The 60,948-nt window shown below is 42.2% G+C and overlaps 4 protein-coding genes across 6 annotated transcripts; 2 read left to right on the top strand and 2 right to left on the bottom strand.

Annotated features, from left to right (window-relative positions):
- Positions 1–737: 737 nt before the first annotated feature.
- gldc (glycine dehydrogenase (decarboxylating)) lies at positions 738–23,434 on the bottom strand. Its single transcript, XM_021621150.2, has 25 exons — positions 22,990–23,434; positions 22,735–22,813; positions 20,143–20,278; positions 19,531–19,695; positions 19,265–19,342; positions 19,015–19,162; positions 14,072–14,268; positions 13,766–13,862; positions 12,868–12,973; positions 12,507–12,646; positions 12,000–12,080; positions 11,742–11,839; positions 11,310–11,394; positions 11,118–11,159; positions 10,487–10,629; positions 9,972–10,047; positions 8,896–9,021; positions 8,501–8,650; positions 6,819–6,931; positions 6,378–6,519; positions 2,565–2,676; positions 2,351–2,446; positions 1,852–2,024; positions 1,473–1,553; positions 738–1,293 (listed from the first exon to the last, which is right to left on the bottom strand). The coding sequence occupies exons 1-25, from the start codon at positions 23,275–23,277 to the stop codon at positions 1,153–1,155; spliced, it is 3,093 nt and encodes a 1,030-aa protein (XP_021476825.2). The 5' UTR covers positions 23,278–23,434; the 3' UTR covers positions 738–1,152.
- A 3,425-nt stretch (positions 23,435–26,859) lies between these two features.
- On the top strand, positions 26,860–28,944 carry mboat4 (membrane bound O-acyltransferase domain containing 4). Its single transcript, XM_021621148.2, has 3 exons — positions 26,860–27,000; positions 27,256–27,480; positions 27,771–28,944. The coding sequence occupies exons 1-3, from the start codon at positions 26,879–26,881 to the stop codon at positions 28,690–28,692; spliced, it is 1,269 nt and encodes a 422-aa protein (XP_021476823.2). The 5' UTR covers positions 26,860–26,878; the 3' UTR covers positions 28,693–28,944.
- Positions 28,945–28,999: 55 nt separating this feature from the next.
- Positions 29,000–37,281, bottom strand: LOC110535830 (coenzyme Q2 4-hydroxybenzoate polyprenyltransferase). The gene is made up of 8 exons (XM_021621147.2): positions 36,920–37,281; positions 35,509–35,860; positions 33,862–34,028; positions 33,221–33,342; positions 32,961–33,046; positions 29,933–30,066; positions 29,571–29,759; positions 29,000–29,346 (listed from the first exon to the last, which is right to left on the bottom strand). The coding sequence occupies exons 2-8, from the start codon at positions 35,807–35,809 to the stop codon at positions 29,203–29,205; spliced, it is 1,143 nt and encodes a 380-aa protein (XP_021476822.2). The 5' UTR covers positions 35,810–35,860; positions 36,920–37,281; the 3' UTR covers positions 29,000–29,202.
- LOC110535829 (zinc finger protein 462) lies at positions 36,793–59,668 on the top strand. 3 transcript variants are annotated; one of them, XM_036935650.1, is made up of 11 exons: positions 36,793–36,816; positions 48,559–48,627; positions 48,830–54,798; positions 54,941–55,221; positions 55,418–55,536; positions 56,078–56,230; positions 56,493–56,733; positions 57,016–57,152; positions 57,336–57,562; positions 58,132–59,089; positions 59,224–59,668. In XM_036935650.1, the coding sequence occupies exons 2-11, from the start codon at positions 48,618–48,620 to the stop codon at positions 59,373–59,375; spliced, it is 8,247 nt and encodes a 2,748-aa protein (XP_036791545.1). In that variant the 5' UTR covers positions 36,793–36,816; positions 48,559–48,617; the 3' UTR covers positions 59,376–59,668. The 3 variants fall into 3 exon arrangements, with proteins under 3 accessions (XP_036791545.1, XP_036791547.1, XP_021476821.2); XM_036935652.1 differs by lacking the exon at positions 36,793–36,816 and adding an exon at positions 37,225–37,243; XM_021621146.2 differs by lacking the exon at positions 36,793–36,816 and adding an exon at positions 37,434–37,578.
- Positions 59,669–60,948: the final 1,280 nt, after the last annotated feature.

Below are 60,948 nucleotides of genomic sequence, written 5' to 3'. Positions count from 1 at the left end.
AATCTGGCCCCAGATGATTAATTTTAGGTAATTGGAATTCTTAGCAGTTTTGTTTTCACATTAAAAAAAAAAAAAAACAACCTGCCCAATAGGGCAACCTCAGAGCAGGACTGCTCACTTGCCCCAGGCAATAGGGAAATCCTTAATGCCAATCCCCAAAACTTTAGCACCGTGTGGGGAGTTGAAAAGCAGATGGGGTAAAAATAGGGTGTGTGTCTTAAGAAATGGAAAAATGCCATAGCTTCTTGCATACAGTAAGTGTAGGTATTACTTTAAACTAGGCATGCACCCACAACAGCTCCTTTGATTGTGCTTTCAGTCATAAACCACACAAACTAGATTTGAGGCAAAGCAAAATGATTATCACCCAATAGGATTAACCATATTCATTAAATGAAGGAACCTCCCTTAGAGGAACCTCATGCTCATATTTTGAACTGTAATACTTAAAAAAAAAACAATTAATTAGCATCAAAGACTGAACACAGGACAGTTACGAGAACTGTAATCGTCACTTATTCTTTTTCACCCAATTATATAATGTCGTCTGGTGATAAAAAAAAAACCTCTGAATGTCCAAATGTATTAGTGTTGTGTCCCGCAGAATAAATCATGTGGCAAACCATGGGAGACAAAACAAGTGCCAATATTCCAACAGTCACATCTAGCTGGCAGTATGACCTCAAATGTGATTTTTACTGAAGTCTAGTCTACTTCCAAAACTGAACAAGAAAAGATCCAGACAATCAATGTTTATTACAACTATTTTTCCTAACAGGTCATTTAAAGATGATTAACTTTCTTTATCCCCATAAAGTATTAACATCAAGACTAACGTTAGTATAAGTAATTAGGTAAACAAGTGTCAAAATACACATTTAAAAATATTCATACACAAAACACATGGCAAATAAACAACAACCCTACACAAGTTGAGATATACGTTTTTTGGGCCGATCCTGGATCGGTCCTAGAGAATAAAACAGCGTGAAGGGAGAGTCAAGGCAACTATTTGTACAACATAGAATATAGACAGAGTTGAGGCACCAAGGGTACATCACGGAAATACAGAAAAAAGATACACAACTCTTGGACTTTCAGAATTTGGAAGTGTGATGAATGATGAGGGCTGGTATAACAGAGGCGTTAGTGTCATGAAGAAGCTCTCTTCTCCTCATATGGTGACTCGTACACATCCATAGGGGGGCAAGTGCAGACCAGGTGCTGGTCACCGTATATGTCGTCGATCCTGGAGATGGATGGCCAGAACTTGGTCTCTGGCCTCACAAATGGCTGGAAGTTTTAAAATGAGAAACATTTGAGTTTACCATGCTTACAATTTGTTAACATTAATGCAGAGAGAGTAAAATAATCGGTGTCTAACGATTTTGGGAAATCAAATTGTAAACAGAGCCATAACTTCCTCAGGGGAAGTAGAGTTGGTAGTGATGTTTTCCAGAGGGAAGACTCACCAGGGGGAAAGCAGCGTACTCCCTGGAGTATGGCCTGTCCCAGGTGGAGGAGGTGATGCTCGCCAGGGAGTGAGGGGCCATCTGTGGACACAGACAGACCCAAGTGAACACCTATTTTAGCTGCTCTGGCAACATACCTCAACTCTTGCTACATTTAGGTCCTATCAATAAAGCACCATTTTTTTTTATAACACCAGAGTGGTATCTCTTATCACAATCAGTTGTTATAACTTAGGTTGAAATATAAGATGCTATCACACACACACACACACTTAATAGAGGAAAATAACTATGAGTTTATAGACCATTGTATGTAGCTGATTGCATGGCTTAATACACAGTGTAAATTGTGTCTATGAGTCAGGCCAGTGCAGTGCACCTTCAGTGGGTTAACGCGGGCATCCATTCTGCCTTCCTCAATGTCTGCTATTTCCTGTCTGATTCCCATCAACGCATCACAGAAGCGGTCCATCTCTGCCTTGTCCTCCGACTCCGTGGGCTCGATCATCAGGGTTCCTGCCACGGGCCACGACATGGTGGGTGCATGGAAACCTGGCCAGGGTCAGACAAAGAGGGGGATGAGGAGAGGGCTCAGTTAAATAAATAAAAAAGTAAAAAACATTACTTTAAATATGTACTTAAGTAAGCAGAGGTCCTGTGTGTGGAATGTGGGGGATACATTTGCATATATATATATATATATATATATATATATATATATATATATATATATATATATATATATATATATATATATATTTTTTGCAATTATCTTTTACATAATATACAGAAAGAGACAGAAGTAGACCCTGTTTACTTTTAAGCAGTACCAAACTATCCGTAAATGCAATGTTGTGAATATCCCTGTTCCAGCTCACCATAATCCTGTAGCCTTTTTGCCACATCCACCGCTTCAATGTTGGCGGTCTTCTTGAATGGCCTCACATCCAAAATAAACTCGTGGGCACAAAAACCTGTGGACACCCCCCAAAAAATCTGTGTTAATTAAGAAAATCAACCTTTGCTAGTGTTGGCCGATTACTGATGGACACAGGACATCATACTTGGGTGAATAGGACCAACACCACTCACCTTTCCTGCCTTTGAAGAGGATCTTGTAGTGGCTCTCTAATCTCTTGGCCATGTAATTGGCATTAAGGATAGCCACCTCTGTGGCATGAACCAGACCCTTGGCTCCCATCATCTACACAGTAGGATCCAAAAAGGGTATCAACGCATGTACTAAACTGGTACGTCCCCACTTCAGTTGCATGTTTTTCTCCCATTCATTTGCCTATAAAGACCTTTAAGTATCACCAATAAAGTATCACTATTCTAACAAATCTATCATTATCTCTATTTACATTTCATGGCCCTGAACCATAGGATCAAATCAAATCACATTTTATTTGTCACATACACATGGTTAGCAGATGTTAGTGCGAGTGTAGCAAAATGCTTGTGCTTCTAGTTCCGACAATGCAGTAATAACAAGTAATCTAACTAACAATTCCAAAACTACTGTCTTGTACACAGTGTAAGGGGATAAAGAATATGTACATAAGGATATATGAATGAGTGATGGTACAGAGCAGCATAGGCAAGATACAGTAGATGGTATCGAGTACAGTATGTACAAATGAGATGAGTATGTAAACAAAGTGGCATAGTATAGTATAAAGTGGCTAGTGATACATGTATTACATAAGGATACCGTCGATGATATAGAGTACAGTATATACGTATGCATATGAGATGAATAATGTAGGGTAAGTAACATTTATTTAAGGTAGCATTGTTTAAAGTGGCTAGTGATATATTTACGTCATTTCCCATCAATTCCCATTATTAAAGTGGCTGGAGTTGAGTCAGTGTCAGTGTGTTGGCAGCAGCCACTCAGTGTTAGTGGTGGCTGTTTAACAGTCTGATGGCCTTGAGATAGAAGCTGTTTTTCAGTCTCTCGGTCCCAGCTTTGATGCACCTGTACTGACCTCGCCTTCTGGATGATAGCGGGGTGAACAGGCAGTGGCTCGGGTGGTTGATGTCCTTGATGATCTTTATGGCCTTCCTGTGACATCGGGTGGTGTAGGTGTCCTGGAGGGCAGGTAGTTTGCCCCCGGTGATGCGTTGTGCAGACCTCACTACCCTTTGGAGAGCCTTGCGGTTGAGGGCGGTGCAGTTGCCATACCAGGCGGTGATACAGCCCGCCAGGATGCTCTCGATTGTGCATCTGTAGAAGTTTGTGAGTGCTTTTGGTGACAAGCCAAATTTCTTCAGCCTCCTGAGGTTGAAGAGGCGCTGCTGCGCCTTCTTCACGATGCTGTCTGTGTGAGTGGACCAATTCAGTTTGTCTGTGATGTGTATGCCGAGGAACTTAAAACTTGCTACCCTCTCCACTACTGTTCCATCGATGTGGATAGGGGGGTGTTCCCTCTGCTGTTTCCTGAAGTCCACAATCATCTCCTTAGTTTTGTTGACGTTGAGTGTGAGGTTATTTTCCTGACACCACACTCCGAGGGCCCTCACCTCCTCCCTGTAGGCCGTCTCATCGTTGTTGGTAATCAAGCCTACCACTGTTGTGTCGTCCGCAAACTTGATGATTGAGTTGGAGGCGTGCGTGGCCACGCAGTCGTGGGTGAACAGGGAGTACAGGAGAGGGCTCAGAACGCACCCTTGTGGGGCCCCAGTGTTGAGGATCAGCGGGGAGGAGATGTTGTTGCCTACCCTCACCACCTGGGGGCGGCCCGTCAGGAAGTCCAGTACCCAGTTGCACAGGGCGGGGTCGAGACCCAGGGTCTCGAGCTTGATGACGAGCTTGGAGGGTACTATGGTGTTGAATGCCGAGCTGTAGTCGATGAACAGCATTCTCACATAGGTATTCCTCTTGTCCAGATGGGTTAGGGCAGTGTGCAGTGTGGTTGAGATTGCATCGTCTGTGGACCTATTTGGGCGGTAAGCAAATTGGAGTGGGTCTAGGGTGTCAGGTAGGGTGGAGGTGATATGGTCCTTGACTAGTCTCTCAAAGCACTTCATGATGACGGATGTGAGTGCTACGGGGCGGTAGTCGTTTAGCTCAGTTACCTTAGCTTTCTTGGGAACAGGAACAATGGTGGCCCTCTTGAAGCATGTGGGAACAGCAGACTGGTATAGGGATTGATTGAATATGTCCGTAAACACACCGGCCAGCTGGTCTGCGCATGCTCTGAGGGCGCGGCTGGGGATGCCGTCTGGGCCTGCAGCCTTGCGAGGGTTAACACGTTTAAATGTCTTACTCACCTCGGCTGCAGTGAAGGAGAGACCGCATGTTTTCGTTGCAGGCCGTGTCAGTGGCACTGTATTGTCCTCAAAGCGGGCAAAAAAGTTATTTAGTCTGCCTGGGAGCAAGACATCCTGGTCCGTGACTGGGCTGGATTTCTTCCTGTAGTCCGTGATTGACTGTAGACCCTGCCACATGCCTCTTGTGTCTGAGCCGTTGAATTGAGATTCTACTTTGTCTCTGTACTGGCGCTTAGCTTGTTTGATAGCCTTGCGGAGGGAATAGCTGCACTGTTTGTATTCGGTCATGTTACCAGACACCTTGCCCTGATTAAAAGCAGTGGTTCGCGCTTTCAGTTTCACACGAATGCTGCCATCAATCCACGGTTTCTGGTTAGGGAATGTTTTAATCGTTGCTATGGGAACGACATCTTCAACGCAAGTTCTAATGAACTCGCACACCGAATCAGCGTATTCGTCAATGTTGTTATCTGACGCAATACGAAACATCTCCCAGTCCACGTGATGGAAGCAGTCTTGGAGTGTGGAGTCAGCTTGGTCGGACCAGCGTTGGACAGACCTCAGCGTGGGAGCCTCTTGTTTTAGTTTCTGTCTGTAGGCAGGGATCAACAAAATGGAGTCGTGGTCAGCTTTTCCGAAAGGGGGGCGGGGCAGGGCCTTATATGCGTCGCGGAAGTTAGAGTAACAATGATCCAAGGTCTTTCCTCCCCTGGTTGCGCAATCGATATGCTGATAAAATTTGGGGAGTCTTGTTTTCAGATTAGCCTTGTTAAAATCCCCAGCTACAATGAATGCAGCCTCCGGATAAATTGTTTCCAGTTTGCAGAGAGTTAAATAAAGTTCATTCAGAGCCATCGATGTGTCTGCTTGGGGGGGGGATATATACGGCTGTGATTATAATCGAAGAGAATTCTCTTGGTAGATAATGCGGTCTACATTTGATTGTGAGGAATTCTAAATCAGGTGAACAGAAGGATTTGAGTTCCTGTATGTTTCTTTCATCACACCATGTCACGTTGGCCATGAGGCATACGCCCCCGCCCCTCTTCTTCCCAGAAAGATGTTTGTTTCTGTCTGCGCGATGTGTGGAGAAACCCGTTGGCTGCACCGCTTCGGATAGCGTCTCTCCAGTGAGCCATGTTTCAGTGAAGCAAAGGACGTTACAGTCTCTGATGTCCCTCTGGAATGCTACCCATGCTCGGATTTCATCAACCTTGTTGTCAAGAGACTGGACATTGGCAAGAAGAATGCTAGGGAGTGGTGCGCGCTGTACCCGTCTCCGGAGTCTGACCAGAAGACCGCCTCGTTTCCCTCTCTTTCGGAGTCGTTTTTTTGGGTCGCTGCATAGGATCCACTCCGTTGTCCTGTTTGTAAGGCAGAACACAGGATCCGCGTCGCGAAAAACATATTCTTGGTCGTACTGATGGTGAGTTGATGCTGATCTTATATTCAGTAGTTCTTTTCGACTGTATGTAATGAAACCTAAGATGACCTGGGGTACTAATGTAAGAAATAACACGTAAAAAAACAAAAAACTGCATAGTTTCCTAGGAACGCGAAGCGAGGCGGCCATCTCTGTCGGCGCCGGAAGTTCAGTTCAATTGATAGTTACAGTACACTGGTACTGACCTTGATGTAAGCCCAAGAGATGGGCAGAATGGCACTGGAGCCCCAGGGGGCAGCACTGATGGTGCCCAGGGAGCTGGACATGTTGCCTGCTGACATGCTGACCACTGGGTGGCAGGGCAGGAATGGGGCGAGGTGCTCCTTCCTGTTAAACATGCACAACTCCATTAAGTCATCAAAAGTCATTAATGATCCACTTTTAGGTCATGTTTTGCACAAAAAAATAGTGCCAGGAGTGTTTCCTTACCATGTATGCACGCATTACTGAGTCACTTCAGATAAAAGTGTCTACTAAATGGCATACATATATTATGTGACCTGACCAGGACAGAACTCTCCATTTATAATGGATTTGGCCAGTTATATTCCTTTGGGCAGGTTCAGTTTTTGTACTTAGTCCATTACTGTGCATTTGATGGAAACAATCCCGTTATGGTCACTTACACTCCGATAGGTCCCATCCCTGGTCCTCCGCCCCCATGGGGGATACAGAAGGTCTTGTGTAGGTTCAAGTGAGACACGTCAGATCCGTAGTCACCAGGACGACACAAGCCCACCTGTAGAGAGCAGAGCAGGCAGGAGAGAGAGAGGAGATTACAGGGTGATAGAAAGGCAATTCTCCAAAATTACATTTCCTCTTATCTGCAGAAGCGGGTGCTAATGTACTGGTGGAGGGTAAAATGCATCAGACTTGAGTTTAAAAATAATCTTTCAAATGTAATTGCTCAAATACTTGATCCTGCCTGGAGTACCAAATGTTTGTTTATTTGCACGTTTGGGACTATTGCATTGCTTCTGTTGCCCCAGGCAAGCTCTATGAAACACAGCCTAAGTATTTTAATGATTTGAAATACTATTTGAATCCATGCCTGCAATGCACGAGGTAGTGAAACATGTTATTCATATGAAAGAGGGTTTTCCCCCACCACTCCACATCCAAATATCCCTGCCCTTGGGTTCCTGTGTAGACTGACTATGCAAGAGGCCACAGCTGACAGGGGAGGAAAAGAATGAGAAAGTTGACCTCTGCTCAAGAAAGGAATTTTGGGGTGCTCAGACCAATGGCTATTGGTGCAAGGAGGTTTGAAGACTTGTGGTCAAAGGTCACTCTGTACGCTGTGGAATAGCACACCCATGCACTCCCTGGGAGCCTTGTAAAAATGCTATGTTCAAATGCTACAAATAAATAACTAAATAATATACACTACATGACCAAAAGTATTGTCGAAAAGTATGTGGACAACTGCTCGTCGAACATCTCTTTTCAAAATCTTGGGCATTAATATGGAGTTGGTCCCCCCTTTGCTGCTAGAACAGCCTCCACTCTTCTGGGAAGTCTTCCACTAGATGTTGGAACATTGCTTTGAGGACTTACGTCCATCCAGCCAAAAGAGCATTAGTGAGGTCAGGCACTGATGTTGGGTGATTAGGCCTTGCTCACAGTCGGCATTCCAATTCATCCCAAAGGTGTTCGATGGGGTTGAGGTCACACCAATCTCGACAAACCATTTCTGTATGCACCTCGCTTTGTGCTCGGGGGGCATTATCATGCTGAAACAGAAAAGGAACTTCCCCAAACTGTTGCCAAAAAGTAGGAAGCACAGAATCGTCTAGAATGTCATTGTATGCTGTAGCATTAAGATTTCCCTTCACTGGAACTAAGCCCAAACCATGAACAACAGCCCAAGCCCCTAGACATTTCCACTTCACAATAACAGCACTTACAGTTGACCGGGGCAACTCTAGCAGTTTGACGAACTGACTTGTTGGAAAGGTGGCATCCTATGACGGTGCCACGTTGAAAGTGACTGAGCTCTTCAGTAAGTCCATTCTACTGCCAATGTTTGTCTATGGAAATTGCATGGCTGTGTGCTCGATTTTATATATGCAACGGGTGTGGCTGAAATAGCCAAATCCACTCATTTGAAGGGGTGTCCACATTCAGTTAACACCTGGATAAGCAACCCAGTGTGTTATTTTAATTATTTTGGCAAAAAGGGTCAAAGTTTTACTATACAAAATAGTTTATATAAAACACACTGTTCAACTTAAAAAGTATCTATGCAGTATGTCCACACAAAAACATACTTTATCAGCAAGGTGACAAACATATACTCTTCACTCACCTGTGCGTTCATATTAGCACCGTCCAGGTAGACCTGTCCACCATTCTGGTGGATGAGATTGCACACATCATCAATGCTCTCCTCAAACACACCAAAGGTGGAGGGGTACGTTATCATCATGGCTGCCAGGTTAGCCTTGTGTTTGTCCACCTAAGTGAGGAATAATGGGTTAGTCTGTGTGACTGCAATGTGAGAGGCCACTTTTAAGGGGGCTAATTCACTGCTGGTTGCACGACCGGTAGATAGTGACCGACACTCTGGCCATCATGTTTCTCAATTGTTCTTTGTGCCTAGATTTAAAAGCATTTGAGGGGATACTCAAGATCATTGGTTATATTGAAAGGCTCTTCTGTAACAGCAAGCTTATTATCAGAATCACTCCAACCAGCTATTACCAGTGCCTTGAGGTTTGCCATGTCAATGTTGCCATCCTTGTCCACCTCCACCACCTGCACCTTCATGCCAGCCATCTGGGCACTGGCTGGGTTGGTACCATGGGCTGACTTGGGGATCAGACAAACCTGAGCAAAATAGAAAACATCAAAGACAGTTACAATCAGACCATCACAAAGTAAAAGAGATCCAACTAGGCCTAAGTAAGTCAACCATTACAGCATTAGAGTCCTAACATTTCTTTGTGCAAATCTCCGTGACATCAATGCAAAATAGGTAATCAGCTGATTTTATCCCTTATTAGGTGACTTATTTATACATTTTCAACCATGTCACAGGGACACGAATACCTGTGTGTTTGTTGGGTAACATTTACATTCCCCCCTGACGGGAAAAACAGCCACGCTCAATCAGTTTTGCCCATGACTTGCTGATCCCAAAGTCTTAAAATCACCAAATATGGGATCTTGAAATCAAGTAACCTCCAGGTAGTGTTGGGTTTTCTGTCCTTTATTTGCACAACTGTGGACATTGACTGTTTGAAAAGCTCACACCACTATCTAAGATGTGCTTATAAGGGAGTTGTTATTTTTGATAGTGGTGAGAGCTCTTGAGACAAATGTCAAATTACAAAACAGGAACTCTACTTGAACACGCAGTCACGGTTGTGATACTTAGATTGACATTTTAGTAATTTAGCAGACGATCTTATCCAGAATGGATAATCTACATATAATCTACATTTTATTGCATTAACAATTAACAAAGGGTGGACATACTAGCCTCGAGGTTAGAGCATTGGGCCAGTAACCGAAAGCTGACAAGGTAAAAATCTGTCATTCTGCCACTGAGCAAGGCAGTTAACCCACTGTTCCCCGGGCGCAGAAGATGTGGATGTCGATTGTGGCAGCCCCATGCACCTCTCGGATTCGGGGGGGGGTTGGGTTAAATGCGGAAGACACATTTCAGTTGTACAACTGACTAGGTATCCCCCTTTCCCATACTGCATGACTCTGCCTTGCCTAGTACGTCTGCTAGCAAAAATGAGTGTGTTTCGTTTCATTAGAACAATACTTACCGTTCTATGGGCATCTCCTTTAGAGTTCAGGTAGGCTTTGATGGCAGCGAGGCCAGCGTATTCTCCCTGAGCACCACTAAAAAGACAGGGTCATCCAGTTTGTTAATGTACCAGCCACATGCTCAGAAACATGCTCCCAGTGAAGTCCTGTCTCAGCATAATCATCAAACGTGCCAGGTTCTAAGGTTGGTCAATAGGCTTTACAGTAACGGGAAAAGGGAAAGCATAGACTAAGTTGAACAACCATACCGCTATCTTGCCATCTAGGCCAATGTCGCACGGTGTGCTATACATCAGTCCTGATAATACTGGGGGGGGGGGTGCTTGGAACCATAGAGATATCAGCCACAAAGCTAGCTTTGATAGTTAAATGATCAAGTAAAATGACCTGAACTAAATCCAAGAATCCTTTGACAGTGGGGTAAATCAGTTTGGTAAATCACGCTCAGATGATGTGTGGGAAACTGACATCCTAGTTGGTCATGACAGAATGTTGGTGTCTGTGAGGGGCTTACCTGTTGGGTTGGAAGGAGATCTTATCATAGCCAGTCACCTCACAGAGGTCCTTCTCCAGCTGCCTGAAGAGCTGCTGGTAACCCTCAGCCTGGTCCAGGGGACAAAAGGGATGAAGGTTGGCAAACTCATTCCAGGTGATGGGCTAAAACAGTTGGAAAGAGGGAACAATGTGAGAAATAGTCAGAACACCACCATAAAAAAAGGACTGCAGTAATCAGGGTAAAAATACACTGAGTGTACAAAACATGAAAGCTATGATCCCTTATTGATGTCACCTGTTAACCTGTTAAATCCAATTCAGTCAGTGTAGATGAAGGGGAGGAGAGGTTAAAGAAGGATTTTCTCCACTCAATACTAGGTAGGTATATGAATGTTTTGTCCAAGGAGAGATATTAACCAGGGTTGGGTTCAATCCAAATTGAAGAAAGTCAATTCAGGCACCGATTGGATTTTAAAATGAAGGAGAGAAAAAAAAAAAAACGTTTTAAATAAATAGCTTTTACTTTTAAGTTTATTGAGAAATCATTGAAAATACATGCCCTTTTTTTAATTATTGAACTGGAATTTCAGTTTATGTCCTGAATTGACTGCCTTTAATTTGAATTTACCCCAAACCTGTTATTAACTCACCATGAGCTCTGAAGAACTGTTCAGCTTCATTGTGCAGGAACCCTGACATGGAAAACAAAATGGATATTAAAAATGGTGATAGCCCACTAATCTTTACAGTGGTTTGCAGTTTTTTTGTGTAGTATTCAGATTATGTGAACAGCACCATGTCTAAAGTAAAACATGTCTTATTTGCTTTCCCATGAGACTCACCAGTGGGATCATGCTGTGAACCAGAGAGATGTCCTTGTTCTCCAGGCGTTTCATGTAGCGCACAATGTTGGTCTCGGAGTGGTAACTGCACGGGGACGAAGAATCAGAGTGAATCAAGATCATAAGACACGTTTTAGGCCTAATATGTTATTTCACTTCTAAAACCTTGTATTATCACTTACAGTGCATGTGTAAACAACCTTATGTTACCAGTGTAAGGAATTATTCTATCAGGCATCAAGTGCAGTTTGGGACAACAGAAAGAACTAATCAATATGGAAGGTCAGCTAATGTCTCTCACCATTCTGGTATCATACTGATAATACTATTGTCGCTGAGAACAAGTCATAATAACAATTATGTCATATCAAGCGTCATGCTCATCACGCCCAGGCCAGTACTGGAATTTGAGTTCGTTACAAACAGACCAACCTGTTGAAGACTGCGTGGGTGAGGTACTTGCTGGTCCTCTTGAAAGGACTACCCATAATGCCTTTCACCCTGTCACCCATCTTTTCAGCAATGAGCTCCTGTCAATTGAGATTTAATGGAATTATATATGGGATAGCTGAAATCAGTGTTTGTCCCATGGCTTCAAGATGCATCTTTTGCACTCACTCTCAAGATAGCAATCGGGTCAACGCAGAGTTTATGCATACTCCTATATGGAATATTGAAATCAAAACGTACCGCTGAGGATTCACATCCAAAGACCCAGAGCAGATCGTCCAAGTCCCTCTCTTTCACCGTCTCATCCAGAGACACACCTAACTAGGGAAACACAGTAATCATTTCAGAGTGAAAGAAATGTGTGTGTATCTAAAGCATAAATGAACATGGCCACACGTGGCTTATTCACAGCGGTGCTAATTCTACAATGCTGCAGATAGATATTTAATGAGTAGAGCTCAAATGACTCTACAATACATTTCTATCTGAACGTTCTGTAACACTTCACCATCCGGAACTAGCCCCTGGTTTTATCTATAGGGGGGGACTCAGCGTAAGAGTATCTATGCTTCATTTACAAAATGATTCGACAACGTATTCTAAGGGTCAAACATTGTCAATAAAGCACATGGGAGCATGGACTGAAGTGTGATGTGTTTTGTTGTACCTTTGTTGCCCTGCTTACAGTAGGAACACTGGATGGACGCGTATGTAATCTGTTCCTAAAACGGATGTGGTACTACTCACCACTCCCTCGCCATAAACACGCAGGTTGATCTCTCTCTGGACAGCCCTCGCCAGAATGTCCTTGGCTGCCACACTGCAGCCAACCTTCAGTGTGTCAAAGAACATCTCGCTGTGCAGCCTGTGTCCGGCCCGCTTCAGACCTGATACAAAGGGAGGGAGAGAAAGGCATTTCTAAAAACCCAGTATCATTCATAATTTATCTAAAGAAAAGCAATGTTACTATTTCTTTCTCAATACACGCTTGTGATTGAATTAGGTCACGGTTGATTGACATAAGCCCTAAGTGTCGTGATGTAAGAGAAGAAGAGTTGGCAGATAATAAAGCAATGCACATGTGCAGTGAGAGTGTTGGAGGACATACCCTCAGCCAGGATCAGTGCAGCATGGTGTGTCCTCTCAGCAATGTGCTTTAAGCCCTGGGGTCCATGATACACTCCAAACATGGCTGCCATGTTGGCCAGCAGAGCCTGAAAGAGACATATACAGTTTGAAGGTGAGAGAAAGTTCTTTAAAAATATACTTAGAAAAACGCAGACAACCACTACACCTAGTTTATTTTTTATTTTAAATTTACACAAAAGAACTGCTCTGGGGCAAAGTGTGTCGGTATTTTAAGGAGGCTCAGTGTGTCTGTATTGGATGGAGGCTCAGTGTGTGATGTTAGGTTCTAATTTTTCAGAGTAAGTAACTCACAGACACTAGAGAAGCTTTAACCAAGTTGAATTCTTCCCAAAGGATCTGTACAGCTGTAATTCAGACAGCAAAATATTTCTCACCATCACAGTTATATACATCCCACTTAAGAAACTCCTCCTTCTCTCCAATCCTTACATTTTATGGTTCAACAGGAAAAGGGTAAGAGAATACCAAACCCTTATTACTCCCTTAAGGGACTCTGTCCTCACCTACTGACCTCAACCCCTCCTTCACCTAATCCACAGATGTGCATCTGTCATCTCTATCTCTATCTCAACACGTTGCTTTCCTCCCTTCCACCCAACACATTCCGAAGCTATCTGTCTTCCTACAGAGAACCATTAACTTATGGCATAAAACCCAGCCCCATTCACTCTTTCTATTCAAGGCTTCTTCTCTATCATTTATTTCATATCTCAATGTTCAAAGTTTAGCCGATTCCAACAGTCAATATTGGATGGCTCAGTGTGTCAATATTGGATATAGGCTCAGTGTGTCAATCTTGGATGGAGGCTCAGTGTGTCAATATTGGATGGAGGCTCAGTGTGTCGGGTGAACAGTACCTGCGCAGTGCAGATGTTACTTGTGGCCTTGTCTCTGCGGATGTGCTGCTCTCTGGTCTGCAGGGCCAGGCGGTACACCTCCTTACCAGCGGCATCCCTGCAGGTGAAAAAGGGACATTTAAAACAAATGTACATCAAGATATTGTCTTTATGTATGTGTTCCATATACTTCAGTCTTTTAGACTATGAGCAAGTATGATATAAAGTAAATCTCGATATGCTGCTTATATTGCCCAAAATTGAACAACTTCAAGAGATCTGACTTCCATTCTGAACAGGACCAATGTGAATGTCAAGGGCTCTCACCTTGTCACTCCCACCATCCTGCCAGGCATCATCCTGACCAGGTTTTCTTTGACAGAGAAGAAGGCAGCGTGGGGACCACCATAGCAGAGAGGTACCCCGAACCTCTGGGAGCTGCCCAGGGCAATGTCCACCCCAAATTCTCCGGGGGGGCGTAGCACACACAGGGCCAGCAGGTCAGTGGCACAGCAAGCCAGAGCCTACAGGGATGAGAGACAGCGAGGCGGCAGGGTAGCATAGTGGTTAGAGCGGTGGACTTGTAACCGGAAGGTTGCAAGTTCAAATCCCGAGCTGACAAGGTACAAATCTGTCGTTCTGCCCCTGAACCCACTGTTCCTAGGCCGTCATTGAAAATAAGAATTTGTTCTTAACTGACTTGCCTAGTTAAATAAAGGTAAAATAAAAAAATCTAAATAAATACACAGCATTTAGGTACCAAACTGGAGTCACCACATCCTACACTTTCTCCCATGCCCACTGTTCAACCAAAGACCTGCATCAAAGGGAATCACTGTGAATATGTTTTTTTTTCTTCACCTTTATTTAACCAGGTAAGCTAGTTGAGAACAAGTTCTCATTTGCAACTGCGACCTGGCCAAGATAAAGCGTAGCAATCTGACACATACAACAACAGAGGAATATGGAATATGGAACATGGAATAAACAACATGGAATAAACAAAACATACAGTCAATAATACAGTAGAACAAAAGACAACAAAAAGTCTATATACAGTGAGTGCAAATTAGGTAAGTTAAGGAAATAAATAGGCCATGGTGGCGAAGTAATTACAATATAGCAATTAAACACTGGAATGGTAGATCGACAGAAGATGAACGTGCAAGTAGAGATACTGGGGTGCAAAGGAGCAAATTAAATAAATAAATACCAGTATGGGAATGAGGTAGGTAGATAGATGGGCTGTTTACAGATGGGCTATGTACAGGTGCAGTGATCTGTGAGCTGCTCTGACAGCTGGTGCTTAAAGCTAGTGAGGGAGATGTGAGTCTCCAGTTTCAGAGATTTTTGCAATTCGTTCCAGTCGTGAGCAGCAGAGAACTGGAAGGAAAGACAATCAAAGGAGGAATTGGCTTTGGGGGTGACCAGTGAGATATACCTGCTGGAGCGCGTGCTACGAGTGGGTGCTGCTATGGTGACCAGTGAGCTGAGATAAGGCGGGGCTTTACCGAGCAGAGACTTGTAGATGACCTGTAGCCAGTGGGTTTGGCAACGAGTATGAAGCGAGGGACAACCAATGAGAGCGTACAGGTCGCAATGGTGGGTAGTGTATGGGGCTTTGGTGACAAAACAGATGGTGATAGACTGCATCCAGTTTGTTGAGTAGAGTGTTGGAGGCTATTTTATAGATGATCACCGAAGTCGAGGATCGGTAGGATGGTCAGTTTTACGAGGGTATGTTTGGCAGCATGAGTGAAGGATGCTTTGTTGCGATATAGGAAGTCGAATCTAGATTTAATTTTGGATTGGAGATGCTTAATGTGAGTCTGGAAGGAGAGTTTACAGTCTAACCAGACAACCTGATCCGCACCTGTTTGCTCAGCGAGGAGGGAGATGAACCTGTGGACTACTAGACCCAACGAGATCCACTGCTCTCTGGACTTAGTCCCCTTCCCCTCACCCTCAATTTTTTTTTTTTAAATGGCTGAAAAGTCAAACTAGTACTGTATTTGTAGTTGTCCACGTATTCTAAGTCAGAGCCGTCCAGAGTAGTGATGCTGGACGGGCGAGCAGGTGCGGGCAGTGATCGATTGAATAGCATGCATTTAGTTTTGCTTGCATTTAAGAGCAGTTGGAGGCCACGGAAGGAGAGTTGTATGGCATTGAAGCTCGTCTGGAGGTTAATTAACAGTGTCCAAAGAGGGGCCAGAAGTAAACAGAATGGTGTCGTCTGCGTAGAGGTGGATCAGAGAATCACCAGCAGCAAGAGCAGCATCATTGATGTATACAGAAAAGAGAGTCGGCCCGAGAATTTAACCCTGTGGCACACCCAGAGACTGTCAGAGGTCTGGACAACAGGCCCTCCGATTTGACACACTGAACTCTATCAGAGAAGTAGTTGGTAAACCAGGCGAGGCAATCATTTGAGAAACCAAGGCTGTCGAGTCTGCCAATAAGAATGTTGTGATTGACAGAGTCGAAAGCCTTGGCCGGGTCAATGAATACGGCTGCACAGTAATGTCTCTTGACGATGGCGGTTATGTCGTTTAGAACCTTGAGCGTGGCTGAGGTGCACCCATGACCAGCTCTGAAACCAGATTGCATAGCGGAGAAGGTATGGTGGGATTCAAAAATGGTCAGTAATCTGTTTGTTAACTTGGCTTTCGAAGACCTTAGGGTAGGATAGATATAGGTCTGTAGCAGTTTGGGTCTAGAGTGTCACCCCCTTTGAAGAGGGGGATGACCGCGGCAGATTTCCAATCTTTGGGAATCTCAGAAGATACAAAAGAGAGGTTGAACAGGCTAGTAATAGGAGTTGCAACAATTTCGGCAGATAATTTTAGAAAGAGAGGGTCCAGATTGTCTAGCCTGGCTGATTTGTAGGGGTCCAGATTTTGCAGCTCTTTCAGAACATCAGCTATCTGGATTTGGGTAAAGGAGAAATGGTGGGGGCTTTGGCGGGTTGCTGTGGAGGGTGCCGGGCAGTTGACCGGGGTAGGGGTAGCCATGTGGAAAGCATGGCCAGCCGTAGAGAAATGCTTATTGAAATTCTCAATTATAGTGGATTTATCGGTGGTGACAGTGTTTCCTAGCCTCAGTGCAGTGGGCAGCTGGGAGGAGGTGCTCTTATTCTCCATGGACTTTACAGTGTCCCAGAACTTTGAGTTAGTACTACAGGATGCAAATTTCTGCTTGAAAAAGCTTGCATTAGCATTTCTAACTGCCTGTGTATATTTGTTCCTAACTTCCCTGAAAAGTTGCATATCACGGGGGATCATCAAGGATATTTTTGTGCTGGTCAAGGGCAGACAGGTCTGGAGTGAACCAAGGACTATATCTATTCCTAGTTCGACATTTTTGAGAGGGGCATGCTTATTTAAGATGGTGAGGAAGGCACTTAAAGAATAGCCAGGCATCATCTACTGACGGGATGAGGTCAATGTCATTCCAGGATACCCCGGCCAGGTCGATTAGAAAGGCCTGCTCGCAGAAGTGTTTTAGAGAGCGTTTGACAGTGATGAGGGGTGGTCGTTTGGTCGCAGACCCATTACGGATGCAGGCAATGAGGCAGTGATCGCTGAGATCTTGATTGAAAACAGCAGAGGTGTATTTGGAGGGAGAGTAAGTTAGGATGACATCTATGAGGGTGCCCGTGTTTACTGATTTGGGGTTGTACCTGGTAGGTTCATTGATAATTTGTGTGAGATGGAGGGCATCAAGCTTAGATTGTAGGATGGCCGGGGTGTTAAGCATGTCCCAGTTTAGGTCATCTAGTTGCACGAGCTCAGAAGATAGATGGGGTGCAATCAATTCACATATGGCATCGAGGGCACAGCTGGGGGCAGAGGGAGATCTATAGCAAGCGGCAACAGTGAGAGACTTGTTTCTGGAAAGGTGAATTTTTAGAAATAGAAGCTCAAATTGTTTGGGTACAGACTTAGATAGCCTGCAGAGTTCTGTATTAATATCTTTGCAGTAGATTGCAACACCGCCCCCTTTGGCAGTTCTATCTTGGGGGAAAACGTTATAGTTGGCGATGGAGATTTCAGGGTTTTTGGTGGTTTTCCTAAGCCAGGATTCAGACACGGCTAAGACATCTGGGTTGGCAGAGTGTGCTAAAGCAGTGAGTAAAACAAACTTAGGGAGTAGGCTTCTAATGTTAACATGCATGAAACCAAGGCTTTTACGGTTACAGAAGTCAACAAATGAGAGCACCTGGGGAGTGGGAGTGGAGCTAGGCACTGCAGGACCTGGATTAACCTCCACATCATCAGAGGAGAAGTAGGATAAGGGTACGGCTATACGAACTGGCCGTCTAGCACGTTCGGAACAGAGAGTAAAAGGAGCAAGTTTCTGGGCACAATAGCATAAATTCAAGGCATAGTGTACAGACAAAGGTAAGGTAGGATGTGAGCACATTGGAGGTAAACCTAGGCATTGAGTAATGATGAGAGAGATATAGTCTCTAGAGATGTTTAAACCAGGTGATGTCATCGCATATGTAGGAGGTGGAACAACATGGTTGGTTAAGGCATATTGAGCAGGGCTAGAGGCTCTACAGTGAAATAAGACTGTAATCACTAACCAGGACAGTAATGGACGAGGCATATTGATATTAGAGAGAGGCATGCATAGCCAAGTGAACATATGGGTCCAGTGAGTCGTTGGGCTGACTGGAGACACGGCAATTCAGACAGTTAGCAGGCCGATGCTAACAAGCTAACAGTTAGTAGGCCGGAGCTAAACAAGCTAGCAGTTAGTAGGCCGGAGCTAAACAAGCTAGCAGTTAGTAGACCGGGGCAAGCTAGCAGTTAGCAGGCCGGCTTAGCAAGCTAGCAGTTAGCAGGGGATAGCGGTTACAGACCGTGCAGGGAAGCTAGCAGTTAGCAGGCCGGGGCCGGCAAGCTAGCAGTTAGTAGACCGGGGCAAGCTATGTGGCGTAGCAAGAAGGGATCCTGTCCTACCAAACCAGGAGCGACAAATCCAAATAAGTCTACCAAACCCCCACCCCAATTTACTTGAAGATGTATTTTATCTTTATTTAACTAGGCAAGTCAGTTAAGAACAAATTCTTATTTTCAATGACGGCTTAGGAACAGTGGGTTAACTGCCTTGGGCAGAACGACAGATTTTAACCTTGTCTGCTCAGGGATTCGATCTTGCAACCGTTCGGTTATTAGTCCAACACTCTAGGCTACCTGCCACCCCATATCATCCTAGGTTAATAAACCATTACTAACAATAACGTCAGACGTGGCGGCTCTTACCCCTCCCTTGTGAGCGCGGTCCACCAGTGCGGTTAAGTCCTCCACTCTGCCGTCGGTGTCTGGGTACTGGAACAGCACCCCGCTCACATCCTTCCCACTGAAGTCCATCTCATGAGGCAGCTTCAGCATTGTCTTCACCCCGATGTAGCTGTTAGTCAACAATCACAGAGCAGAGCACCCAATAGTGAGGATGCTGCTTTTGGTACACAGTTCTAACCTTGTTCCTGAAGTATTGAAAGGATGCCCATACTTGGCTCTTGTCTGCACTACAGCGATCGTCTGAGGATGGCAACGTGGGTCAATGTAGAACGTCCTTCTCTTGTTCTGTCTGTGGAGAGCATGTAACAATAAAATTATGAACACACCTGTAGGACCAGGAGTTTTTCCTGACTAAGTGGCCTGAACAGGCCTGATCCCAATTTATAGACTACAACTAGACCCTATACATTAACTTTATTAAATTAACTATCCTTTAATGGTCAACCACTATCTCACTTGTGTTTATTCTCGCCTTACCTATGGCAGAGTTGCATGGCCTCGGCGGCAGCTGTTGCCTCGTCCAGCAGGGAGGCGTTGGCTACAGCCATGCCCGTGATGTCACAGATCATGGTCTGGTAGTTGAGCAGACTCTCCAGGCGACCTTGAGCCACCTCGGGCTGATAGGGGGTGTACTGAGTCACCCTGACGAGAAGAGGATACAGAGAAATCATTAAAAGATACACAGAAAAACAAGCTGGTTTTCAAGGAATCAAGACACTAGGCTGACGTGAGTGGAAGTTTACGAAGATAAAGAGAGAAATGCATTTGTAAAATGTCAAATCAAAGTGTTATGATTGAGAGTGTTGTCTCGTTTTAGGTTGAACAAATATGGATCACAAGATTCCACATGTGAGCACGTAATTTAATCCAGTGCAAACCTAAACTGGAAACTTGAGCATCAAGTCACAAGATTTCTGATTAGGGGCAAGTTCTTCTGCAACGTAGCAATTAGTGCTTTAATGACTAACAGAAGTCCATACACATACACACCTTGAGTACACAATCAAATATAGAATGCCCTACTAAATGGGGACAACTTGGCTACAAGACGAACATATCACTCTGTGTGTGTGTCAAAGTGGCCCTTACCATCCCGAATTCTCTAGAAGGTTTCTTTGTATAACTGGAGGCACGGAGCAGTTGTAGTAGCCCATTCCGATGTAAGACCTCCACACCTTGTTCTTTGATGCAATCTTTTGGAGACGCTCCAAGACTTCATTCTCGCCTGGAGAAATAGCCATCACAATTGGTATCATGCATGAGACAAAAAAAATGCATTTCAATAAAAATTAATTTCTGATGTGTATGTTTCCTTATTGGTTTGATTTAAATTAATAAAAATGTATCTTAATTTCAACTGCAAAACAGCACAAGATTGATGGCATCTTCTCTCCCATCTAGGCAGGTGGCTGTATTATGATTCCGGATCATCCTGACTCCGTCAGGATGGGGATGAGGCTTGCATGAAACCAACTTGAAAATGATTTTACACATCCATTTTCTGAACAGCCCACCAAAACAAAATGGGCAGTGACATCATAGCATCAGATTTGCTTTCAAAATGGAGTGGATAGGAATTTAAACTAAACAGCTTTATGTGATTGGATGTGTAATCCACATCTCTGCGTGTCATGTTAGTGTGTGAACTGTATACAACATTTTGGTACATGTCGAATGCATTTCCATTTGGTCATCATATTTCTCTATGCATTGGCGGGGACAATTATGTGCAACATATGGTCCCTTTCCCGATGGCTAGTTATCTAGCCTAATTCCTCAGTGCTGTGGCAGAGATCAGCCAATACACACAGAGACACTGGAATTCCTCAGGCATTCCATTGCTGCTTAGCAACTCCCTCAGCAAAGAATGGACAACACGACCCCTCTGAACCGAGTGCCCAAACTACGCTCATATTCAGGATGAGCATTTCTCCTGTTATACACCACACAAAGATGTGAACAATGGCATTGAGCTTTACACCCCTCCAGCCAACATTTGGCATTGCGCATGGTGATCTTAGGCTTTTGTGGGGCTGCTCGGCCATGGAAACCCATGTCACGATGCTCCCCACGAACAGTTATTACGCTGACATTGCTTCCAGAGTCAATTTGGAACTCAGTAGTAAGTTTTGCAACGCGCTTCAGCACTCGGTGGTCCTGTTCTGTGAGCTTGTGTGGCCTACCACTTCGCGGCTGAGGCGTTGTTGCTTCTAGATGTTCCACTTCACAATAACATCACTTACAGTTGACCGGGGCAGCTCTAGCAGGGCAGAAATTTGACTTTTTGGAAAGGTGGCATCCTATGACGGTGCAACGTTGAAAGTCACTGAGCTCTTCAGTAAGGCCATTCTACTGACAATGTTTACCTATGGAGATTGCATGGCTGTGTGCTCTATCTTATAAACCTGTCAGCAACGGGTATGGCTGAAATAGCCAAATCCCCTCATTTGAAGGGGTGTTCACACACTTTTGTATATAATATATAGTGTATCAGGATAGTGAAAACAATGACTAAGGTATCTAATGTAAAATAGAAAATTACGTAACAATAATACTAGGAATTTTGACAGCTGAGCCAGTTTCACTATTGACCTCTGAAAACAATGCAGTAGTTTGTATGACAGGTTATGGATCACTATCAAATGGAAAGAGCGCATTAGAGCATCAATGTACAGTAGTGAAAATATTGGCAAAAAATATACATCTATGTTATTACAAATAATTGTCTTAAGCAAAACTATTGTGTTTATTTACTCTGCATGTAATGCTTGTCTGTTTAATTTACTTATGTTTATGGCCATATTGTCAGTTGCTTCAGAACTATTGTTTAAATAAATTTAATTTATTATACAAAACAAGGTAAAGTAGTAATACAATGTACTGCACTTGTCCAGAATGTAGCCTTGTAAATCTCTAGCAAGTGATGTGATATGTCGGTCTCTAATGGAATTATGCAGCATGGGTTTGCTAATGAAATACACCTCGTAGATGTAGGTCTGCTGTAGACAAACCATTATTGATAGAAACACGTTTCAAAAGGTCTCACTATTCACTCAATCAACTGAAATCAGTCTATTATTAAATGTGAAAAATATGTATTCAAGTAAGAAAAATAAATGCCTAACCCATCAAGGAATCTCATGAAGTTCCTTTGTACATTTCATTCAACTGTGATGTAATGTTATAACCAGATTGAACTGGAGTTGGGACAGGAGCTCAAGGCTGAACTTTACACTCCAATTGCCATCCTATTAGCATCGGCTCCCCAACTGGAGATTGGTGCTGGTCATTGAGTTTCGCAAAAACAACTCCAAATATGTTCAAAGGAAGACTTAAGGGTGAAGAGCGCTTCACCCAATGACACACAATAGGAGTGCAATCTACATTTCAGCCACTCGTTTGGCTTGATTTACACCCATTGTAGAATACAATTCAGAGATCAGTAAAATATATTGACAAAACATAAAAAGTGACATATGCAAGATGATTTATTAATCAATCAATTCACGATGAATTTTTCAGGAATATCAACATAAATACATTATAACGCACTTGTAAAGAAAAATCACCGGCTAGCAAATTCAGCATTTTACAACATTGACGAAGCAATATATCTATCGAGAACACAAACATCAACAATAACACGTGCTGTCAAAGATGTTGGGAAGAAGAAACACTTACAGAGAGGATCATCCATTTTCATACTTCTTTGAATACGGATGGATTCTGGAACTGTATCTTCTATCAACTGGGCGATCGACTGAAAAGCAATAAATGCGATACAAGTCAAAACCAACTGAACTTGTATAAATAGTTGCAAGTTTACGGTATATGATAAGAAACATGCAAGAGTGCCTGCCATGCATTGGACCGACACATTAGCTTACTTTCTGTCCTACAATTTCTCTCTTTATCCAAAATGTATTTAAAACTTACCTCAAGTCCAAGCACATCCAGCATCTCCCTTTTGTCCCTTTCACCTGGGCCAATGTGCCTCTCTGCAAAATCATCGTGTCTCGGCAGTATTCTGTCTATCTGTCTAGACGCAGCATAGACTGCAGAAGTCCGTAGACCCCGTACAGTTACACAAGCATTATTAAGTGTTAGGATTCTATTCTGTTGTTTCCCAAAGATACGGCTTTTACCATGAATGTGTCTGCAAGGTGCATGGGGATTCACACACTTGGCGAATAGGATCCCCCATGACTTTGCACAGCTTTGCATTTTTAACTCACTAAAACGATAATGTAAAAAAAATATATATATAGATAGATTAAATAAATCTTCCAAGCGGCCGACCTCAACTGAATCCCTTAGACACTGCTCTGCTTTCTCCCAAAGTATCTGCAAACTACTTGAAACTGTTTAATTTATACGCCTGCCCATTCCACAAGAACTAACCAATCGATAAGAGAACGGTCGCTGAATATGCCAGGCTGCACTGAGCCCAGATACGGAAGCGAGACATCAAACTCCTTAATTTTTCTGGTTTATATACAGTCAATGAAAGCCGACCAGACCCAGTTGCCAATGCATTGGTGCCTATGGGAGAGCCACCCCGTTTAGTAGACACATTTCCCCCCAATCGTAAACGTGACATATATCCACCATCTGTGCTTATACCAACTTTGTGGCTCTCAGGTTGCAACCTGCGTTTACATGGGCAATTAATGACGTATATCGCGCAGTTGAGAGATTCGCGCGACTTTTAGCGGCAGTAAAAAGCCATCGCCATCTGCACCCATTCAACATAGCCTAGATGTACCTTTTTATTACTTCTAAATAAAATAACTTTTTGGGGTGCTCATACACTTACAATTATGTTTTGATTCTTGCTTCAACGGTGGTGCTAAGATTATATTTGGTTGTGATCTTTGCAAAATGGCTCATTTTGGATGCAGCCGTTGTTAGCTAGAATGCTAATGCTCATTGATATCGGCTTTAGCAAAAGCTAGTCGAAGAGCCATTTTAATGGTTGAAGTGTTTAAGTATACTGAACAAAAATATAAATGCAACATGCACCAATTGTAACGATTTTACTAAGTTACAGTTCATATTATGAAATCAGTCAATTGAAGTAAATTAATTCCATGGATTTCACATGACTGGGCAGTGACAGCCATAGGTGGGCCTGAGTGGGCATAGGCTCACCCACTGTGGAGCCAGGACCAGCCACTCAGAATTAGTTGTTCCCAACAAAAGGACTTTATTACAGATATAAATACTCCTCAGTTTCATCAGCTGTCCGGGTGATTGGTCTCAGACGATCCCGCAGGTGAAGAAGCCAGATGTGGATGTCCTGAGCTGGCGTGGTTACACGTTGTCTGTGGTTGTTAGGCTGGTTGGACGTACTGCCAAATTCTCTAAAACAACGTTGGAGGCGGCTTCTGGTAGAGAAATTAACATTAAATTATCTGTCAACAGCTATGATGGACATACCTGCAGTCAGCATGCCAATACCATGCTCCCTCAAAACATCTGTGGCCTTGTGTTATGTGACAAAATGGCACATTTTAGAGTGGCCTTTTATTGTCCCCAGCACAAGATGCACCTGTGTAACGATCATGCTGTTTAATCAGCTTCTTGATATGCCACACCTGTCAGGTGGATGGATTATTTTGCTAAAGGAGAATTGCTCACTAACAGGGATGTAAACAAATGTGTGCACAAAATTTGAGACAAATGAGCTTTTTTGTGCATATGGAACATTTCTGTGATCTTATTTAAACTCATGAAAAATGGGACCAACACTTCAAATGTTGCATTAATATTTTTTGTTCAGTATAAATTGAGTAAAATTTTACTTAACAAGTCACATAAGTATGTGTGCATTAAGTGTTTGACATGCTTTTTTAATGACTACATCATCTCTGTCCCCACACAACTATCTGTAAGGTCACTCAATCAAACAGTGAATTTCAAACAGAGTCAACCACAAAGACCAGAGAGGTTTTTCATTGCACCGCAAAAAGGGCCCCTATTGGTAGATGGGTAAAAAAAAGCAGACATTGAATATCCCTTTGAGCATGGTGAAGTTATTAATTACACGTTGGATGGTGTATCAATACACCCAGTCACTACAAAGATGCAGGCGTCCTTCCGAACTCAGTTTCCGGAGAGGAAGGAAACCGCTCAGGGATTTCACCATGAGGCCAATGGTGACTTTAAAACAGTTACATATTTTAATGGCTGCGGTAAGAGAAAACTGAGGATGGATCAACAACATTGTAGTTACTCCACAATACTAATCTAAATTACAGAGTGAAAAGAAGAAAGCCTTTACAGAATAAAAAATATTCCAAAACATGCATCCGGTTTGCAATAAGGCACTAACATAAAACTGCAAAAAATGTAGCAAATAAATTAACTTTATGTCCTGAATACAAAGTGTTATGTTTGGGGCAAATCCAACACAACACTGAGAACCACTTCATATTTTAAAGTATGATGGTGGCTGCATCATGTTATGGGTATGCTTGTCATTGGCAAGGACTAGTTTTTCTTTTTTTTAGGGATAAAATAAACTGAATAGAGCTAAGAATAGGCGAAATCTTAGAGGAAAACCTGGTTCAGTCTGCTTTCCACTACACACTGGGAGACAAATTCATCTTTAAGCAGGACAATAACCTAAAACACGAGGCCAATAAATCCTTCTTTGACTGGTTTCCTCCCCTTCCTCTACACCTGGATTCACCTGGTCAGTCTGTCATGGAAAGATCAGGCGTTCTTAATGTGGATGTCCTGAGATGTGTGTTTTGGTAGACTAAAGTAGCTGTCACACCATGTAAAGGGACCAACCTCATAATTCCTGTAGTCAGCATGCCAATTGCACACTCCCTAAAAACTTGACATATCTGCATCATTGTGTTGTGTGACAAAACTGTACATTTTAGAGTGGCATTTTATTTACACACCTGTTAGGTGGATGGATTATCTTGGCAAAGGAGAAATGCTCACGAACAGGTATGTAAACAAATTTGTACACACAATTTGAGAGAAATAAGCTTTTTGTGCGTCTGGAAAATTTCTGGGACCTTTAATTTCAGCTCATGAAACAAGGGACCAACATTTTACATGTTGAGTTTATATTTTTGTTTAGTATATAAAGCATTAATAGTGCCTCCCATGCACCACGGAAATTGTAAAGGTTAAAAACAATGACAGAACTGTTTCTTTTTTGTGAATGGAGGTCAAACTGAAGCCAAGCCTACTGTCTTTTTGGCAATCTGTATTGTTGCAATCTTTGCAATAATGTTTGTCTACTAAACAATTACTTTTAAAATGCTTTGAGCACAGATGAGAATGGAGGCAGTTTCCATAGTGCTTCTCCTCATTACCCTGACCAAAACATGTTGTACAATAGATGTCACTGAATTTGCCCCTGCAGCTGGTTGTAAAAGCTTTTCAAAACACATTATGGCCTTGTTTTTTAAAGATAAATATTGGCTCATATGTGCAACTGTTTTGCATTAAAATAATAGATTACTGCCGCTCATTGTGGATGGCTCTTTAAAAGAAGTAGAATACAATTTATTTATCCATCCAATATATCAGGGTGGAGACAACTACAGTATATTCAGGCCATTTTACATGATCAACAGTGGACTGTAAAGTAGAGATTTCATGGTTGCTATAGACAAAGAGAAAACAAAGTGGTTTGCAGATGGCTCAAATGTACTGCTTGCTTATCATTAAACAATGATAATTATGTTCATGCCAGACACAGGTGGAATTGTCTATCAAGACAGACAACACTATATATAGGCCTAAAGTACCACCATTCTCTACTCATAATAGTGTTGATATTTCACAGGAAGGATTTAAAATGGAGCCAATCCAGTGGCTGTGTGAGCAGCATCCATTTCTGACGTACCAATGTTTTTCCATTCCCTTTGCTTTTCTATTCTACATCTTGGCTAAACAGGGATGTCTCTCTTTGACATACAGGTCTGTATTATATATTTTATACATCTATTGTAGTATTAAGTTGAAGATCAGGGCATTTAAAAAAGAAAATTGCAACTAAGGTCAGACCAATTATAATTTACTTTTAGTATACACACACACACACTTGTATATACAAATTCTTTATCCACTGGTTAATTAACACTTGTTGGAACCTCCATTTGGAATTAACAAAGGATTTCAATCAAACTGCTGATTTTGTTTGAGCGGTAGGAGGTATAACACTGGTCTTAACAGGTACCTCTTCTTGGCATCCGGAGGCTGTATCCTAGCAATTGTCACCATGGGTGTATACAGCTTGCTTCTGTTCATCTCCACTGTGATCTTTGTGCTGCTGGTGTGTTCACTGAGCCCAGAGCGTGTCCATCCATGGGTCTTTGGACTGCAGATGGGTTGGCAAACATTCTGGCACCTGCTCATACAGTACAGAGAATACTACCTCAATGAGCCCACTGATTCCAGGTACAGCACTGTTCTTAATTCAGTCAAGACTTTCAAAAGGATGTTAGTTTCCTACATGTACTTGTGACTTAAATGTTTGTGTTGGTTGTCTGTGCATTAGACCTCATGAGCAAACTATAATCTGGGGCTTGGGGGGGGATCAATGAGTTCACAATGGAAAACATAACATCAGCTCCACAATAAGTACATTTTAAATAAAATAGTCGTCTCCCAGTCCCAATCCACCAATAAAATGTGTAAAGTACAGAACTTAATCTCAGACTGACTGTCTTACTTTTATTTTCTGTCAGGCTTCTCCTATCAATGTCCTCCTTGATGCTACTCACCCAGAGAGTCACCTCCGTGTCAATGGATCTACAGGACGGGGGCAGGGTGACATTAATGACCCAATGCCGGGTCTTTCTCCCACTCATCAGCTATGCCCTAAACTTCACTGCCTTGCTCGGCGGACCCCTGTCCTCGTTTGACCAATTTGTATATTTTGTAGAGCAGACTACCATCAGCCCTCCTCCCCAGCCTCTGTCCGTTATATCCTACAAGGGCTTTCAGGTGTTATCTCTGGAGTGGGCTAGGAACTATCTCACTCGTCTCCTCAGAGACAATGCCTCCAGTTTGTCCGTCTCCAACAACGTCCTCACCGATGTCTTGTGGATATGGGGCCTGGCTGTGGTGTTGAGGATCAGATACTACTCCCACTGGAAGATCAGTGAATGTCTGAATAATGCTGCTGGGCTTGGGTTCAGGGGGATGGTCAGGGAGGACAACCCAAACTGGAGTGGCCTGTCTGACGGAGATCTTTGGACCACAGAGATGTCCTGCCAGGTGTCCGAATTTGCCCGTCGGTGGAATGGTACGACAGCTACATGGCTACGTAGGCTGGTTTTCCAAAGATGCAAAACCGCTCCGCTGGTAATGACGTTTGGGTTTTCCATCTGGTGGCATGGCATACACCTGGGTCAGTTTGTAGGGTTTCTTCTCTGGGCTGCAGCTGTGAGAGCAGACTACCAGATACACAAGTACTTGAAGCCAAAGCTCACGTCTACAAGGAGGAGATTGGTGCGCACCTGTCTGTGTTGGTTAAACACTCAAATGGTAATGGCGTGTGTTGTTATTGCAATCGAGCTTCGAAGCACTTCCTCTTTGAAAATATTGGGTCTGACATACACTGGCGTTTTTCCTCTTCTTAATGTTCTCTTTATCTTCATTGTATGATAAGATCAAGAATAATCATATCATCTGGGTTTTTAAATGTTGCTGTAAAATCAATTAGTTGACGTTATTCATAGTCATTGACACAAAAAGCACACTTCTATTCTTGCTTGTTTTGGAGGACTGAAGGGGAAGGTATCGTGTTCTGAGAGAGTGCAACCATCTGATTATTTTGGAGCAATTGTTATCTTATTTACAGAACAGAATACCTTGTTGAATGCATCTACCAGCTGAGGGTCAGTGTAGATTTGTAGAAACTTAATGATTTTATCCTAATTGTATGGCTGTTGCATCTTTTTTTTTTTTTTTGGGGCTGTTTGAATTATAGTTGATTAGTTGTTCTTGACATAGATTTTCATAGAAGCCAGAGCTTAACATGAGCTTTATTAGGAGACAAAACCCAATACGGTCAAGACTTACAAAATAATGGGTAGTGTACTACTAAATAACTAGAATGTCCTCTGCACACTAGAATGTAAATCTTGTGTTCTGAGAAGTTCATTGTACCGCTAGTTAATCATTTTGCAATGAAGTGTCTCTTCGTTCTTTCCACAAGTTTCCACAGACTATTCCTAAGAACAGGAGTAGTCCAAGGTTTCTGTTTGAAACAAATTTTTTCCAGCAGTCCTCTGGTTTGTTGATGTCCAATGTGTAGATCTACCCGATAAAGAGAAAGGCATCACAATCAGTTACATCCATTGAAAATAGTTGTTGGGATGCATTTGTCTCGATTATTAAGGAATGATTCACAGTTGAGGGTTCTGTGTAAAACATTAACATAACCACATAGAATTATATTTCTCTGCATTACCAAGGCTAAATCATTATTGAATCATCTCAAACTAAAATGTTAGCACACAGTATATCAAATATACCCTCACCTGATGTGTGAGGTGAATAGCCACAGTTGACAGTGTTGCATAGTAAGGCAGAGTCTGTTCTGCGTTGACCCCAGCCACAATCAGCCCAGACATCATGGCCACCATGAACCCACTGAGCCAAGGCTTGGTCTGCTCCTGGAACCTCAATGCTGTAGACTTGATTCCTACCCTGATGTCGTCATCTTTGTCCTGGTGACAATAGGAATTAATATAGTGCACACATTATAAACAGAGTCGTCATTCATAGAACAATCTAGAATGTTCTCCAACAAACAGCATGAACTGAGGAAGCACCAACATTTGCATCAGCAACTTTAAAATGTCACAAAATGACAGTCATAGCACATGTGTACACTTAATACCTGATGGGCATAGATGGTGTCATAAATTAATGTCCACATCACTCCTGAGAAATACAGAGGTAGGCACACCGACCACTCACAGGAGCCTATGACCGCTGACCAACCAAGCAGTGCTCCCCAATTGAAGGTCAGTCCTGAGGAGAAACAAGTGTTTTATTTTGTTTACAGAGCATTCAGAAAGTATTCAGACCCCTTGACCTTTTTCACATTCTGTTATGTTACAGCCTTATTCTAAAATTGATTCAATTGCTTTTTTTACTCATCAGTCTACACACAATACCACATAATGACAAAGCAAATAAATACTTATTTTTTTTATTGCAAATTCATTACAAATATAAAACAGAAATACCTTATTTACATAAGTATTCAGACCCTTTGCTCAGTGCTTTGTTGAAGCAAATTCTTGTGTATTACGCTACAAACTTGGCACATCTGTATTTGGGAAGTTTCTCCCATTCTTCTCTGCAGACTCTCTCAAGCTCTGTCAGGTTGGATGGGGAGTGTTGCTGCACAGCTATTTTCAGGTCTCTCCAGAGATGTTCGACCGGGTTCAAGTCCGGGATCTGGCTGGGCAACTCAAGGATATTCAGAGACTTGTCCCGAAGCCCCTCCTGACTGTGTGCTTAGGGTTGTTGTCCTTTTGGAAGGTGAACCTTCGCCCCAGTCTGAGGTTCTGAGCTCTGTTCCATCTTTCCCTCAATCCTGACAAGTCCCCCTGTCGCTGAAAAACATCCCCACAGCATGATGCTGCCACCACCATGCTTCACCGTAGGGATGGTGCCAGGTTTCCTCCAGATGTGACGCTGGGCATTCAGGCCAAAGAGTTCAATCTTGGTTTCATTAGGCCAGAGAATATTGTTTCTCATGGTCAGAGTCCTTTAGGTGCCTTTTTTGGCAAACTCCAAGCGGGCTGTCATGTGTCTTTTACTGAAGAGTGTCTTCCGCCTGGCTACTCTACCATAAAGCCCTGATTGGTGGAGTGCTGCAGAGATGGTTGTCCTTCTGGATGTTTCTCCCATCTCTACAGAGGAACTCTGGAGCTCTGTCAGAGTGATCATCGGGTTCTTGGTCACCTCCCTGACCAAGGCACTTCTCCTCCGATTGCTCAGTTTGGCCGGACGGCCAGCTCTAGGAATCTTGGTAATCTTGGTAATTTCAAACTGCCTCCATTTAAGAATGACGGAGGCCACTGTGTTCTTGGGGACTTTCAATGCTGCAGAAATGTTCTTGTCTCGGAAATCTACGGACAATTCCTTCGATCTCATGGCTTGATTTTTGCTCTAACATGCACTGTCATGTGGGACCTTATACAGACAGGTGTGTGCCTTTTCAAATCATGTCCAATAAATTGTATTTACCACAGGTGGACTCCAATCAAGATGTAAAAACATCTCAAGGATGATGGAAACAGGATGCACCTGAGCTAAATGTCAAGTTTGATAGCAAAGAGTCTGAATACTTTTTATTTTAAATAAATTTGCAAAAATGTCTTAAAACCAGTTTTTGCTTTGTCATTATGGGGTATTGTGTGTAGATTGATGAGCACATTTGTTTCTTTAATCCATTTTAGAATAAGGCTGTAACATAACAAAATGTGGAAAAAGTCAAGGGGTCCGAATACTTTCCAAATGCATTGCATATGGCAGCTCTATTGCAAAGACCAACTCAGTGGCCTTGTGGTTAGTGTCCGCCCTAAGATTGGAAGGTTGGGAGTTCGAACCCTGGCCAAGTAATATCAGACTGTAAAAATGGGACCAGATGAGTCTCTGCTTGGCACTCAGCATTAAGGAGACATATTGGGGGTAAGGCCCTGCAACAAACTAACGTCCTGTCCAGGGGGTGTACTTATACAGCTGCCTCACGCTACAGAAAAAGGAGATGGGCTCCTGCTTAGAGCTGGGATGATATACCAAAAATTACTGACACCGAGATTTCCGTTCCTCTTACCAAAGCTTACGTCAGTCATTTTGACACACAACGTTCCTGTAGATTGTTCTAAAACCATTATTTGATCAACAGTAATGCATTATGTCGATTCCTGTTATGAAAGTATCTGAATGTCCCTGTTTCACTGTCGACGACTGAAGCACAAGCATACGACTGTTGCGCGAAATGCTATTGGGGGAAAAATACAGTTTTCAAAGCAACTACTGTTGTTCTAGTTACAGATAGTAGAGTCACAGCTTTTCTGTGAGTATATAATGTATTTCTCACCTCTTAATATTAAAATTCATGGCACCACTTTACAACCGAAGTAGGATGTAGTTAGGATGGTTTTGGTGCGCCCGCGGGGCACGCCATTTGCAATGAATAGGCCTAGTCCTAGCACTGGAAAGTTTTTGTAGGACATTACATTTACTTAAAGATTAATCAATTAGCCTACATGGCTACCTAGCAACAATACCCCATTTAGAAATCTAGCTAAGTGTTTTGAGTTCCCACTTCCTCAGGTGATGAATAATATAACCACGGAAAATATGCCCAAAGATGTTGGATAATTCTCTGAAAAGCCTTATAATTCTGGATCCTATTTTGCCAGGTGGCAATTTAAAAATAAAATAAAATCATGCATTTCCTGGATATGTTAGATGCAATAGCTTACTTTTTTAATCATAGGCTACACCATCGCCATTGTCTTACTTGGCACTGAAAATATTTAGGTCTGGAGCCCTGACGCTAATGTAAAGTAACTGTCCATCAAAAATGTCTTTATCATTGTGTTGGTTGTTATCGAGAAAAATAGTTACATTTATTGCAATATGACATTTTACCATAACGCCCAGCTCTAGCACCTTCCCCCCAAAATATTTTATTGTAATTTAAGAGCTGATTCATAGTTATCGTAAAAAATGGGTACAATTATCGCGATATGGATTTTTGTCCAGATCGCCCTGAGACGTTCTAGCTCCTACAAGCCAAGGATCATGCAAGGTTAATTACTTCTCTAACTATCTATTGCAAAGGGGAAGCTACTATTTGTGACAAATGAAACAATGCGGATTAAAAAGTATTTACAAAAACATACCCAATACAAGCTGTGGCCAGTAGGTGATCCTCTTCATTAGTGGATATGTGACTACCAAAGATAGGGAAGCAGCTCCAAGAGCTATACTGTGAACGGACGGGAAAGTGAAATGTCATCACATCTGTCCAAGTGGTCTGCTCGTGGACAAGACAGTATTCCGGTCACAATCTTGTGCACTTTCACAATCTAGCCTTAATCTAATTTTAGAAAAGTATTTTACAGCTGGCTAATGTGTTCTTTGGTTTGAATGGGGCATGTACCTGTAATAATTGAGACAAAGCAGGACCCCCAATGCCAGAGAAAGCTGACCCCCCAAGAAGACTAGGGCCTGCATCTGAGTGATCTCCCCTGCAGCAATTGGCCGAGTAGCTGTCCTGGCAACCTGCAAAGTACAAAGATGAGGCAAAAGAAACAGTCAAAAGCCTTTCAATTAAGTACTCTGATTGTATCATTTCCATGGCAGTTTGTTCCATTTTGTGCTGCTTTGAGTAAAGATGAATTACTTTTGGCCATAAACTATGTGACAAGTGTGATTTAAAAAGACACCCTCCGGCGATATATATATTTTTTTACTTTTCCTGTTGAAAAACAATATCCCATGTCAAAATACAGTAAAGGACAAAACAAAAGTATGTTTTGATCAAAATTCAAGTAGAAGTTAGTCTGATGGTACCCCGCTGATTTCCTCAGTCTCCTCCCTCGCTTGAGGGACAACAGAGAACAAAAGAGAAAAGTCCACCCTCCCCATGTGCTATGTCATGAGGCACCTGGACCACCTATTGAGATGTGCCTTTTTTTAAGTAAATCAGATGAGGTGAAAAGGAGACTGGGGTAGGACTTCAACAAAAACGATGAGTAGGCCTATACTATATATAAAAAAAGGTGACAACTAGTAGATTACCTTCTTGTCAAAGTCCTTGTCCCACATGTCATTGATGATGCAGCCAGCCCCTCTCATCAGCAGGGCCCCCGTGCCGAATAACGTGAGCATGCCCAGATGTGGGAGGCAGCCTGGGTCTGCAGCCAGGCCGATGCTCCAAGTGCAAGGCAGGTACAACAACCATGTTCCTATGTCACAAAGAACAGGCAATCAGATCAATGTTTCAAAACATTAAATGAAGAACAACTGATGGCGTTTCAGACAACTCATACATACGTACACCTCTTAACCCTTTACATTCATGGGAATTGGCCTATATGGATAGGGATGAATTTAAATATTTCTTAAAAAATAACTATGAAAAGCATATGCATGACCATGGTAGCAATTGAAAGTGAACAGTTTGGAGATCATGGGAAAATAATTAGACCAAAGGTGAGTGCACAAGAGTTCACCTGACACAAGACTGAATCCCAACATTACACTGTTGATTTTATGTGCATTTTACATTCTGTACTTTCGGCATATTTGGTGATAAGTAAATCTGAAAATACTCTGGATACATTCAGTAACATGATAAGAGTATTCCTGGAAAATGTGGGGTAGGTACAACATAAGACAACAAAAAATGACAAGGGTTTATGTGAGAGGACTAACTGATGTCTCCAAGTCGGCACTCACCTCTACAAAGTGTGCAGTTCCTAAGCAATTTCAATGCACTTTTATGGCTCAAAGAAGAGTCCAACTATAAGGTACTTTTTGGCGCTCTCCTAGCTGTGCTATTGAATAACTAAACCACCCTGCATCCCTGAATTACTGTTGTTGTTAACCTAATCTAAAATCAGTCCATTATAAATCACAATCTGGGTCAGGTGGGAATGATTTGAAAGCTTGTTCTATTGCCAACCTGACTAGGGAAGTAAAAAAAATATATGATCTTACAGTGTTAGGCTGTCACAAGGCAATTCAGAAAAACGGTTGGTAATTTTGGAATGCATAAAAAGGAGTCACGAGTGCATTTAGGTGTGTATTCTGCGACAAATTGTTTTCACAATAAAACAAACATAGGGTTAGAACAACTCAGGTTATGATGCCATGTCATCTTGTAACTGTACATCAAACATAGTGATAATCAACATTGACACTGTATATGACAAGTTTTATGATTTGGAAATGTGAAGTGCACATTTGGACTCACGGGGGTTTGACTTGCTTGTATGACATCAAAGCGTTAATTATTATAATCCTCAACATCTCGTCTTTCAAAATACATTGAGTAATCTTAATTAATTTACATAATTTCCCTCACTCAGACACAATAAATATGAGAAAGTTGCCCAATTACCAGGAGGGCTGATGGCAACTTCTTGTTGTGCGTGGTGCTCAAGTTCAGAATGGCTGTCAGTAAAAATCTATACAGGGCTGTGAAGCGTAGTCAGAACTCTGACATGTATATCATGTTACTGTACAGACACTAGGTTCCAATGTAGGTGTTTATTACTGTCCAGATCTAGCCATTTTCAACCCATATGTATACAGGTATGAGTGTAAAGGGCTGCCATTAAAAATACAAAATTATAATATGATTCCAGACTGTTAAATCTATAGTCCATCAGTTATCCACCTAATATAACATTCAAACCCTAGGTCAACATTAAAGCTACTAACCGATTGGTTTGTCAAGTCTCATTAATCTGAGGTAGGGTTGCATGGGCGCTGGGGCAGAGTTGACAATCCCAGCCGCTGACAGGCTAAACAGTCTTTTCCTGGTGGCATCAAGTCTGGTTGGTGGATTTAACAACCATGATTGCGGGCTATTTTCTGGGTGGTGGGTAGAGGCTGCGTTTTTTCTCTGATTGTTCAGGTAATTGCTGGAGAGGCTAGGGAGGTTGGAGTAGCAGGTCCCATGGTGACGCAGCCTCCAGGTGTTCAGAATGACTTGAGAAGTTAATCTGGCAGGGAGCATCATCTCCTCTCTCTGCAGTCAAATGCACATTATCCTCCCTGACACTTGTCACATCTGGAAAGAGAGGAAACATGATGGGAACATGGAGTTGTCATTTATATGCAAATTATGTCCTTTGTCACGAAGGGCCAACCACACACAATAGGGTTGCACTCTTTGCCTTTACAGTAGAGTGTTTTATTGTTTGCCAAAGCTGAATGGCTTTACATGACTGACACACCATTAGACTGTGGAAAAACTAAAATATAATGTAACATACTGCTGATTGTAACGGGCTAATGTGGTGCTCCATTCGCCGTTCCAGGTTAGATACTGTAACGGCTAAAAGGAGCATTTTCTAAATTCAAAACAAGCCCCTTGCAACTAGACATGGACGTTTAGAACACATTGGTTGTCTTCCAAGTTGGGAATTGAAGAAGTATCAACAAGTTAAGGTTGGTCGAAAATTCTGTGCTACTCCAAAAACAGTACATATCTAATAACGCCTATCAGCCAGCTGGAACAGAGTAATTGTCTGGCTATGCGATATTGTTAATAGTTACTACAGTACCTAACAGTTAATAGTTAATAAACCACAGGCAGGCAATGCCACACTAAGTAGCTAGCTAACCAAGTGTTTTGTGACATTTGCAATCCACAATGTAAATCCTGCCGTGAATCAATTACTCTTAATAGCCTAGGCAGCCTATAGTTAGGCACCAAATGTCCGATTTCAGACAATTTAGGTTGTTGCATACCCTTGGCAGAACGTGATGTGCAAAATCCTAAATTGTCCGAATAGAAAAATTATGTTTAATAAAATACGTATATTTCCCCGTTTTTTTCGCCTTCTCGCCATTAAAGCTAGTTAGAGAAACATGTTGCCTTCGCAGGCTAAATGGTGGATACTTTATGTATGAGCAGGTCCACGGGGGACGCGACCGCCGGGAATGCACATCAAGCTTAGTGCATGGGCGCTAGATCTGCACTATCGGTCTAAGTAATCTAAACATAACGTTGAACGCATTGAGGTTAGAGTTCACTTGCTACATTATTTCAGATTGTAGGACGAAATGTGTTAAATGTAATATTTTTCACTGAACGGTCATATTTTTACAAAACATGCAAACTTACCTTACTAAAATGGCTTCCCGTTTTTTTCTCGCGGAATGTTTGGTACGACATGTTAAATGTTCCGCAAGAAACACTCGCCTGGTCGGTTGTTGTTCTGCTTGTGGGACAATATTCCACGTGGGATATCAAAACACCGCCAATTTTGGCGCAGCTAAATGTTTTATGGTCATATTCGTGGTTGACACTTTTAAAAGCCAGGTGGAGACGAATACATTTGTCGCTAGTAGATTTTAGGGTGTCTACATAAATTCAACTTTATTTTTGAAAATACGAAAGATGACATTATCACATGCAAGTCTTCGTTAAAGTGGCTACAATTTATAGGTACAGTGTATGTTCAGTAGCCTTTCTTTCAAAATAAATCAGTGTGCACGAGGGCCCATCAGAGACAGTATGGGATGAGCTTTAGCGGCAATTGCCAGATTTTTTTTTTTTTTTTTGCATTGCACCGCCACCCCGTTTCTTGCTTGACTGCAGAGTTCTTTGTAGTCTCTAGCTCTAGCTACTGGTCACCAGTGTAGCTTGGTCCGCAGACGTAAGAAGATACATGAGGTTGTTGTAGGAGCGGGAAAAAAATGGCGACGAACATCTACGAAGCTAGCTAGCACATTGAGGACTCAAAACATTGTCTGCGGCGTCCCTTTTCTCTGTATGAACGTGTAAGTAGGCTATTCAATATATTTCGTTAACGTTTTGGTAAATTATGCCACGTTTTGTAACGTTAACTATTTGCATGCTAAACAATTTCAGATTTCTATGGTGGATCAAATAGAGAGGGGTTCAGATTCCACGCCCCTTGTTAATTCTTCTTCGACAAGTGACCTAACGTTAGGGCTGGGACGAAAATGTTGTCAATTTAATTAAGTGGCCAAACAGTTAGTCGGATCATCTTAATTTTGTTCACACGTTTGATTCTAATAACAAATGCAGCAAGTGATTTTTGGTCAATCTCTGCAGTGAGTTATCGGAGTTTGCAGTATGTTGTTTTCCAGCCAGCCGCTAATGGTCGCTATTTACTTAACGGATACACTATCGTCTGGAGGACTGTAAGGCCAGTGTACATATTTTCCAGGACGTTGAAAAATACGTATGTTCCTAATGTTGATATCAGGCTCATTTTTGGGTTGACTGTAAGTTGAAAGTGCGTAATTTATAGACGTCTATGTTTGGGTCAAATCAAGGCTGGTCCAGGCCGCTAAAAAATCTGAACCAAACATAGATGTCTATGATTGGTTCAGATTTGGACCGGACCAAAAACGAATGTCTGTGGATGTGGAAATCAAGGTGACCTGACTGTACCAAAAAAAGACGTCGGCCCGTGCTTACTGGGGTGTAGCCTACCATATCAGCCCACAATAGAATTGTATGAATGCCCATCCATGTGGTAGGCCCACCATTTGTAAAACAGGCTGTTGCATTGGCTTTATTAGTCCAGATTCCTGTGACTAATCAGTTTGGCTATTTAAGCTCTGAATATCAACTACCCATCTTTATCAGGAATGATCTTGACTCTAGTTACAACATGTTTACACAGCAGGAAGTGCATAATTATTTTATTTTTTGCTATGACAACTTGTCAAAATTGACAAACTTTAAACCACTGATTATGACAATGGGGCGAAACTCCCGGAAAGCAGTTGTGATTGTCCATTCCATATTGTCCATTTTACTTTGACCTGGCCTGCTTTTAGGATACATTTTTTAGGATAGTTTGTTACATGACAACACATTTGTTTTTGTTGGATTGGGCACCATTTTAGGTTAGGCTGTTTGGTCAGAGAAACCTGCATGGTTTAAAAAGTGTCCATTAGGGATGCACAATATATCGGTGAACATATCGGAATCAGACGATATTAGCTAAAAATGCCAACATCGGTATCGGCCCGATGTCTAGTTTAACGCTGATGTGATAAACCAATGTCAAAGCTGACGTGCATACCTATACAACGCATGTACAATTTTGCAGTTTACCTGCAACACAGCACTCCTTACCTAGCCCACAATGTCTGCTGTGTGGATCAAGCAGTCAACAAGTCGAGCAGTCATTTGAAATAGTAACAACATTTCAGCGAGACAACTCAAAGGCGAAATCCATTAACGCCAAGATAATGGAATTCATTGCCCTTGACAATCAACCGTTCTCTGTCGTGGGTGATGTTGGCTTTCGCGACTGGTTGAGCACCGATACACACTAACGTTACGAAGTGCACTATTGTTCAGATGTTGCCCAACCGGAGTCACACAGTAATAGCGCCACTGCTATTAGCTTCATGGCATACTATGGAACGCCATTTGGATCTTTGCTTGTCAAAAAATGTCAAATAACACTATTTGACACGTCAAATAACACAGCTCTATTATAGAATGTTGTGTGTTCTGTATTTGCACTTGCAAGGCAGGCGCCACCACTACTATCAGTAGCACTGTGAAGCTACTGTGAAGCTCTATCTGACTATTAGGCACAATAGTGGAATTTGCGGTTGACTTCAAAATAAAAGTACCTATTTGAAAGTGATGCAGAAGGTTACAATTGGTGGAATCATGCCATATTTAGACTAGATAATGTTAAACAAGGTTGGAATGTGAAGAAATTAAATGGGGTACCAGTCTACTCAGTGACACCCACAGAACACAACTGAAGAGTTTACACAAATATTAGCATTGTAGCTCTTATTGCTGGACTGTGACTGTGTGAAATCACCTCCCCAGTCAGCCTATTGTGTGTATTGACATTCATATTGCACTGTAAAGCTTTACCTAAGGATTGGGCATTAATGAAATGCGGTAACAGTCTACTCAATACCCAATATATTTTTTCAGAACATCCTGCTCAGAGTTAACATCCACGCATTATTGTTTATCTCTGGAATACTGTTCAATACACATAGGTTGACAATAAATGTGTCTCAATTCAGTTGTTTGAGTCCCGCAATAAGAGCTACAATGCTAATGTTTTCTGGGTGTCACTGAGTAGACTGAAACACCATGTAATTGATCCACAATCCATATATAAGGCTGTACAGTGAAATAAGTATGCCCCCAATGCAATTCTAAAGTATAATACATCCAGTGTGATTAACAGATTTGTCAAATTAACAAATAGTCTTTTGTTGATTCTATATAACATTCCAACCTCATTTAGCGTGATCTATTAAATTAAGGCATAGTTCTACTATTTGTATGCATTTGCCTCACTGTCAATGACATGCTTTTATTTTGAAGGCAAACCGCAAAGTCCACTATTGTAACTCATCCTTATTGTGGCTAGCTTCACATAGATGGTTCCGACCACCATTAATATAATTAAAACTGTCTTATAAATTAGGGTTATTTTAGATGATGACACCTAGCTATATAGTTAGCTAGCTAACTATAGCTACTGAAACAGATTGTTTTGCTATGTTTTTGGGGAGAACATTGTTTGCATCCATGAGATAGCTAGATTTTTTATGACCAGCACTGTAGGTGCGCGAGACAACTTTACCATCATCATAGCATACGTATCGATGAATCGTTGTGACATATGAAATACGAGTGCTAGTATAATAACTACTTTTAAAATTAATGAACGCATTTAAGTATTATGTTACGTGCAGTCATATTCAGGTCCTGTTTTGTCAACAAGCTTATTTGACACGTCAAATAGTGTTATTTGGTATATTTTTTGACATGCAAAGACCCAAACAGCGTTCCATAGAAATCCTGGTTGAGAATGGAACGTCTGAACAACGAAACAACATAGCAAGTAAGTGAAAGAAACAGGTTTTGATTGTTTTACTGGTAATGGGGACATGCGTAAATGCCAACAAAATAACTTTTTGGTCAGTGTGGTGTTTGTGTGTGTAACCTTTATTTAACTAGGCAAGTTAGTTAAGAACAAATTCTTATTTACAATGATGGCCTACCCCGGCCAAATCCGAACGACACTGGGCCAATTGTGCGCCACCCTATGGGACTCCCAATCACGGCTGGATGTGATACAGCTTGGATTCGAACCAGGGACTATAGTGACACCTCTTAGACCGCTGCGTGTGTGTTAACTGTTTAACTGTACTAGAATGTTTAAAAGGCCGCTAACATTTTAAACATCGGTTATCGGTTTTTCTGGCAAGGAAAATTTCAGATATCGTTATCGGCCAAAAATGTCATATCGGTGCATCACTAGTGTCCATCTCATTACATTGTCATCCATTTTATCTCCAGCCTGTAGGCTACAGAAAAAGGCCACACACTCTTTTTACCATATCTTATATCTGATACATGAGTTATTTGATTGAACATTGGTGGAGCGCCTCAGCGATGCATCTATCCAACAGCACCCTGTAGAGAGAGGCGCGCTGGGAATGGACAAGCAAAATGTTTTTTCACATCCCTAATATCTCTGATTTATGAAATGGATGGTTGGATAAAAATAGTTTACTGCAAACATGGTTACATTTAAAGATATTGTGGCACACCCATTAAAAACCTCTTAGGGATAGGCGGGACGCAAATGTCTCAACTGGCCAATTACCAGGGAAAATGCAGAGCGCCAGATTCAAATAAAATTCAAACTGTCATTAAATCAAACATGTAAGATACTCAATTAAAGCTGCACTCGTTGTGAATCCAGCCAACAGGTCAGATTTTAAAAATGCTTTTCGGCGAAAGCATAAGAAGCTAATATCTGATAGCCTGTACCATCTGCACCAGCAGTGAACAAAGGAGCTAGCATATTTCAACCCTGCAGGCGCTACACAAAACTCTGAAATAAAATATTAAACATACATTACCTTTGACGAGCTTCTTTTGTTGGCACACCAATATGTCCCATAAACATCACAATTGGTCCTTTTGTTCGATTAATTCCGTCCATATATATCCAAAATGTCCATTTGTAAAGCGCGTTTGATCCAGAAGAAAACAGCTTACAAAAAATGTCAAAAGTTGCCTATAAACTTTGCCAAAATATTTTAAACTACTTTTGTAATACAACTTTAGGTATTTTTAAACGTTAATAATCGATCAAATTGTAGACTGGGCAATCTGTATTCAATACAGGAAAGAAAACAAACCAGTGCTGCTTTTCACGTCTTGCGCAACTCCCAAAAGTGTCCTCAGTTCCTAGTTGGCCTACTTCTTCATTGCACAAAGGAATAACCTCAACCAAATTCCAAAGACTGATGACATCCCGTGGAAGCGGTAGGAACTGAAATCAAGTTCCTAATTAAATATTCCTTGGCAAAGACAATTCAGGGAACAGAGGGGAACAAAAAAATCTGAACAGTTAGTCCTCAGGGTTTTGCCTGCTACATAAGTTCTGTTATACTCACAGACATGATTCAAACAGTTTTAGAAACTTCAGAGTGTTTTCTATCCAAATCTATGAATAATATGCATATCTTATATTCTTGGCATGAGTAGCAGGAAGTTGAAATTGGGCGCGCTATTTATCCAAAAGTTAAAATTCTGTCCCCTAGCCACAAGAGGTTTTAAACTCAACATGCAGAATAATGCCTGGCTGGAAAGGGGATGGGCTGCATAAGCCCATGTAACCCAATAGTGGAAGCTCTGATATACTGTAGCAAAAATGTGGAATAAAAGTAGTCGGTTGTCTGCCCTACATACATAAACAAACAGCATTTGGATGTTTTAATGCATACCTGTAAACACAGATACAATAGGAAGACATATTAAACTATGACTATTTATGAATGTAAGCTTTACTTTTTGGTAGCTGATTAATAGACAACTTTCCAAGTCAAATGTGCTCTTATTCCGTGCTGTATGAGCCTCCCTGACAAAAAATGCATACTGTTATATGCACAACACACCGTCCGCGTTGCGTGCACGAGCATAGCGAAATAAATGTACCCCTACATGTTATTCAATCATAACATCCAAACGTCTTGCGCGCGTCAACGGACGTCTGACAGGCATGTAAACTAGTCACCTTTTGCCGAAATTTGCTGTTTTGAATCCAAAATAGGTGAACTACGTGATTTGTGTAGATCTGAGGAGGGGGAGGGGGCGTTGGAGCAAAACTGGCTGTATCAAGGCTCCAATCCTTCACATAACAACAGAATGCAGCACGCGACTGAAGAGAGACGAGACAACCAACTTGCTTACAGCATCAGCATGCGCTCTGGAAAGGCAGCTTGCCAGTTAACTTACAGCAGCGCGTCCCCTGAACGAACTTCATGAGCTGTAACTGAAAAACAACTGGCATTTGGAAAGTTTGAGGTGAGGGAGAAAGTGTGGAGGAACAAGTATGGTTAGCATTGTTAAGAATCTTGCTAGCTGGATCGATTTCTCCTTTAGCTAGCCAGAGAAATGTTGAGCAACATTAGCCAACTTGTCTGATCAAATGATTGAGTTTTTGAAAATTAGCTGGCTATTAAAGGCCGACAGCTAACACAACAACATCAGATGAGCTAACACTAGTAACCTAACCAATTCGCGATAGTGTTAACTGGTATACGACTCCTTGCCGTTCCTCAAGTTATAATGCTTTGGTTGCTTACTGGACCTTGGCAATCTGTGAAATGTTAACTAGTTAACTAGCAAACCACTATCTGTTAACTAATGTTTTCCCTTTACAGTATGTGGTTAATTTTCAGAATGAGAGAATTAAGTGAAAATGAGGTGTTGCTTGTGTAGCTGGAGCTGGGCCTGGCTTAAGCTGGATGCCACTATAGAGGTGAAAGGAACACAACACACGTTCCCTCTTTCTCACTGGATAAAACGTGTACTCAGGTGTACTCTGCCTGAAAGAGATCAATTATGCCAACAAACAGTATCGTGCTCTGCTGGCACATTGTAGAACAGATGTCCACGGGCAGAAAGTGTATAATGTAATAATGTGCAGTGTAGCCCAAAGATATTGATTTTGTTGTTGAATTTGACAGAAACACTTGTGAGGGAGGATTATAACATGTTTTACTCAGTGAATGTTATTTTTGCACACATGTAGCCTTGTGCACTTGATCAATATCTACTATAGTGGCCACTATAATAGAGCAAAAATAGAATGCCTGTTTGTTTCATTCTATTTCTATTTTATGATGTTTACTTTAAGTGCAATATTTAGATGTGTGTGGTCACAAGCGTTCTATTGTAAAGGCTGCCATGGCTAACTGCAATATTAGTGTAATGTTTTTTCTCAAGAGTGTCATTTGCAGTAAAGTCTAGGCAACAAGTAACATTGGATTGCTTTCTTTACATTTTTTAGCTGTTAGGTTCACATTAACCACTTTATTTTACACACGCAGACTGATAATGTAGATCATTCTTTGTTGTTTAATTAGTTAAAACCTGCATTTCCCCCTAGCAGGGATTTTCGCCAACAACAAAAAAGTGTAACGTTTTTATGCTCTCGTCAGTTGGCATCCCTGGCCTGCGTAGCCGAGGGCTAAAATAAAACTTGGCTCTATTTTAGATGCTTGAAGCACTGCAAGTCCCGCCTCTCCCATCTCCTCATTGGTTTTTAGAAGCATATACCCACGGGGGTGATTGAGAGATGAACGAGGTCCACACTCCAGTCCAGTTGGTTGCAGTAATGCACCTTAAATTTGATTGCCAACCACCATATAAAATTCACAGAGGAAAAAGACTGAAGGAAGAGAGATTACTAGAAAGCAACCAGGTTTCTCCCCTTTAATTTGTGGATTAATTGTAGAGAACACATGATTTTGTGTGACCCAAAATGGGTCGGTATTCTACAAAGATCCAGAATTTTTTTTGATTTTTCAACCTGCGTATCCTGATCGCGTCTGGTCGGGATAGACAAACTCAACATGCTCACGATGGCGGAGTGCCGGTTTTGCCAGCATGTTTTTTTTTAAATGTTGAGTCGATTTTAACCAGCTCGATGGAAAACAAGTGGGCTCAGGCTTTGGAATTCAATTTTTTGGGGGGTCCAAGGTTCCTTGAAGGATTTTGTATCTTTAGGCCCTACTCTTGTAATTATGTCCGGGGCCACCACAGATTCTCTTTGGGTTCACCACGGATTTTGCCTCAAATCCAATATGGCTGCCATTTGAAGGTTACAGCGCTTATGCCCATTCTGAATCCAAAATGTCCAACATGACGATTACACCTGCCTATAAGTTTCCCTTGTTTATTTTGTTATTAGTCACTGCCATGCCTCTGTTGTGCTTGAATAGCTGAAGCTCAATAGGTTTTCAATGTGTGTTCATGTTTAAATCTCATTCACCCACTCTCCGAGGGTGTCTCAGGGTGCGTAAAGCCTCGCCGAGTCCCCAGCATCCGGGTGTTCCGGTTTTCAGGGGACATGGAAAGAGAGCCTGTGACACAACTTCCGCTTTTGGATGTTAACAAGGTGACACTCCAGCTTAACAACTCCTCCACATTTACTGGATTGGTTGAACAGTGCAGAAGGGAACCCCCCCCCCCCCCCGCCCCTTCTCGTCAAGACCAGTGTGTAAGGGATCTAGTTTCAGGTGTTTCTTTTACGCCTGCTACGATAGGTTGAGGTGTGTATAATATGTGTGAAGTACTGTAGGACAAATATACTAAACCAAAATATAAACGCAACAGTTTAAGATTTTACTGAGTACAGTTCATATAAGGAAATCAGTCAATTGAAATTAATTCACTAATCTATGGATTTCACATGACTGAGAATCGATATGCATCTGTTGGTCACAGATACCTTAGGATCTTGTCACGGTATCTCTTTGCATTCAAATTGCTATCGATAAAATGCAATTGTGTTCGTTGTCTGTAGCTTATGCCTGTCCATACCATAACCCCACTGCCACCATGGGGCACTCTGTTTACAATGTTGACATCAGCAAACCGCTCGCCCACACGACTCCATACACGTGGTCTGCGGTTGTCAGGCCGACTGGACGTACTGCCAAATTCTCTAAAACAATGTTGGAGGCAGGTTATGGTAGAGAAATTAAAATGTAATTTTCTGGCAACAGCTCTGGCGAACATTCCTGAATGCCAATTGCACTCTTCCTCAACTTGAGACATCTAAGCCTTCCGAGTGGCACAGTGGTCTAAGGCACTGCATCGCAGTGCTGAGGCGCCACTACGTCTCTTGTTCGGTCCCAGGCTGTGGCACCGCCGGCCGTGACCAGGAGCCCCATGGGGCGGCGCACAATTGGCCCAGCGTCATCCGTGTTAGGGGAGGCTTAGATGTCTCTTGCTTAAAATCATACCCTCCCACTGGGGAGGCACACTGGGGAGCCAGGCCACTGGGGAGCCAGGCCCAGCCAATCAGAATTTGTTTTTCCCCACAAAAGGGCTTTATTACATACAGAAATAATCCTCAGTTTCATCAGCTAATTGTTCAGCAGTCTTATGGCATGGGGGTAGATGCTGTTAAGGAGCCTTTTTAACCTAGACTTGGTGCTCCGGTACCGCTTGCCGTGCGGTAGCAGAGAGAACAGTCTATGACTTGGGTGACTGGAGTCTTTGACTGTCAGGTCGGGATGGCAGGAAGCTTGGTCCCAGTGATGTACTGGGCCATACACACTACCCTCAGTAGTTGTTAGAGCTGCCTTTTATTGCCCCCAGCACAAGGTGCACCTGTGTAATGATCATGCTGCTTAATCAGCTTATTGATATGCCACACCGGTCAGGTGGATAGATTATCTTGGCAAAGGAGAAATGCTCCCTAACAGGGATGTAAACAAATTTGTGCACAAAATTTGAGAAATACGCTTTGTGCGTATGGAAAATTCCTGGGATATTTTAATTCAGCTTATGAAACATGGGACCAACACTTTACATGTTGTGCTTTTATATTTTGGTTCAGTATAATATTTGTACTTGTACTTTATATTTTAGTTAAACTGTTTATACACACTTATTTAAAATACTGGATTCTTGACATGGCTCAATTGTATCTACTACTGTTCATATCATTCTTTGTATATCTTGCGGAAATTCTTCCCGTTTACATACGTATAGTTTGCATTTGGATTACTGTTACTGTGCTATTTGGGTTGTTGATTGGATTCTTCCTGGCCTTGTTTTTTTTGTACTTTGACGTTTTACTGCATTGTTAGGCGCTACTAGCTAGTAACATAAGCATATCGCTGCACAGCAAGGGACATGATCCAGGAAGTAGGCAGGACTTTTATAGCGTATTTAGACTGGTTTCCTCCTTTACCAACTTTAAAGCTGGAACCCTTAATGCTGAAACTGCTACGTCTGTTTGCGATATTACAATTACAAAGACATTACTGCAAATAATGAACACCGTTTTTTTTTGTCCTTTGGTCATCTTTGTATGTGTGATAGAACAGCATAATGTGTACTGCAAAAAAAAATGACCACCTTGCGCAGCACTCCTTACCTCTGCTTCATCAATGAAACAATAGGTGGGGATACAGACAGTGGTGCTGTTTCCCTTACTGAGGATTCCATACTCGCAATCTTTTGTACAGACCCATTGTTTAGACCTTTGGTCTAAAATGGCTAGCTGATAGCTTTTCTCAGGTAAACCTGGCAAAATGATCCATTATGTTAAGTACCACCAGCTGAGCAGCATGATTATATCCAATAACAAATCAACCTATTACAGAGCTAACACAATACAGCAAACATCCAATCACATTTGTTAAACGGGTCAACTTGTCCACCAGAGGGAGATTCTAAAACCTTCAAGGTTTACTTCCTTGTTCTAACAATTGGAGTGCCGACATTGCGTAATGCAGGTGACCTTACACAAAATCCAAAAGGCACGTTTTCACATATGACCAAATTCCATGTTTTTGCTTACCGTTTCACTTGCATCCGTGCTTTTAAGAAAATGTAAAAAAACATGGATTATACATTTATATTTGTAGTTACACCGAGAGGGGGAGGTTGACAATGATGGTCTTGTCAAATGGCTATTTTTATCCCTGCTACTATCACTGACTGGTGGTGCAGTCCACAAAGTAAGCTTTAAAGGGATAAAACTGCTAGATTCTGGCGTTTTGTTTTATTTACCCAGAGTCAGATGAACTCATGGATACCATTTTAAGACTCAACTACCCCTGCACACAGACTCGGTACCGGTGCCCCCAGTATATAGCCTCGTTATTGTTATTCTTATTGTGTTACTCTTTATTTTAGCCTACTTGGTAAATATTTTCTTCTTCTTAATCTGCACTGTTGGTTAAGGGCTTGTAAGTAAGCATTTCACAGTAAAGTCTACATTTGTTGTATTTGGCGCATGTGGCAAATAAATTTGATTTGAGTAAAGGGCCTGAATACTTATGTAAATGTGAAGAACATTTTTTAAAGTAAATTTGAAAATATTTTAAATAACCTGTTTTTGCTTTGTCGTTATTGGGTCTTCTGTGTAGCTTGATGAGCGGAATTTTTTTATTTATTCCTGTACATGAGATTATTATAGATGAGTGAGATTATTTTTGTTTGTCAAACAGCAGCCAAGCATCTTATCATCATGTCACCAGAATAAGACCCTCACTAATAATTGGATAGGAGCATCAAGCTCATCATAGTGCACTTTCATCTAAATGTATTTAATCTGTATCCTAATAAACTGCATGCTTTCCCGAGTCGTATAATATTTGCGCATATCGGCATTTTCAGCACCATTTCTCACGTAATTTATTTAAAAATGTTTGGATGGGAACCTGGTTACTGTCATTAAATATTATGCTGCCCAACAGGTTTCTCTCCTGTTTGTCAGTGAATTTCTGGGATCAAGAATCTCACAGAGCCAGGGGAGATGGAGGAAGGTATGACTTGTTCTTATATCATAATACAAGTTGTAAACAGGAGAATGGTGAACTTTATCACCTGATGTTTTTAACTGCTTAGTCGGTCTGGAAATGCTTAGGTGCATGGCACATTTAGTCCTTAATATCTGATGATACACATTTTTATTCTGTAGTTGTATATTATTTTCATTCATTATTAAGATATTTTCTACTCCCACAGATTCCGGGCGCCTCAACAAGTCTGACCAAATGACCCAAGGTCAACCAGGCTCTCAACAATCCGTGTCTCCAAGTCAGTCATTCCAGTGTAACCATTGTGTCCTCCTCTTCAAATCAAAGTATTTCCTCCTTGAACACATGAAGAAGGTGCATGGCATTGATGTGGATCCTTCACAAAATGAAGGCAGTTCTACTCCCTCAGAGAGTTCCACGCCACCTCACAGTAGCACTCGCTACAACAGTTCAAAAAAGTTTTTCTCTTGCCGGCATTGTGTGTTTACGTCTTCCAGTTGGACAGTTATTATCAAACATAAAAAAACATATCACAAGGTGCCGGTAAGGGGTCCTGGTAAGGGCGGGACCTTGAAAACACAGAAACGGTATTTGAGGGGCAAGATTCTCAATGCCAAAGTGTCACTGCCAGGTAAGAAGAATCACAAAAATGTGTCGGCACTCAAACGCAAAAGGGACGTGGGGAGAGTGAATTCCAAGTCTACCTTGAAAACCATAAACATTCCCAGCTCTAGCTTATTGTTGAAGAACCTGCGAACTCAAGTGGGATCCTCAGGAAATTGTTCTAAATTCAGAGTCGTACCTGGAAGTTCAGCGCATGAGTCATCTTTAAATTCCTTGCAAATGAAGATGTCCACCCTCCCAAGGCCATCAGGTGCGCGTGATGTGACTGTCATGTCAGATGCGCCTTTCCATAGCTATGACCAAGACAATGGTAAAGGTGTTTCTAAAGTAACTGACGAGAGATTTCATTCAGAAAGTGAACAGATGGGCTCTCACTGCTGCTCGCTCTGCAACTTCTCTGCGACTTGGTTGGAAGATCTTCACACTCACCAGCGAAGTAAGCACAGTTACCTTTTTTACAGCATGGGGTCAAGTCTGCTGGATAAAACGGTGACAGAACAGCGGAATCTCAAACCTGAAACGTATAATGGAATGTCACTGACAGAGCCATTAGCTAAAACCACCAAGAAGAGAACGCATGATGACACCCCTTTAAGTCCTGCTAAGAAAAATATCAAAACAAGCCCCGAAAGTACAGTCATCCAAAGTAAGCTATCAGGGGGCACTGCTTTCACCTTTGAGGTTAGCGAGGATGAAGAGGAGGGAAATGCCTGGAGAACTGAACTAGATGCCTCAGGAAATGAAATAGAAGATCAGTTGGCAAATGGGGAAAGCAGGGACAACCCAAAAAATCTTTATCGTTGCAAACACTGTGACTACAGTCACAAGTCATCTCGCAGTGTGAGCACCCATTACCAGAGAATGCACCCTTACATCAGGTATGACTTTCAGTACATCATGAATCCAGATGATTGGACTGCCACCTTCCGTTGCTTGGAGTGTCCGGTTGATTTTGCCGCCCCTGATGACCTTAAGCAGCACTATAGGGATCATCACCCAGAAGCCCCAAATGTGTTCATGATGCGATCAGATCAACTTGATTTGGTGTATAAGTGCTTTGCCTGCCCATTCACCATTTCTAATGGCAAGTACTTGAAACCCCATTACAAAAACAAGCATCCAAAACTGAAAATGAGCAATCCCTTAATGTACTGCAGTTTTACTACCAAGCCCATTGAACATGAACCCTCTACATCACAACATTTAGGGCAAACCTCCAGCCTAAAGAATGCCGAGGTTGTCTCTCCTGAGAGGTCTCCGACCCCACATAAAGAAACTGTTAATATCACCCATACACCCTCATTAGCATGTTCTGCTTCCATGGGAGTGGATGTGGAACTGTACCACTGCAAACATTGTGTATTCAGCAATAAGTCAGTGGTTGTCATGCTTGTCCACTACCAAAAAAGCCACCCGAAGGCAGGATTGACAATTGACAGCATAAAACAAGCTTCTCTTGCCACTTCCATGAAACCTAAGGACGAAACACAGGTGTCTCCTGAAAATATGGTTTTGGAGCCATTTAAACTCCTAGAAGTTAAGTCCCCCAACATTTCCCTCTCCAGACCAGATGTTGCACAGGAAGATGCAGAGAACATGTTTTTCTGCCAGCATTGCAACTATGACAACCTCACAGTGAGGGGGGTGTTGAACCACCAAAGGTCAAGACACCGTGATCTCAAGGCTTCTGTTGAGCAGATACACCTCCATACTGCTGAGGTTCGTAGTCAATGTAAAAAATCACAGGGCATCGTAATAGTCTCACCCAGCACTCCACTCCAAAATGATGTTGCACAGGAAGACGTTTTCAAGCCATTCAAACTTCCAGAAGTTAAGTCTCCAAACACATCCCCTCCCATATCCAGTGTTTCACAGGCAGATGTTGAGAGTCCATATTTCTGCCAGTTTTGTGACTATTGCAACCCCACAGTGAGAGGCATTATGAATCATCAGAAGTTAAGACACAGTACTCGTAAGTCAACTGCTGAAAGCATAATCAAACATACTGCTATGATTCGTAGCAGCCCCAATGTGAGAGGGGTTTTGAATCATCAGGTGTCGTCTCATAGTCATCTCAAGGTGACTGCTGATAATGTCGTCAAACATACTGCTGATGTTCATGGTCAATGTGAAAAGCCTCAGTTTACTGGATTTGACTCATCTAATTCCTCTTTAAAATCCACTGTTGAGAATGAGGTAGCTGACTTGTTTTTTTGCCAGTACTGCAACTATGGCAACCCAAGTGTTGCAGGGGTTTTGAATCATCAGAAATTAAGACATCGCCGTCTTCAGATATCCACTAATCAGATTCTTCAATATACATCTGAGCTTCTTAGTCAAAAATCTACATCTCAGTCTGCTGGATTTGGGGACCCTAACTCCTCTCTCCTCAGATCTGATGTTGGGAATGAGGCAGGTAACTTGTTTTTCTGTCAGTTTTGCAACTATGGAGATCCTTCAATGAGCGGGATTTTTAATCATCAGAAGAGAAGACACGGTCAACTCAAAACGACTCCTGATGACATCTTCAGGCATACTACTGAGGTTCGAGGGCAAATGAAAACATCAGAAGAGTCTAAAAGAGTCAACTCAATGAACTCTTCTCACATCTTACCTCTTCCTCTTGTGACGGAAGAGGCTGTGTTATTCTGTCAGCTTTGCAACTATAGCAATCCAACCATGAGTGGGGTTATGGATCATCAAAGGAAAAGACACCCTGATCTTAAGGCAACTCATAAACAAATCCTTGAATATACTGCTGCTATGATTTTGGCCCAATCTGGCAAATCACCTCACTCATCATTCTTAACATCTGAGATTTTCCAAGAAGAATTAGAGAAGTTCTTCTGCCAGTATTGTGACTATAGTAATTCTACAGTAAGGGGGATTTTGAATCATCAAAATAAAATGCATGGTGATCTCGAAACAAACGCTGCGCAGATCTTAAGGCATACTGTTGTGGTTCAAGGGCAAACCAAACAATCTCAGTCAAAAGCAGTCCACTCGCCCAAATCTCCTCACATCTTGTCTCGTCCTCTTTTGAAGGACGAGGTTGCAGACATGTTTTTCTGTCAGCTTTGCAACTATAGCAATCCAACAGTGATAGGGGTTTTGAATCATCAAAGGAAAAGACACCTTGATATGAAACTAACTGCTAAGCAAATCCTTGAATATACTGCTACGGTTATGGGCAAATCGCAGCCAGTACAAGAAGACACACTTAACTCATCCCAAGAAGAAGAGGGGAAGTTGTTTTACTGCCAGCATTGTGACTATGACAATGCCACAGTTAGGGGTGTTTTGAATCATCAGAAATTAAGACATAGTGATCTGCCGGCTACTGCGGATCAAGTTGTCCGGTATACTACCATTGTTCGCACCCCCCCCAAGAAATTAATAACCCAACAACCTAAAAAGTCCCCCATGAAAGCTTCACAATCTCGCACGCAGAAAGCTGCACCACTCAGGTCCTTAAAATGCCGCAAATGCTCTTATATAACTCCCCATATATATCTTTTGAAAAGGCATCTGAGGAATAACCACCAAGAGAAAGCCCCAATCACAACGATTATGCGTTGGGCTTACCAAGATGGCCATTTACAAGCAGGTTATCATTGCGAGTGGTGTGTTTGTTCACACACTGAAGCGAAGGAACTCCTCCGGCACTACCGGCAACGTCATCCAGATAAAAATACTGGACTTGAGTCCATCATCCTGAGGTTACATGTTGGCCCTAAGACTTCTCTATCTAAAACAATTAAGCCTAACACAGAGTGCAATGTTAAACAGGAAAATATTACCCTCAGGTTTGGGGAAGTTCCGAAGACCTCCCCATCTTTTCAGTCCGGAGAAGGTGACACAAAAGTCTATCCCTGCCGAGCATGTTCCTTTAAGGCTACTTCAATGGGGGGTATCGGCAGCCACTACCGTGTAGTTCATCCATGGTCTGTCAAGGAAGATGGATCTGTGTTAGATGTCATTAGTAGTAGGCAGACCCAAGAGCCAGGGGTCCATGAAGAGCCAGGGGTCCATGAAGAGCAAGCTGTTCATGAAACCTCGAGGTCAAGCGAGACACATATGTGCCCTGTCTGTTCCGGAGAGTTCAACACCCTCCATGGTATGTTTACTCATTGTGGAAAGAAACATCCAGAATATGATATGAAGGTCCATGAACAGTCTGATGTTCATGAAACCTCAAAGCCAAGCCAGCGATGGAGGTGCCCTGTCTGTTCCGGAGAGTTCAACACCCTCCATGGTATGTTAACTCATTGTGGAAAGAAACATCCAGAATATGATCCATCAACTTGTGAAAAGGAACCTAAATCTAGTACAGGTGATGGGACTCTGGTATTCAAGTGTTCAATCTGTCCGTATGTGAACTCTCGCTCTCATGGTGTTCTAACTCACTGCCAGATGAGGCATCCAGCCACCAAAGCCAGAACTGAGAGACTTGAACAAGAAATTGTACACTTCAGTGACCCAGATGAATGTGTGAAAGTCCGATCGGGTAAGAGGATAGGATTGGCAGGCTTCCAGTGCAATATGTGTCCAGTCATCCATGCAAAATTCAAGAAGTTGAAAGCTCACTATGAGATGGATCACAAACGATCTGCCCCCAATATGTTCAAACCGACCTTGAAAAAATCCGCTGCCATTAAAAAACATCTTCTCTCCAAATATAGAGGCTCCCAGACCTCAATTGCCCAAGCTGCCATTTTAAAAAATAGGAAATCCATCATAGTCAAATGCCACCTTTGCAAGTACTTTTGCACCACTAAAAAGGGTCTTGCCCGCCATCTTCGCATTTACCACAGTACAGTGGCTCCAATTGAGGACAAAGAGTTTTCCTACAAGTGTGCACTGTGCTCGTATACGACTTTGATTTGTAAGTACCTTGCAGCCCACTATAGGAGGCAACATGACAATGCCGCTTTCAACAACCATTTTGTTCCAGCATTCAGACCTCACCGCATTCCCCCAACCTCACCACACCATAAGGCTTCTTTGAGTCCGGAAACCAAATCACCTGGTGAGAAGAGAAACTGTTCTCTCTGTTTTTTCCAATGTCTTAGTGAAAAAGGCATGGTCTCCCATTATGTGATTTGCCATCCAGGAGTCTCTCACAGCATGCACAAATCTAGTGAACACCGACCGATTAACACACTGCGCTCTCCCCCAAAGCCCAGAAATCGCCACAGGCAGCAGAAACCTGTCTGCAAGTTATTTGATCCAGAATGTGAGAAAGGCAGTGCATTGCGTCCAGTTGAATGCAAGAAATGTGTGAAATTATTCTTCAATTCAAATCTCCTGCTAAGTATCCACTACACCAATTTCCACAACGAAGATTTCAAACGGGACTTCACTATACTTTCAAAGACTTCAGAGATTGGCACAGAGTTCTACAGATGTGGATACTGTAACCTCCAAATCCAGGGCAGTGTGGACCTCGGCTCCCATCTCGACCATCATAATGAGGAGTTTCAGACACTGGAAAATGGACAGAAGAGGAAACAACACCTTAGTGAGCCACCAATAAAGACCAAGTCTGTTAAGGTAAGTGGCACATAATGCAGTCAACTGCAAACCTACGGGCTTGTGATTGTTTGACAGATGGTAGTACTGTACAACATTGGAAAAATACATCTGTGTTTTCCCATATGTGATTCTCAACCGTAATCATTTATTTGTCTTTCAGCATGAAAGACCAGAACTGCCCGATGTTCTGACGGCCGCGGAATCGGACAGTCATTGGATTGTGACAAAGGTGGAATCTGTTGCAACAGGGATGGGTCCAATGGGGTCCCCTTCCCCTGTCCCGTCGACAACAGAACCAGAGGGGGGGTCAGCAGGAGAGGAGTGCAAGCACTGCGGGCGAACTTTCATGTCTTTGAAAGGTTTACGCTCACATGAGCGGAGCCATGCAGCTACGGCAGCGCTCAAACGGCTGGACAACGTACCACATCAACAGAAGCAGATGTAAGAGGAAATATGTTGTATATTTACATTAGAGGAGAGTATTGATAGTATGTGATAGAATCAATCTTGTAATGTTACCTTCTTAGGTACCACAATACAACATTCTTTCTTGTTTCTATATAACCATAAAGATTTGCTTAAACATCTGAATAAATCAATTTGTGAAATGACTGCTTGTCTGCAAATGTCTCCTCAGGTTTGACCGCCATATTAGACATCGCCCCGGGACCATCAAACCCTTCCATTGTGGGCTCTGTCGGTACAGAACTACCATCTTGAGCCTCTTGAAGAACCACCTGCTCAAAGTACATGGTGGTGAGGCAGCCTTACTAATATAGCACACTGTCACTAGCCGGCTACCACCCGGCTACTCATCCCTGCACCTTAGAGACTGCTGCCCTATATACATAGACATATAATCACTGGCCACTTTAATAATGGAACACTAGTCACATTAATACTGTTTACATACTGCTTTACTCATCTCATATGTATATACTGTATTCTATTCTACTGTATTTAGTCAATGCCACTCCGACATTGCTTGTTCTAATATTTATGTATTTCTTAATTCCATTATTTTACTTTTAGATTTGTGTATTGTTAGATACTACTGCACTGTTGGAGCTAGGAACACAAGCATTTCACTACACCCGCAATAACATCTGCTAAATATGTGAATGTGACCAATAAAATTTGATTTGATTTGTCATGTCACCACATTTTAAAGATAAAAAAATATTTATCTGTTAATTTTGCAGAATTTGATACTGTATAATATGTCAATTGAAATGGCACAAGCTGTGGAAAACATTTTAAAACCTGTTTCCTTTTTTAATCTGTCTTGCTGGAGTAGCTGAGTACCCATCCAAGAACCTTCCTTCCTCCGTGACCGGTAGCCAGGACAGGGAACACACCCTGGAGGCCAATGAAGAGGCCCCTAACCTGCCAGAACCTCAGGAAGGCAATCACATGTCTGACGATTCTGAGGAAACAGACCTCACTGAAAGCAAGTGCTCCCCTTTACATTCATTATTTGAATTTTAATGATTAAACTTCATGATTAAGAACCTTTCCTATAAATTATCAAATGTGTTGTGCAGCATACAGACAATCAGTATTTTTGAAAAACGCATAACGTTTTGCGTATTGACCCCTCAAGTATTTTGTCAATAGCACACCTCCCCTACATTTTCTTTAAATCAGAGAAGGCATCTGCTGAGTGACTGAATGTAATGTGGTTCTAATATCCAGTGTACTTTCCATTACAGAACCAGTGTACTTGGAGCCCCCAGATGTCCAGCGGCAGCTCAACCACTACAGGCAGGTGGCTCAGGCCTCCAGACATCCAGGCCAACAGGCCACCGCGACCACTCAAGATGCGTTATTCATCTGTGAGTTTTGTATCTACACCTCAACACACATCAAGAGTATGCGCCGGCACTACATAAATCGGCACAATGGGAAAAGGCTGGTGAGCTGCAAGGACTGCTCCTTTTTCACGGGCTTCAGGTAATATATTATTTTCAGTGGTAGAATCTGCTCAAATGCCCATGCTTGACTTTGCTGGGTCATAGTTGGGGCTTTAGTATACACATTCCTGCTATGGATATCTAAGAATATAGAAACTAATTGAAGTGATTGAACAATTAGCACCTTTGACGACAAGGGTTGCTAAATTAACTCCCTCTTTAAATGATCACTTCGTGGTCATAATTGTTTCTAACTATTAAGCCTCAATATGCTGTATTGCCAAATGAGTGTAACACGTTTTTCTCTGAATGCTTACATTAGGAAGAATTTGGATATACACATAGAGACGGCACATGCCAGTAGCGCAACAGAAGCTCCTAAGGACCTACGCTGCCCTCTCTGTCTTTACCACACCAAAAACAAAAACTGCATGATCGACCACATCGTCCTCCATCGTGGTAGGTATTTTTGTGGTATTAATACAATAAATACATTATGACTATACACAATTATGCTTTATACATCCATGACACTCACTAGACACTTAATCTGGCTGTCTACCGTTTATTCTGTCGGATACTTATCAGTGTCTTACCCGACTCTATGCTGCTGATCCTGGTTTTTATCACATGTTACAACAGAGGAGCCGGTGGCCCCAATAGAGGTGCGTCGTTCAAGGCTATCGCGATATCTCCAGGGCCTCGTGTTCCGCTGCCACAAGTGCACCTTCACTAGTTCCAGTGACGAGAAGCTGCATCTGCACATGCTCATTAAGCACGATGATATCAAGCCGTACAAATGCAGACTGTGCTACTTTGACTTCACACAGCTGAGCGAGTTGGAGGCACACCTATGCGATAAGCACCAGGTTAGTGTTCTACCCTTAGGATCTGAAAGGACTGCATAGGTGTAAGCAATATGATTGTGTATCCACTTGTTTTTTTTGTTTAACTAGGCAGGTCAGTTAAGAACAAATTCTTATTTACAATGATGGCCAAACACGTACGATGCTGGGCTAATTGTGCGCCGCCCTATGGGACCCCCGATCACGGCCGGATGTGATACAGCCTGGACTCGAACCAAGGACTGTAGTGACACCTCTTGCACTGAGATGCAGTGCCTTAGACCACTGCGCAACTTTTCCTCTGAAAGACTAGAGGGGATTTCTGTTGTACTGCTTACACCTGTACTCCCATCAGAGCTGCACAGTACCTTTGTGATCAGGGATGTTTCTGGATGAGCCTGTGTCTCTACACATGGACAGTGGTTATGTTGACAAATAGCCAATCAAAGGTCACAACTAGTAGTATTCTTACACATTGTTTTATTAATGCTAATTCTGAAAGTTTGTTCTATAGTCAACTCTTCTCTGTTGAGTCGTTTGACCTTCTATATCTGATGTAAATGTCTTCTGACTTGTGTTGTTCTTTCTTGTAGGTCGTGAGGAACCATGAGCTGGTGGGACAGGTCCATCTGGAGGAACTGGAGACCAGACTGGACAGAGTCAACCGAGAAAAGGAAAAGAAATGTGACCAGGAATTAGAAAATGAAGAAGACAAAGAAGAAAGAAATAAACATGGTGAGAAACAAGGGCTGGAGGAAGAGGGGGAGAACGCTGACAAGCTAAGAAACAAAGAGAAGGAAGAAACCAACCACAGACATAGTGAGAAGCAGCAGGTGCTGGAGGAGGGAGAGAACATAGAGAAGCTAGGAAAAGAAGAAGAGAAAGACCAGGAAGAAACTAACAGAAGACTTAAAGAAACTCAAGGGCTCAAAGAAGGGGATACCGTTGAGGAAAAAGGGTTGGAGAAAAATGGGGAGAACATTGCCCCCCAAAAATATGAGAACAAAGGGTACGTAGAAGAAAAATCCATGGACTGTGAAGAGAACCATGGGCAACAAGATCAGGTGAACAAAGGTGGAGATAATGAGGTGTCAGAGAACAGTGCCCAAAGCAGTGAATTCCACGAGAGCCATGATTTTAGTTATGAGGAGAACAAGGAGGAACAATATGAAGAATGCCATGGGGAGCTCGAGCATGAGGATAAGGAGATGGTAGAGGAACAATTTATGGACTTTGAGGAAGAGAACCGAGAACCTGGAGAGATGGACATAGGAGAACAAAGCGACCAATATCATGAGATGCCAGTGCTTAAAAATGAAGCCTGCCACTATCATGAAATGCCAGTGCTTGAAAATGAAGAGGGCAAAAAGGAAACACACAGGAATCCTAGTGAGAAACCGGAACATGAGGTGGTGGTGAAGAATGACAGTCTGAAACCTGAGTGCAATACGAAACAGGAGCAAGGGTCTGTAGAGGACGAAAAGTCTGAAGAAAACCCCATGAGTGACGATAAGCAAGATCATGAAAATGGCAACACATCTGCACCAAAAGGTATGTACATTTTGGCATGATGAAACTATTGACATCCAATTGATCAAACTGTTTCTGGTTCCCTGTCAGGTGTTTAACTCTGCTACTCATTCTATTATCATTCCTATTCTATGCCTCCACTACCCTGAATATAGATGCCTCCACTGCCCTGAGTATAGATGCCTCCGCTATCCTGAGGATAATTCCATCGACCAGAAATGAAAATGCGCTTTCTTGCAAGCTCTGTGGCCGAACTCTCATGAACAGCACTGACCTGGAACGACATGTGATGCGCCATGGCTTGTAACTCAGTGTGTCGGTGCAATTGATAAGGATGTACTGACTTTGAGGGTGTTGCTGCTTAGAAATACTGATTTTTAACAGCAAGGAGATTGTGAATTTCAATTGAAACGGTTGCATATTGTTTCCACGTGTAACTAGTCTTGACTGAGGAGACACTGCAGCTATTGTTGTAAAGGACAAAAGGTCTTATCCCAGAATGACAGCGGTTCACATTTCCAACGAATTAGTTTTGGTGCTTTCTTAATATTTTCATCCTGTTTTCTTTTAACATTTTTGTAATAAATGACTATCCTATAACTATTGTTTTATAGATATTTCATTTGTGAAAACACTTCCTTGTTTTAAAGATATTAGCTGTTCCTGAACTGTTCCTGAGGACGAAGCAATGAAAATAATCCTAGTCTCATCTAGAGAAAGAGGTGGTGTTTTTTTTGTAAATACAATGTGGTTTGAAATGTTTGACACCCTTGTTAAGGATTATCAAAAATGAGTATAAATAAATCATTTAAATACTGAGCAATATTGTATGCTAAGAAAAAGGGAAATTTATATTTTAATACAGTACAATTGCTCAGAAACAAGTCAATATTTTTTTTTCTCAAAGGTAGGGGTCACAATTGACCAGTGGAAGCAAAATAGCCCGCCCCATAACAGCAATGATATACCACCATATTTTACAGTAGGTATGGGGTTATTTTCTGCTCATGTATTCTCATCGGACCAAACCACCGGTTTCCAATCTAAATGGCAATGCTTTTTAGCAAACTCTGTTTACATTTGTTGGATGACATGAAAATAGAGTTCTTTGGCCACAAACCCCAGTGGTGGGTTTGGTGTCCAATTAGAATGCATGAGCCGAAGACAACCCTATACCTACTGTAAAATATGGAGGTGGATCTTAGATGTTATTGGGCTGATCCTGAGGCCCATGTTAAGGTCAACAGCATCATGAACTTTAACCAGTACCAGGATTGCCTCTGCCAATAACCTGGTTTCCTCTGCTAGGAGGCTGAAACTTGGCCACGTGGATCGTCCAGCAAGACGACAACTGCAAGCACACATCAAAATCCACATTTTGCAATGGCCATCTGTGTCCTGACTTGACCATTGAAACCTATGGTTTGAATTGAAGAGGGCAGTCCATAAGCGCAGACAAAGGATATCAATGATCTGGAAGGATTCTGAAAGGAAGAATGGTATAAGATCACTCCAAACAAAAAAAAACATTTTAGAAAAAGGCTCAGTGGCGTTATCCTTGCAAGGTGAGGTTTTGAAAATGAGTCAATTATTTTTACTCCTACCCTTTTCAGAGAAATAACATTACTTGTTAGCCCAACTGTATGTATAATGGATGGGGGAATATTGAGGAGAGGGGAAACCGCTGTAAATCTGCATTGACATCACACTCAACCTTTATTTAATACATTTCTTCACACATTCATTCACTCAGTGTTTTTCTCATACAAGTAGCCAGTTTGTATTCAATCAGCCTGGTCTCATAGACTAGACATAACATAGTAAAATACAATCCAGGACACATAAATTAATATGATATGTTACGTTTGGTATGGTTACAT

Source organism: Oncorhynchus mykiss, chromosome 11, assembly GCF_013265735.2.
Source record: "Oncorhynchus mykiss isolate Arlee chromosome 11, USDA_OmykA_1.1, whole genome shotgun sequence".
NCBI lineage: Eukaryota > Metazoa > Chordata > Actinopteri > Salmoniformes > Salmonidae > Oncorhynchus > Oncorhynchus mykiss.
This window is presented reverse-complemented; position numbering and strand designations above follow the sequence as displayed.

Bases quoted from the DNA above. Each gene is read 5' to 3' on its own strand.
- gldc (XM_021621150.2), bottom strand. From the start codon at position 23,277: ATGCAAAGCTGTGCAAAGTCATGGGGGATCCTATTCGCCAAGTGTGTG. The intron at 19,343-19,530 runs GTAAGGCGAGAA...TGCTCTCCACAG, and splicing joins GCCATGCAACTCTGCCATAG to ACAGAACAAGAGAAGGACGT. The intron at 12,647-12,867 runs GTATGTCCTCCA...CCTTTGTATCAG, and splicing joins TGCACTGATCCTGGCTGAGG to GTCTGAAGCGGGCCGGACAC.
- mboat4 (XM_021621148.2), top strand. From the start codon at position 26,879: ATGGAGCCAATCCAGTGGCTGTGTGAGCAGCATCCATTTCTGACGTAC. The intron at 27,001-27,255 runs GTCTGTATTATA...TGGTCTTAACAG, and splicing joins TGTCTCTCTTTGACATACAG to GTACCTCTTCTTGGCATCCG. The intron at 27,481-27,770 runs GTACAGCACTGT...ATTTTCTGTCAG, and splicing joins AATGAGCCCACTGATTCCAG to GCTTCTCCTATCAATGTCCT.
- LOC110535830 (XM_021621147.2), bottom strand. From the start codon at position 35,809: ATGATGCTCCCTGCCAGATTAACTTCTCAAGTCATTCTGAACACCTGG. The intron at 33,343-33,861 runs GTAATCTACTAG...TGTACTTTGCAG, and splicing joins ACAAGGACTTTGACAAGAAG to GTTGCCAGGACAGCTACTCG. The intron at 29,760-29,932 runs GTATTAAGTGTA...TATTGTCACCAG, and splicing joins ACACCATCTATGCCCATCAG to GACAAAGATGACGACATCAG.
- LOC110535829 (XM_036935650.1), top strand. The intron at 57,563-58,131 runs GTTAGTGTTCTA...TCTTTCTTGTAG, and splicing joins ACCTATGCGATAAGCACCAG to GTCGTGAGGAACCATGAGCT. The intron at 59,090-59,223 runs GTATGTACATTT...CCCTGAATATAG, and splicing joins CAACACATCTGCACCAAAAG to ATGCCTCCACTGCCCTGAGT.